This window comes from Sorghum bicolor, chromosome 4 (genome assembly GCF_000003195.3).
Source record: "Sorghum bicolor cultivar BTx623 chromosome 4, Sorghum_bicolor_NCBIv3, whole genome shotgun sequence".
In the NCBI taxonomy this organism is placed as follows: Eukaryota; Viridiplantae; Streptophyta; class Magnoliopsida; order Poales; family Poaceae; genus Sorghum; species Sorghum bicolor.
This window is the reverse complement of record NC_012873.2, coordinates 35,623,950-35,696,038: the sequence shown is the minus strand read 5'-3', so window position 1 is coordinate 35,696,038 and position 72,089 is coordinate 35,623,950.

The following is a 72,089-nucleotide window of genomic DNA, read 5'->3' as shown; positions in this document are numbered from 1 at the left end:
CAGGTTCTCCTAACCCGAGGCTTGCTCCTATGATTCTTCAATAATTCGACTTATAAATTCTAGTAAGTTCTTGTTTTATTGTTCTTTGGTTTATGAGTTTACTTTAATCTCTTCCGGTTGAGATTAGAGTAATCATTGCTAGCGTAAATGTGGTGTTTGGGCTAGGGTACTCATAAATATCCCCTGACTAGCTGCACCGTGGTAGTAGCAAGGAACGTGACATTTCCGAGTTACCTTTGCAGCCCACATCTCGTTACCAGGACGGGTAGGGTTTATAGGTGCGGGTCGAACATCCTCTGTGGTGTCTAGATTCCGTAAGCTTCCCCATTAGAACAGTAGATCATCCTTACCAAGGTTAGAACGAGACTACCGCTACAGTCTTCTCTATACATCGCTCACATCGAGTCACATTCTTTGTAGCCTAAAGAGTAGTAGCAATAGATTTGGTTAATCAGATGCACGCTTTCTCCTAGTGGTAAAAATATAAATACGGTACTTTGGATAATCTCTCGGGTGAAGTGCTCCCGATATCCGTGCGCTTACGGATCATTTTCTGATGGCGTTACCATATATCAACATCAGGCACTCTCACTCAAAACGACCTCACCGGACGCACTCACAGAGCGTCCGGTGCAGCGTCCGGTGCCTACTTAGGCACCCAAACTTCGTCGAAACGCGACCGTTCCAAAATGAAGTTTGTTCCTCTCGATCTAAGGACTATCTCTGAGCTGCCTAGTGCTAGGTTTACGAAGTGTGCACCACACCTAAACCTAGAGCCTTGCTTAAGTCAAGCTACTAGATCAAAGCCCCTCTTAATAGTATGGTCAAAAGGAAAACAAAGTCCTAAACTACTCTAAGTGCCCTCCTTCACCATATGGCACTTAGACCTAGTCTAGTCTTGATGATGTCCATCCATCCTATGAAAACCAAAACGATTTCCACTATTAAATAGGCATGTACGTCCCCGTTCATCGAGTAAATATTACCATGGCCTAACACTAATAACTTTGCCTCTGCAAAACACATGTTAGTCACAGTAATCAACATTATCATTAATCACCGAAACTCATTAGGGGCCTAGATGCTCTTTCAGGAAGGTCTTGAGCTGCTATTGATGGTCCTTAAGTACCAAAAAATAATCATCAAATAAATAAAGAAAAAGGATCCAAATGCAACCAACACCCAGACTTAGGGTTTTAACTGATAGAATTCCTTGAGTTTTGGTGTTTGTCTATTTCTGCAGGGGGTTATCCGGAAATATGGATGAAAGGCCCACACGTCGGGTTTACATAGAGATATTAACATGCCGCGCAATTTTCTATCATCTAGAAGACTCCATAAGCCATGGGAACGAACAGGAAGGTGATCAGGCCCGAGGGCAGGGCGCCCGCCCTGGTGCAGTGTCTAATCAGGACCCATCTCGCGGATTACGCTCCACCGACCTAAAGGATCAAGGATAACCATTCAATCAATGTCGGTTTGATCCGACGGCCCAGATTCACTTGAGGGGACTATATAAGCAGACCCCCTGGTCCCTGGAGGAGAACGAGTTCATCATAGAGTTGAGAGGTGCCCTCGAAGGATAACCTTTCCTCTAAATAGACTTAGGGCTTAGCATCCAATGTGAGAGTAGACTAGATCTACTAGATTGAGAGAGATAGAGTGGAGGTGTAGATCAGAGGAAGCCCGGCCTGTCGGTGTCTACTCCGAGGTTGTACCTACGGGATCATGTTCTCCTAACCCGAGGCGTGCTCCTAGGATTCTTCAGTAATTCGACTTCTAAATTCTAGTAAGTTCTTGTTTTATTGTTCTTTGGTTTATGAGTTTACTTTAATCTCTTCCGGTTGAGTTTAGAGTAATCATTGCTAGCGTAAACGTGTTGTTTGGCTAGGGTACTCATAGATATCCCCTGACTAGCTGGACCGTGGTAGTAGCGAGGAACGTGACATTTCCGAGTTACCTTTGCAGCCCACATCTCGTTAGCAGGACGGTAGGGTTTATAGGTGCGGGTCGAACATCCTCTGTGGTGTCTGGATTCCGTAAGCCTCCCCAATAGAACAGTAGATCATCCTTACCAAGGTTAGAATGAGACTACGGTTGCAGTCTTCTCTATACATCGCTCACGTCGAATCATATTCTTTGTAACCTAAAGGGTAGTAGCAATAGATTTGGTTAGTCAGATGCACGCTTTCTCCGAGTGGTAAAAACATAAATACGATACTCTGGATAACCTCCCGGGTGAAGTGCTCACCGATATCCGTGCGCTTGCGGATCATTTCCTGATGGCGTTACCAAATATCAACAAGCATTTCTGGCGCCGTTACCAGGGAGAAAGACGGTTTGCTGAGATAACTTTTAATCTTGCTATTATCTTGTATTATACTTTTATACTTTTTTTATCTTTTTATTTTTTACATCTTTATGGATAACTCAAATTCCACACCTATTATTGAATTTTTTGCACCTTCGGAGACCAGCCATAGACCATGGGAGTCAACAAGTCCTTTCTTTGCCCCTAATTATGATCTATGTCCGGAGTTGATTGCAATAGGTCAAAACCAACCCTTTTCTATAGCTGAGGTCCTATCTTTTAATCAAAAAGATAATGAACTTTTAGGTACACCTAGGGAATCTGTTAATCTTTCTATAAATTTTGGTTTAAACCTAGCCTACAAGACCCAGTTTTTCCTCGATATTTTCACATTTGTCTTAATCATATACCCTTTGGTAGAGTTTTTCTTTCTTTATCTGTTAGTAAAGCAAGGTATGTCTTCATTCGTCGACATCCTTCTTGTACTAGTCTTCATAGAAAAATCTTAGAGATAGAGAAGGAATCATCTCCCAGACGAGGAAAGGAAGTTTCAATAGCCAATTTCCAAACATTTCAATCCCATGATTCGGCTATCCAACCCATCCTTGAGCTTAATAAATTCTACCATGCTCTTTCTCTTGAACCTCCCGATGATCCTATGAATCTCTCTAGACATCCCATGCATAAGAGTCACCAAGACCACAAGGAGGATCGAGAAGAGCAACATCAATGGCTAGAGGGCATTAATAATCCATGTGCTATCACCATTGAGTGGATGGACAAGGAACAAGCCTTAATGGATTCTGACTTTGGCTCAATTTCAAATGGTGAGTTCTTGACTCCCTTTGAAGATGAGATTCATCCTACTACAGAAGAGGACATAGGCGAGACCAATCTAGGAGAAACTCCAAACATTCAGTTTGGAGACGAAGATAACATTAATGAGCATGGAATTTATTTCATAGCCACTTCGTTTACTCCATGTTCATATGCAACACCTTCCCAATCTATTGGTCTCTCCAACATCACCACATTTGAGATCTCCAACCCCCTCTTCCTTTTTTGTAAAAACTTTAAAAGGGCGGTTGTCGATGTATATGTCTATAATAAATATTGCAGATCTCGTTGATCTTGATATAGGTCAGCGTTTGAGGGGAAACCACTTCGCCGACATAAATTGATGGTTTCCCAAGGACAAGCTTAGTGTCCTAAAACAAGCACTTATCAGATCGTAACATGAATTTCTAATTATTTGCAACATTGCCTTGTGTATTGAGCATATAAAGATAATTGTAGAAATATTCCTTCGGGTATTCTTGTCACTAATCTTTCTTGGATTGGAGCAAGAAGATCTGAGGAATGACAAGCGCAAGGTATGCCCAACCAATCATCATGCAACATTGAATTATAATTCATCCAATCTTGAATTTTGCAAAATTCAAGCTTGGGGGAGTACTTCACATGAAACCATCCTTTGCCAAGTTGCTATGTTGGTTGTCCCTACCTTTGAGACATGCTTGATTTGTTAAATACTAGTCACACTACTTCATCTCCACTTGAGTAGATCTCTATAAAAGCCATCATGCGACCTATGTTTATCCTAGTAAGTGTTGGTTTGGAAGTACTGGACATACTCCCATTGGCATTTAAATTAAGCGTGGTGCTTAGGTTAAATAGCCTTCTTTAATCTGATTAGACATAGAGTCTAGTTTGGTAACTGAACTAAAAACTATTTGAGTAGGCATTGGTATATTTTGTCGGACTAACCCCTGCAGGAAAACTTTCAATATCAACCTGGGAAGTCCTGAGATACAAACTCACATTGAAGATAAAGGAGACACCTGAAATTTAACGATTTACACAACGAAGACATAGCTCATTCATCATAGAGAGATGATCCGTGGAAGGAGACAAAGTACATAAACAAGATACACACCCATTACGAATGGGAAGCTTCCACAAGGTGAGATGGTAGCATCACTCTTCAATTAAGGTAACATCTTAAGGTACTTGACTATCGCTTTTATAAACTTATCCTTGGTTCTGGCGTTCACATAAATAAAGAGACAAACATGTATGATTTATAACTCCAAATTAACGAACCCAACTGATTCAGCATGTTTAGTCCTTTAATCTTTGTTCCTAGTACTACCTTCGTGATCCCACACTCCTAATCATATAAGCTAAAATGTTGCACATTCAATCTTTGGAAGATATAAGCAAAACATAAATATAGATAGATTATCTTTCCATTACGTGGAGCAATCTGATCTGACAAATGTTTTAAATGCTACACTCATGATCTTATTATCCATCAACTTTGTCTTGCTCACTATGTTTAAGGTTAGAGAAGAACAAATACACTTTTGGTTCTGTTGGTGTTTTTCACCAACAAGGCCCATGCACTTGATCTCTGCCTTGTCTCTATGAGCAGGTACACTTCGAGCAAAACCTGAAGGAGTTCTACAACTCTCAGACTCCACCAAGTGAAGGGCTTGGATCTACGAGCACAAAAACACTAGAGATACTAGATACTCAGGCAATCACTGCCCTGAGATGCTTGAGGACGTAAATTACAACAACAACAACTACTACTACAACCGTCCTCAACAAAATCAAGACTTCATGGTGATAGAGATTGGTACTGATGAGAGGGCACCCATCATCCTAGGGAGGCCATTCCTGAACACCTCAGGAGTTGTCATCTACGCTAGTGCCGCCAAGATCAGTTTCTACATCAAAGGGAGGAAGGAGATGTTTTCCTTCACGAACAAGACTACACAAATCTCAGAGAAGAACCAAGGAAGAGGACCAACAGGAGGAACAGGAATAAGCAAATGTGGACCGAGTCAGCTAAGATGGTCACTGCATTTTAAGGATGTCAAGATCGTCGACTTAAGTCACCGTTTCTGACCAAAAAGGATGACCCAGCTCCAGATGGCAGATCAGACATTCCGAAAGGTTGAAGGTTATTGAGATGGGAGAAGACGAGTATGATCCGCCCATCATCCTTGAGAGACCGTTCCTCAGCACCGTTAAAGCAATCATCTACGTTGGAACCGGAGAAGTCCACATGCACTTCCCCTCTAAGAAGGTACGCCACTATTTTACTGACTCTAAGCAGGTCAGGACAAGAAGAAGACGACACAACCGCAACAAGAGGAAGCAAATCATCAAGGACGGATGGGCAGACTACAAAGGAGAAGTGGTAAGGTCTGAAGACATACAGCTTGAACAAAACTGTCTTGAGGAGACCGTAGCTCCGAGTCAGGTATGAAGAGAGAAGATAGTTATACACGAAGATGAGGCGCCGCCGAAACCCCCGACTACGCCATCCAGCGAATCCCAGGACGACTGAATGGAGAGTCCCGTTCAGAGGACTTAAAAACACTGAACGCCTTGCCAAGAGGTAAACTTGGTAGTTATCCTTTTCCCTTCAATTATTTAAAATAGTTTGCTTAGTTAATCAGGTTCATATCATCTCAAAAAGAAAATAAAAATGTTAAAAATAGTAAGCACCCTGTGAGTATGCTCATGGCATAAAACCGATAAGTACATTCACTGTGGTGGCATAAAAAATATTCCTGTCCTATAAAAATGAGAATATAAAAATAAATTTATGATCCTACCAAAGAAAGTAATATTTATTAGAGGAAGCTCAATATGATAAAGGCTAGATATTTATGCTAACACTTAACCAGTTCCACAAAGCTTTGTTTGAGCTCCACAGAATTCAAGGATCAAAGAAGACTAGCCGGCGGAGGACATTCTAATCGCTGTCAGGGTACTGCCGACATTCAAATACACCTCCGTCACCTGCTAGCTACATGAGAAGAAATTACGTCAAAATCTAGCTTGGGGGAGAGCACCCCTATTTATCCAACTAAGTGTTTCTACTCGTGTTTATACTTTACTCAAATAATAAAAAGATGCATAATCATGAAAACCCAAATAAAAATTTTGTGCTTATATATATATATATCTTTGCTTAGTTTGCTAAATAAATTAGTAAATAAAGTTTGCTATGAACCCTAATGATAAACTCTTACATGGATATGATAAATAGTTGCTCTGCCATGTACCTAGTTTTCAAGTTTGAGCTTTCTCTCAAGTTTAGGCATAACTGTTATAATTTAAATCTGCTCTAAACCTGAACTTGTGGGAAGAGTACTTCATCTAAAGTCTAAGTTGTTAACGGATATGATATGGGAAATGGGAAGGTTGAGCTGCTGTTTATCTGTTCCTAGAGATGCTATAATTCTAGAGAATTTTATCTTTGAAAAATCTTTAAAATAACACATGATGAGTTCATGTATGATGAGAGTTTAAATTCCTACCACAGCCATATATACATGCTTGCCAAACTTTGAGCCACACATTTACTTTTTACTGCTTATGAGCATTGAGTGTGGTCAAGCTGTGTACACCCTTAGGAGCTTGTCATGTGGTTAAAATCAAGATTCACTTGCACGTTCACTCGCACATGCTACTTCTACTCCGGAAGTACGCATCCACATACATCCACTCACTTCCATCTCTAGAGCCACCTAAAAGTATTCTACTCCTAATCTGGGAGAGAATAGCCAAAAACATTTTTGTTTTTCCCTGTGAAATAAATGCTCGAGTTATCTTGGTTACTACCACTTGTTATATTATTTCAGGAGATGAGTGCTCTAAAAAAAAGGATACGAGGAAATAAAAAGGGGCAAGTGCCCGGAACCTCGAAGAAAAGAAAAAGTGAGGTGAGAGGTAAAAATGGATAAGTGTCTGACAATAGAATTAGGGGTACAAGATACCCACCTGAGAGGAAAAAAAAAAGAAAATATAGAGCATCTCATTCTCCTCAAAAAGCTTCAAAGAGCAAGAAAGGTATGGATCCCCTAAAAAGAGCAAAATTAGAATTAGACTTTCACCATTATTATCACCATCATCACCATACACCATTCACTCGCCACACATGCACATCTTGATTTGACTTATTGACTTGTTCTACTGGATCTATGGTTTGACTATGCAATAAATGTCTTGTAAGTATGTATTAATCTGTCTCCCACCTATGAGCTCTAGATATCAAAACCTTATTAGAGTAGAGTGAGAGAGAAGGCAATATCACTATGCCTCATACCAAAAATAATATATACTTTGAGAGAAGGCATATACCATCACTGCCTTGGTAAGGATCCGGAAATACCACAAAAGAGAGATTTGAAAGAGACATACAAGGAATCTCTGAGTTTTATTTGATAATCTGCAAAAAATCCAGAACTATAGTTAATCAAAGAACAAGAGACATGACACTTGACTAGACTGTTCTATCTTTTAACTGCTCAGGACACAAGTGACGGATACAAGCCCCATGGTGAAAGGTGAAATGAGTAAGTTTTAAGTCTTAACAGTTTATTCTAACTCAGAGATGAGATCTTGCTTGAATGCATGTGTACTTTTAAGGCATGAAACCACTGCAGAAACTCTTGAGTTCATCCTTGCTTAGGGACGAGCAAGAGGTAAGCTTGGGGGAGTTGTTGATGGTCCTTAAGTACCAAAAAATAATCATCAAATAAATAAAGAAAAGGATCCAAATGCAACAAACACCCAGACTTAGGGTTTTAACTCATAGAATTCCATGAGTTTTGGTGTTTGTCTATTTTTGCAGGGGGTTATCAGGAAATATGGAAGAAAGGCCCACACGTTAGGTTTACATAGAGATATTAACTTGCCGCGCAATTTTGTATCATCTAGAAGACTCCAGAAGCCATGGGAACGAATGGGAAGGTGATCGGGCCCGGGGGCAGGGCGCCCACCCTCCCCCCTAGGGCGCCCGCCCTGGTGCAGAGTCCAATCAGGACCCATCTCGCGGATTACGCTCCACCGACCTAAAGGACCAAGGATAACCGTTCAATCAATGTCGGTTTGATCTGATGGCCCAGATTCACTTGAGGGGACTATATAAGCAGACCCCCTGGCCCCTAGAGGAGAACAAGTTTATCATAGAGTTGAGAGGTGCCCTCGAAGGATAACCTTTCCTCTAAATAGACTTAGGGCTTAGCATCCAATGTGAGAGTAGACTAAATCTACTAGATTGAGAGAGATAGAGTGGAGGTGTAGATCGGAGGAAGCCTGGCCTGTCCGTGTCTACTCCGAGGTTGTACCTACGGCATCATGTTCTCCTAACCCGAGGCTTGCTCCTAGGATTCTTCGGTAATTCGACTTCTAAATTCTAGTAAGTTCTTGTTTTATTGTTCTTTGGTTTATGAGTTTACTTTAATCTCTTCTGGTTGAGTTTAGAGTAATCATTGCTAGCGTAAACGTGGTGTTTGGGCTAGGGTACTCATAGATATCTCCTGACTAGCTGGACCGTGGTAGTAGCGAGGAACGTGACATTTCTGAGTTACCTTTGCAGCCCACATCTCCTTAGCAGGACGAGTAGGGTTTATAGGTGTGGGTCGAACATCCTCTGTGGTGTCTGGATTCCGTAAGCCTCCCCAATAGAACAGTAGATCATCCTTACGAAGGTTAGAATGAGACTACGGTTGCAGTCTTCTCTATACATCGCTCACATCGAATCACATTCTTTGTAGCCTAAAGGGTAGTAGTAATAGATTTGCTTAGTCAGATGCACACTTTCTCCCAGTGGTAAAAATATAAATATGATACTCTGGATAACCTCCCGGGTGAAGTGCTCACCGATATCCGTGCGCTTGCGGATCATTTCCTGATGGCGTTACCAAATATCAACAGCTGCTATCAAACTTGCTCCTAGAGATGCTAGAGTTCTGGGGAATTTATTTTGAAAATTTTAATTGCTACATGATGAGTTCCTTTATGACGAGAGTTTAATTCCTACCACAGCCAAATACTCAAGCTTGCTAGATTCGGAAAACCTCCAGCACTTATATTTCAACCTTTATGCATTGAGGATTGTTAAGCTGTGTAGACCCTAAGGAACTAGACATGCATTTAAGTCAATGTTATGTGCTCTCCATCCATTGATGTTAGCTACTTCTGTCCTCAGAAGTATGCAACCACTTACATCCACCACATTCACAATGTGCTACTTCTGTTCCTGGAAGTACCACCCACATATATGCACTACACTCTGTGCTATTTCTATCCTAGAACACACACTGATGTTGCTCCTACCCTAGGAGTACGCATTCCTTCATCCATTGCTATTATGTCTTATTCTACTTATCCAATAAAGCTCCAGTTATTTCAGTTGATACTCCCTACGACTTTTATCAGTGCATTAAAAAGGGATGGCTGATCTAATGTCACACCCAATTTTAAGGATAAAATTGAATGCAAAACCTTATGTGTGCTCAAAGATCAATCACACATAAGCCGACAAATTATAGGGAGGATCATCACAAGTGTTTATTACATAACGATATAACTCAGAGTCTTAACATAAATATAGCGGAAAATAAAAGATAAGTCTTGCATGGAAGCTCCATCACACAGGCATGTCAACTGGTTGACCACAAGTCTAGAAATCCTCAGGGAAGTACTGATAGTAGTCATTACCCATGCCATCTGTTACCCATCCAGGATTTTTATCCAAATAAAGAAAATAAACAAGTGTAAGTACACCTCGTACTTAACAAGTATAACAGGGGGTTCATGAGGCTCAAAGGTTAGACACTGGTTCAACTGCATGTTGCTTTTAGTTGTCACAATTTTAGCATATGAGTAGCATCAAGTTGTTGAGTCCCAAAGTACACTCATGATCAAGTAAAGTGAATAAAGAATAGCATAAACAACATATTAACAATAATAACATTTAATGATTTTCCATTAGTGTTCATTTATTTTGTATTGGTCCAAGGCCGCTCGTGACCGTGAGCACGGCTGATATATCAGTTTTACACTCTGTAGAGGTTGTACACTTTCACTGTGAGTCGTGATTTACCCTTTTTCCCGAGGTGATCAGCCCCTTAGCCCACTCTCTAGGAAGACCGGCAGGGTTCACTATGAAGCCTTTCAAAGGTTCGTCTAACAAGTTAGGGCCGCTAGGTTTCGTTAGTCAGTCCGTGTGACTCACCCGCAGGAATCCACGGTCTGCTATCCCCCACTTGCGCCACAAGGGTAACCACTAACAAGCTAGAAAAGGTCCTCATACGGAGCTAAATCCAGAGCCATGTAGCCCTCACAGTTGTACTATAAGTCCCGGATGGTCAGATACAGTTAAGTCCTTATGGAGAGAAACTAGAGCACCATAAGATAGCCCAATGCTCCAGCCCTCTTTTCCAACATTGCTAAAAAGTCATCTTTAAATGTTTATTGCATAATTCTTTAGTCAAATTACAAGATCATGGTTTAGTGGAGCACTAGCATAAGCTACCCAATGCAAAACCATAGGTGACAAGGTATAAGATCAATACTAGGAAATCCTTATCAAGGAGACACATGCAATATGAATTGTGTGATTAAAGTTATTAGGAGACAAGGATGATCCCATGCTATACTTGCCTTGATCACACTGGTCGTGCTGATCCTGCTCGTAGTAGTACTCTTGTTCACCCACGAACTGCTCACCATCTATTCGTATCCATCACATCAACAGCATTCATCCAAAGACAATCATACAAAGCAAACAAGCCTATTATTAGAACAGTGCACCAATAGTAGTAAATAAAGATAAAAAGTTTATAAAACGAATCTACATCGCTCTACGATCACACAGACGTAAGGTTCACAAAAATCGGATCTAAAACGAAGAAGTTATGATCTAAATAAGATTGCCTTTAATAAAATAATAGATTAAATCTAAACTCAGATTTTAAAAGTTGAAATCTTGTAATACAGTAGCTTTGGACTATAGAGTACGCGAAAACGAATCTAACGCAACTTGAACGGATCAAATCAGAGTTAAAACGAATATTTTATGAGCAAAATAGATTCAATGGCAAAACTGTAAATCCGATGAAACTATTTTTGAACTGCGCGGTTGAAAATACGTATTCAAACTTGGAAAGCGTAAACAGCAAAAGCGTAAACGGACCGCGGGTTTATACTTTAAAAACCTCAGGGGGTTTTTTGCAAAACGAACAGCCAAAGGGGTATCCTTCGCTGACGGCCGTTGGACTTCAAAACGACGGTCCAGATTAGATCGCAGGGGGGAAAGAAGCCGGCCGGCCGGAGATGAACAGGACGCGGCGGCGCCATGGCTAAGCTCGGCCGGAGCTCGCCAAGCTGGCGATAGAGAGTGGTAGAGAACAAATTAAAGGCGCGGGGTTGCTCGGGAACTCGACGCATGCTCACCTGAGGCCAAGATTGGAGCCGAGGACGACCAGAGAGTGCCCACGATGGCGGAGGGCGGACGGCGGCCCTGCAAAGTTGTTCGGCGAGGGTTAGGAAAACACAAAGACCTCGAAATCGCGAAAGGAGAGCTCCGGCGACTTCACAAACCGGAACCGAAGCTCGGCAAGCTGCTCACGGTGCTTGGGACACGCTGCAAAAGTGGTTGGGCTGTGGTGCGGATCTCGGCGACGGATTTCGGCGAGTTTGACGCGGCGGCTGCGGCTCGGGATGAGTTGGGTGATTGCGGGGCATCGGGGCAGTATATAAAGGGCTAGAATCGGGCGGAAGGAGGACAGCTCGCGTGAAATCGCACGCGGTTGTTGAGCTCGGTCGTGACCGGCTCAGACTCAGGGTAGGGGAAGACCCTGACCGCTCGGCCGCACCTGTCGGTGAACCGAAGCGCGGGACCCCTGTGTCAGCTGCTGCGGCAAAGGGGAGGCGTGGGCGCGTGCTGCTGGGCTGTGCTGGCGCCTATCCGAATGCGAGTGCTGGGCCGCGGCGAGAAAGAAAGGGGAAGGAGGCAAGCGGGCCGCGGGGAGGGGAAAAAGAAATGGGCCGAGCCCGAGATAGGGAGGGGGGAGAGGAAATCTTTTTCCTTTTTATTTTTCCAGCTTTTTCTCAAACCTTTTGAAAAGAATTTGTAAAACCAATTTGAATTGAATGAACTCCACTCAACAAAATATATGCAGCGGCATGAATGCTCATACATGTGTCTAGACCTTATAGTGGATTTTATTTCAACAAAAATTATTTTCTTACTACTTCTCAGTGCCCACATCAAATAATTAAATCAATTAGCCTATTTGGAAAAGTGAAATTTTTAGGGTGTTACATCTAAAAAAGAGAAAAGAAAGAAAGAGGTCAAAAGTCCCAATTGAAAAGAAAACAAAGTCAGCCAAGATCTTATTCTTAGTTTCGGGTGGTATGTTTTCCCCATGGAGCAAATGTAGAATTAGATATTCACCGTCAGTTATCACCCCTCATAACCACTTCGATCCATATCATCCTCTTCATTCACTCACATGCACATATGACTTGATTCTATAATTAGTTTCTATGTATCCATGGTTTAACTATGCAATCCGTGTAAGTAGGTTTGAATTGTCTTTCATACCTATGAGCTCCGCGTAAGCCAATTAGAAGTAGGGTGAGAGAGAGAAGGCAACTATGCCTTAGTCCTACAAATACCACATATTCTGAGAGTTGAGAGAAGGCATACTCCCTTGCCTAGGAGAGGATCCAAAAATACCACATATGAGAGACTGGAAAGTGTCATACAAGGAAACTCTAAGTTTTATTTGAAAATCATGTAAAACTCTAGAAAAATAGTTGATCAAAGGGTGAGTAGAATAGTGCTCGACTTAACTATTCTGTCTTTCAACTGCCTAAGAACTAAGTGATAGCTACAAGCTCCATGGTGAAAGGTAATATGGGTGAAACTTGAGCCATAATAGTTCACTTTGAACCGGAGGAGAGTCCTTGTTTGAGAACATGTGCACATGTGAGGCATGAAAGCATTGTAGCAACTCCTGATCCATCACCAAGTCTATCTTTGCTTAGGGACGAGCAAAAGGTATGTTTGGGGGAGTTTGTTGACCGTAGATAAGTACTCTTTTTAACCGTCAACATAGCATGAGAAAGGATTAAAATCAGAATATTATTCAGCTATAGGGGTTATCACTAATAGAATTCCACAAGTTTTGGTGTTTATCTATTTCTGCAGGGGGTTATCGGAATAGGAACAAAAGGAGGTCCACATGTCAGATTTACATAGAGAGAGTACATGAAACGTCAACTCAAGAATACTCTAGAAGACACGGGAGGGCGACCCTATGAAGTGGGCCAGGGGCGGGCGCCCCTGACAGGTGGGGCGGCTGCTCAGCCACCTCCACCAATCAGGTGCAACCTAGCGAATCCTGCCTCCATCAAATTTGAGGATTAATCTTAAGCGCACGTTTAAGTCGGTTTGATCCAATGGCTGCGGTGATTCCTAGGGGGCTATAAATAAAGACCCTGACCCCCCTAGAGGACGAGTTCATTATTCTCTAAAAAGATCAAGAGAAGAAGAATTAGACAGAGAGGGGTCCATCGAATGGATCTGTCTCTATAGGATTCTTAGCCACCATCTCAATTAGATCTCTATAGTTCTTTAACATAGCTACATAGGATTAGATCTACAAGGAGTCAAGTTAATCTTGGAGTCCGGATCAATCTTTAGTTCTTGGTAAACTCTTATTCTCTTCGCTATATTTATATTAGTTCTTGCTACTATGAATATGACTTTGATCTATTTGATTATATCGGAATTGTCTTTATTCTATTTGTTTATGTTCTCAATTATATTTTTCTTATTCTACTTTAATTATATGGTTAGCTTAGTTAGATTAGAACTATGTTTATGTATAGGATCGTATAGGGCTTAGTCATTAGGCCGATGGGTAAGTGATAGATATTGTGTAGGCGAGGTGCCTAAATCGTATTTATCTGCGATTACCCCTTATAGTCTAGAGCTTGAGGTAGATCGCGGGAGTGACAGTCCTATTGAGTCCTTTGTATTCCTTCTCCCGATTATAAGGATTGTAGAGCACCATTATTTTAGGGAAGTGATTGCTCTATTCATGATCTTTCTTGCTAGTATCACTATGCCTAGACATGGTTAAGGTCTGCATTGATTACATTCAATGCTCGTTGCTCATTATCCATTGCAAGTCCCTTCCCAGTATTAAAAATATAGATAACAATACCTGGAATACTCCTAGTTAGAATGCTACACCCGTATTTTCTTTGCGCTTGCGGATCTTTATTTATTTATTTTATTCCAAGAAAAACATATAGATTTAATAGCAGCACTTCTACATCATGTTAGGGGTGACAAACTAGCTTAAGTGATCTTAAGTAATTTTGACGCCGTTGCTAGTGATACGTTTAAAAGTCTATTTTCAGTAATTGTGTTAAGAGGTGTCAACAACTATAACAGTTCGAAGGTGGCATGAGAGCACTATGAATATTTACTCACATGAATATGAAAGAGAACATGATTGATGTATAGAAAATTAAGCATATCTTAAAAATAGTGACAACCAAGATAGCAACATGGTCGGGGATGTTCTTAGAAAGTTTTCCCCCAAACTTGAATTTTCCAAAAATCTAGTTTGGAAGCATTTAATTCAATGTTGCATGGTGATTGGTTGGACATACCTTGTGTTTGTTTTTCCTTCGTTCTTTTTGCTCCATACCTGAAAGGTTAGTGAAAAGAATACCCGAAGGAATATTTTCATAATTATATCAATTCTTGTTTCACAAGCATAGCAGAAGGTGAACACGCATGTTAGGATGTGAAAAGCGCTTGTTTTAGGACACTAAGGTTGTCCTTAGGAAACATTCAAAATATTTTTGGTGATGTGGTTTCCCTTCCAACACCAAATTTAAGAGCATAACGAGATCTACAATATTTATGATAAACATATGCATCGACGACCACCCTTTTGAAATTATTGTAAATACGAAGAATGAGAGGGTTGGAGATCTCAAATGTGGAGAGGATGGACGGACCAATTGGGTTGGGAGATGTTTATGAAGTAGCTTCCTTGCTCATTGAAGTTTCTATCATTACCAACTGCTAAGGGTGATTCATCATCAACGTCTAAAATTTCCCTTGGATTGCCTTTCGATTTGGTTTCATATAAGGCCTCATCCACACATTCAATGGCAATAGCATATAGTTTTTTATTGCTCTTTGGCCACTGATATTGCTCTTCTCGATCCTCCTTATGGTCTAGATGATTCCTATGTGTTTGATGTGTAGATGGATTTTTAAGATTGTCATGAGGTTTAGGAGAAAGAGCATTAGAGGATTCATTAGGCTCACGGATGGGTTCAATGGTGGGTTCATAGAAGTCATCTAGTATGAGTATAGAACATGAGAGGATAGGATTGTCTTCTAGGTGGTTTTGCACTCCTACTATGGCATCACTATACTTGTTATCCTTCAGTTTTCCTAAATAAACTTCAACGAGATTGGATTTGGAACGCTTTTTAAGAGATCCCTTCTTCAGAGGATTCAAACTATATTAACTTAAAGATCTCTTATGAAGCCGGAAGTTTACACTCCTCCCAAAATAATCATTGAAAAAAATTCTAAGGGCAGAATTTCTTCTTCCCTTAGAGGATTTTGGAGTACAACTGATTTGGGTTGGATAGCCGAATCGTAGAAGTGAAATGTTTGTAATATGGTTATGGAAAATTCCTCTTCTTGTTTGGGGGATGATTCCTTCTTTACCTCTAGGAGTTCATCATGAAGGCTCATGCAAGGATTGTGTCTACTAATAAGGGAAAACCTTGCTTTAATAATGGGTAAAGAAATAAAAACTCCTCCAAAAATGATATTATCAAGACCCATATGAAAATATTGGAGAGGAACAGGGTCTTGTATGGCTAGATCTAAACCTAAATTTATAAAAAGATTAAAAAATTCCCTTAGTGTAGTCAAAAGTTCATTACCTACTTGATTAGAAGATAGGACCTTGGGTTTGTTACCCTCTTGATTAGAAGATAGGACCTCCACTATAGAAAATGGTTGGTTTTGACCTATTACAACCAAACGTGGGTGCAACTCATAGCTAGATATGAGAATTATGGACTCTAGTTCCTCTAAGTTTGTGCTAATTGGGTAGATCATATTGATAGATAGGAATGGAATTTGTTGGATACTATGATAATATAAAAGGTGGTAAATGAAAAATAAAACTTGGACAAACATGGTTTGAGTCTACAACAGCTACAGTTCCACGACAATAGCGCCGGAAAGCTTGCTGAGCATTTTAAACGCACATAGAAAAAATCGCAAGCGCACGGAAATCGATGTAGCCTTCACCCACCAGTATTCTAGAGTATAGATTTCCAAAGGAAATGTGAAGTAAACTAGAATAATTAAGAACGTTCAAGGGAAGAGTAATTATAGGGTAGAGAGGGATCTTAGGGTTTTCTAAAGAGTTCAATTTAATCAAAGGCTTACTCTATTTTACTTACTTTTGAGCAATAGTACCTTTCCGACTCTCGAAAAGATTGGGAAGGAGGTAATCGGGGGGGGAGGCTACCAAAAAGCTCTATGGAACACCAACCATAATGTGGTGGATTACAAAGCCCTAATAGAGTTGTCACCTCTGGGGCTACCACACCTATCTAGAGGATTAGGTGCAAACTTAGGTAAACCCTAATCTAGACGCCACATCTACACACTTACTACTCTAATTGCCCAGGATAACTAGTGCACTCAATATGAGCAGAGATCCAGTAAATATAATAAGGCTAAAATATATAAATCAAATACATAGAAATAAATGATGAAGAAACTGGAGATTGCTCAAGACAACCCAGATGCTGCAAAAGTACAATGCCAAGGAAGATCAGACAGGTCTGACTCCTTCTCAGCTTTCTCCTCTCCTCTCTCCCTCTTCTCTAGTTTACATCTAGATTAGCTAGATGATAAACTAGACAACTTCAACTAGTTGAACAAGAACTAGAACTAGAAGATGAACTAGAAGACCTAGAACTAGAAATCTAGAGGGACCTCTATTTCTCTACTTGATGAAATCCTATTTTTTTCTCTAGATGTAGCTAATGAAGGATATGCCTTTGAGGGGGGTCTACCTCTACTTATATAGCCCAGTGGGAAGCATCATAGCCCTCGGATCAAATAGGTGGTCAAGATTACTCCTCAAGGTCGGTGGAGGTAGGATCCAGAAGACTCCCCCTGATTGGTCCAGGGAGAGGGGCGGCCGCCCCAATGGCTTGGTTGCCCGCACAGGCTCAATGCCAAGTGGGCCTCAACTTTGAGGTGCTACCTTCCTAAGTCCTCTAGATTGTTCTTTGATTACCGATATGGTCTTCTCTCAATGTAAATCTGTCATGTTGGCCTCTTTTGGCTAATTTCTGATATTCCCCCTGCAGAAACAAATATTCACCAAAAATCATGGAACTCAATAGATATAAACCCTATAACTATGCTTAGTGGTTCATGTCATATCATAGCAAACAATAGTTGATGGATAAAAATGAGCATTCGTGAGCGTCAACCCCCTATCAGAGATGTCATCTTCCCCATCTTTGAGTTATGGATCTTGCAAGACTAATGACAAGGAAACCTACTGGAGCCACCAAAGAAGGAAGGTGGAGGAAGTAGCGCAAACCATAACGTTGGAGCAACGATGCTTCAGGCAGAAGAGCGAGCCAAAGCAATGGAAGGAAGAATGCATGAAGAAATCAAAAAGCAGGTGAAGATAGCAATCAGTGCCTAGAGTTGGCACTGGGTCCAAGAATGAATGTTAATATTAGCCCCTGGTTAGTTGAAAAGCAGTTGTGTTTCCACTAAGCTACCAAATCAAGATAACGCAGCGCTGTGCTTCCTCATGAATGATGTCACTACTCCAATGACATAAATTGAGCTACATATGCCAAGGGGGAATGACAGAATCAAGGTTGTTGTCACTGCTTATAATCCTCCGGACCCTACCAAGAACCAAGAATCTATGGGGCACTAATACCACCTGGATATGCTATCGTCACAGTCGATGAAGCGAGCATCGATTATGACAATGTAGCTCTTCACATTCGTGGAGGTGATGGATAGTAAACTCTAGGAGAAGTAGAGAAGGCATACATACTATGGCACAAGTGCTACATCATTATCCCTGAAGCGTCTTCTCTATCGTGAGCTGTTGACACTTGTTAACTTACAAAATTTGTTAGCATTTATTTCTCCACCAGAAATGAATATCTACTAGAATAGGGTTACCACTACCAATTTCCATGAGTTTTGTATAATCTGTGTTTTCTTGGGATTATTTTAGAAAGTGCTGAAAAGAGGGATTTAAGTGCTAATCGGCCATGACACTTAGCCGCGATGAAAGGATGACACCGAAGGATTCAGGAACACTCTAGAAGACACTCGACATGAGGGGGAGCCAGTAGCCACCAGGTGGGGCCAATCTGCCCCACCCTAGCGCCGGCTGGCCCCCTGCTGCTAAGGTTTGCTCCCCTCTTCTGGAAGCTTCCTCCACCGCCTCTGAGGAGCCATCTCGACCGCTTGTTAATTCAGTTTGATCCAACGGTGCGCGTTCTCCCCACCAGGCTATAAATAGAAGGCAAGACCCACTAGAGGAGGCTAGATCAAGAGATGAAGAGCCAAAGCATTAGATAGAGATCCACTAGATCTATGCTAGCAATCAAGATAGAGATTAGAGAGATAGAGTAGAGGAGTAGAGATTCAGAGGAGTCCCGGTCTGTCGGAGCTTCCTTAGGAGCTGTATTCATTTGGATTCGGCACCCTCGCCCGGAACCGCGTTCTGAGGTACTTTTGTATTTACCCATCTAATTCAAGTAAGCAACTTGTTTGTATTCGTTCTTTGGTTTGCAACTCATATTATATTGAGTACTACGATTTGGTAAGCTCCTAGGTCGCAGTAGTGATTCGTAGCGTAGACGTGGTGTCTTGGCTATGGTTGCTTATGAATGTCCCCTAATCAGCCGGACAGTGGTAGTTCGCGTACGTGACTTTATAGCTGCGTTGATTCCTCTGTAGTCCAGTTCCCGTTGATAGGATTGATAGGATTATAGGTGCCTGATAGAGGATTACTCTGATTCTTCCCCTATTCAGATGACTTGCCCGATAAAATGATACTATACAAAGTTTACCGGTTATTGGAACCAGAATACATTAGTATTTCCTCATCACCAATAGTTTCTAGACTGTTTGTGCCCCATTATATTAAGAAATTATGGGCTAAGTGATAAATCACTTACTGTTCCTTTGGGTTCGATATTAAAACCGGGTTGACCTTGGTGAAGTGCTGATTAGTATATATCTTTGCGCTTGCGGACAATCTGATTATAATTATTATTAGGGTACAGCTAATTTATATCAACAAGCATTTCTGGCGCCGTTGTCGGGGAATGGTTTGCTGATTTTTGACATTAGTCTATCTTAATCTATAGTTATCCTTATATATATATATAGATAATATATAATATAGATATGGAAATTGAATCTCAACTTTTATATCAATATGGAGCACCGTCGAGATCGTACCTCCAGCCAAAAAATCTTCTAAACCTATCACATCATCTAGCTATGAGCTATGCCCGGGACTAATCAAAATAGTTCAAGAACATATTTTTCTGGTAATTCTATTGAAAACCCCTATTCCCATTTAGCTGATTTTGAGCAGACATGTTTATGTCTAAAAATTAAGGGCATGGTTGATGAAACTCTAAGATGGAATCTCTTTCCATTTTCATTAATGGGTCGAGCTAAGAAATGGTATAATCGCCATGTTGGGAATAGTCAAGGAGACTAGGATATATTACGAAAATATTTTTGCCTTAAATTCTTCCTAGCAGAAAAGGTCGTTAAAATTCGGTTTGAAATTATAGGATTCAAACAATTGGACAAGAAATCACTAGGCAAGGCTTGAGATCGTTTTGATAGTTTTGTAAATTCTGGACCTAATCTTGCTTTACCGGAAGCCATGCTTTTACAACATTTCTTTTTAGGCCTTAATAATAAAAATCAAAAATACCTTAATTTAGCCTCGGGAGGAGCATTTATGCATATTAATGTTGATAATGCTATAACTATTCTTACTAATATTTTAAATGGTCTCCACGAAGAAAAAGAAGAGTTATTAGAAGAAAAATTTCGGTTAGCTGAAAATAAACTTTTACTTGATTCATCTCAATCTATAGTTGAATTAGCTAAAGAGACAGAGATAACTCCAGATTCTGAATGGATGTTTGAAATTGAGGATGATTTCTTTGATGATTTTGGTAATACTACATTTTATTATAAGATTATTCAACCCCAACAATCTATGGATTTTAATCCTATTTTCTCACATCCCGACGATTTAAAATTTCTTAAAGAAGTTATAAGGGAATTAATCTTCATTTTAGGTGATGATTGGTTAATAGAATCTAAGAAATCCCCTCAAGTAATTCACTTTAATTCACCCTGAGTTGCTATAAAGTTGCATGTAGATTCACATCCTTTTGAAGGTTTATATAATCCGGTTGTAGGAGTCAATATTATGTCATATACTTTTGCTAAAGAATTCTTGAAAGACATACAATTAATTCCTACAAATAAATTATTAAAAAGTTGTTCAGGACATATTATTCCTAGCTTAGGAGTTTTGAGTGCACATGCTATTGTTATTAATGATTTCCACATTTTGTTAATTTTTTATATATTTAATGTGTGGGATTTTAATGTAATGATTGGAGTACCTATAATAAAACTTCTTCAAGAAGGTCGTAATGGTAAATTAAACGTTAAATTTGGGAAAAGATTTAGTTTTTCAATGCCTATAACTAATACAGTAAAGGTTAAAGCAGAACCCCTTTCTGAATTAGATCCAATAGAAGAGGTTAAGTCATCTAAATTTGATAATTTTAGTCAACCTGATTTAGAAGGTGATACCCAGTTCTTCATCAAAGAAGAGGAAGCGGATCTTACTAATCCTGAACCTCTTGATGAATTACTAGAGCCACTTAACCTTCCTATTGAGCTTAAACCACTACCTTCTAGACTTAAATAATTTTTTCTAAATAATGATAAAAAATATCCTATAATTATAAGTGATAATCTCTGAGATGAGGAGACTTATAAACTAATAACTGTTCATACCGTGCTGCTTTTGGTTATTCACTCCAAGACCTAAAAGGGATTAGCCCTGTTCTCTGCACTCATCGCATACCAACCAACCCAGAAATTACACCTTCAAGAGAGCCTCAGCGTAGACTCCAGAATGCGATGAGGGACATAGTAAAGAAAGAGGTCTTAAAGCTTTTGCATGGAGGGATTATATATCCTATACTGCATAGTGAGTGGGTAAGTCCTGTGCAAGTTGTGCCTAAAAGGAAGGAATGACAGTTGTCCAAAATGATAAAAATAAATTAATACCTCAAATAATTGTCACTGGATGGCGAATGTGCATAAATTATAGAAAACTCAACAAAGCAACAAAGAAAGATAATTTTCCTCTACCTTTCATTGATGAGTTGCTAGAGCGTTTAGCTAATCATTCTTTCTTTTGTTTTCTTGATGGTTATTCAGGATATCAGCAGATCCCTATCCACCCTGATGATCAAAGCAAAACCACATTTACATGTCCGTATGGAACTTATGCTTATCGTAGAATGCCTTTTGGATTATGTAATGCACCCGCTTCTTTTCAAAGATGCATGGTGTCTATATTTTCTGATATGATAGAAAAGATCATGGAAGTTTTTATGGATGAGTTTTCAATTTATGGAAAAACATTTGATGATTGTTTACAAAATTTAGATAAGGTTTTGCAAAGATGTAAAAAAACACTTAGTCCTCAATTGGGAGAAATGTCATTTTATGGTTAGAGAGGGAATAGTGTTAGGATACCTAGTGTCAGAAAGAGGTATAGAGGTAAATAAAGCTAAAATTGAAGTAATCAAGCAACTAGCTCCACCTGTTAATATAAAAGGAATCTGAAGCTTTCTTGGTCATTGTGTTTTTTTCATAGATTTATAAGAAATTTCTCACAAATTGCTAGGCCAATGACTAGATTATTAGCTAAGGATGTACCCTTTGAATTTGATGATGAATGCTTAGAATATTTTAATATTCTTAAGGGAGCACTCACATCAGCACCAATCATTCACCCCCTGATTGGTCTTTACGTTTTAAAATTAGTGGTGATGCTAGTGATTATGGTGTAGGCACAATCTTAGGGCAAACAAAAGATAAAATGCATCATGCAATTTCTTATGTTAGCAAAAACAATGACAGAAGCGCAATTAAATTATGCAACCACTGAAAAATAATTGTTTATTCTGACCATGTTGCTCTTAAATATTTGCTCATTAAGAAAGATGCTAAACCATGATTAATAAGATGGATCTTATTACTTCAAGAATTTGATATGGAAATTAAAGATAAAAAAGGTGTGGAAAATCCTATTGCTAATCATTTGTCTAGGATGTATTTTAAAGAACCTCACAAGTTACCTATTAATGACTCATTAAGAGATGACATGCTATTTAAAGTGACCAAGATAGATCCTTGGTACGCGAATATTGTCAACTTTATGGTTGCAGGAGATGTTCCACCAGGAGAAAACAAGAGGAAGCTCATTTATGAAAGTCGTCTCCACATATAGGATCCACCCAATCTCTTTCGGGTATGCTCAGATGGGTTGCTTAGAAGATGTGTACCTGTGGAGGAGGGCATGAAGATCATTCAGAAATGTCATTCATCACCATATGGAGGTCATTATGTGGTATGCCGTACTCATTCAAATTTTTGATAGAGTGGTTTCTTCTGGCCGACCATGTATGAAGACTCCAAAGATTTTATCCGAAGATATGGGCCATGTCAGAGGCACGAAAATAGCACTACTAGAGATGCTATGTCACTCACCAACAATCTTCAGATAGAGCTCTTTGATGTTTGGGGAATTGATTACATGGGACCATTTTGTGGCACTTGACTATGTATCCAAGTGGGTAGAAGCCATACCATGCAAGAAGGCTTACTCAAGACATTCAAAGAGGATGTTTGAAGAGATTATATTTCCAAGGGTTAGAACACCTAGGATAGTTATAAGTGATGGAGGAACACACTTCATTGATAAAAAGTTTAACTTATACCTACAAACTCATGGAACACGACATAATGTCGCTACTCCATATCATCCTCAGACAAGTGGCCAGGCAGAAACACCAAATAAACAAATCAAAAATATTCTCCAAAAACAGTAAATGAGATGGGAACTCTATGGAGGGATCAGTTACCAAATGCGTTATGGGCATAGCTGACAGCTTATAAAACACCTTTGGGTATGTTGTTGATGGTCCTTAATGCTCACATTTGACCGTCAAATAATCAAGGAAAAGGACCTATATGCAACCAACATCCAAAATTAGGGTTTCATCTGACAGGATTCCACGAGTTTTGGTGTTTGTCTATTTCTGCATGGGGTTATCAGGAAATATGGAGGAAAGGCCAACATGTCGGGTTTACATAGAGATATTAACGTGTGCGCTAATTTTCTATCATCTAGAAGACTCCATCAGCACGAGAACGAAAGGGAGGCCGAGCGGGCCTGGGGGCAGGGCGCCCGCCCTCCCCCCTTGGGCGCCCGCCCTGCCCTAGTGACCAATCAGGGCAGGTCTCACGGATCATGCTCCACCGCCTTTGAGGATCAAGGAAAACCATGCGATTAAGGTCGGTTTGATCCGATGGCCCACGTTCATTTGGAGGGGCTATATAAGCAGGCCCCCTAGCCCCTGGAGGACATATCTCTTTTATAGAATCAAAGTTAGGGTTTCAATTATTCATCCAAGTAGAGAGGATGTCTCTAGTTCATCTAGTTCTAGTTCTAGTTCTAGTTCACCTAGTTCTAGTTCTAGTTAGTTCTAGTTGTAATCTAGAAAATAGGGAGAGAGAAGAGGAGAGCGGAGAAGAAGCTGGATTTGTCGGATCTTCCTCAACATTGTACTTTCGCAGCAACTGGTTCATTCTTCATCGTTCTCCTAGTTCTTCAATTCATAATTCCTGAGTTCGTTACTTACTTTTATTTAAATTCAAGTTATTTATTGGATTCCCGCTTGCATCAAGTGCTCTAGTCTTTGCAACGCTAGAGTAGTAATAAATAGATTAGACGTGGTGTTTAGTCTTGCAATTACCTAGAATTGCACCCAATCTAGTGGATTGTTGTGGTAACCCTAAAGTAGTGACAGCCCTAACGGTCGACGTATTCCACCTCGTTCGGATCGGTGTTTGTAGGAACGTAGTCAGAGCTTCCTAGCCCCCTTCTCATCTCTTTTTGTGGTTAGTGTTCTAATGTCCCGAAATAAATAATCTTTGAAGTAACTCTTGATTCTTAGTCAGCTAGAGAACACTCAGGAAACTTCCTCTCTTCCCACCAAAAATAATTATATAGTTATCCTTGGGCGATCTTGAATCTTAATTAGTACACTCACGTTTCCTGTGGAAAAGTATACTCTGGAATACTCCCGGGTGAAAGCTACATCGGTATCCGTGCACTTGCGGATTTTTCTGTTTGCGTTTAAAATACCCAACAAGCTTTCTGGCGCCGTTGCCGGGGAACGGTAGCTGTGCTAGTTTCGAACCAAGTCATCCGTCTATTCTATTCTTTTCTTTTTTTACCACACTCACCTTACCATTTTCACCATACCACATGGATTTCACTCCTATCTATAAATTCTTTGCTCCAAAGGGCGAGTTATTAGAGCCACCACCATCATCACATCCAATTCTTACAAATGGCTACGACCTCGGCCCTGATCTAATAGCCATGATTCAGGAGCAACCCTTCTCTGGGCAAGTAGATGAAGATCCACACACCCACCTTAGAGAATTTGAGCAGTTGTGCTCTTGCCGATCTATTTCCGGCATGACACAAGAAACCCTTAAATGGAAATTATTTTCGTTCTCCCTTTTGGGAAGAGCAAAAAAGTGGTATGCTCATTCTGTAGGAGGCGTTAATGGAAATTGGGATGAACTTCGGGACAACTTTTGTCTCACTTTCTTCCCACTTTTTCGAATCGCTGACCTTAGAATTGAAATTCTTACATTCAAACAAAGAGAGAAGGAAAATTTAGGAGCAGCTTGGGCTAGGTTCACAAGCCTTACCAATTCTGGTCCAAACCTTTCCCTACCAGACCATGTACTGTGCTACCACTTTTATCGTGGTCTAAAGAAGGAAGCTACTCTTCACCTCGACATTGCTTCACGAGGCTCATTCGCACACAAACTCATAGATGAGGGGAGAGCTATCCTAGAGAGAATACTTGAAAATACCCCTTACGCAGGCATTTATGATGAGTTTCTTGAAGAATAAAAAGAAGTCGAGCCTGATCCTAAACCAAAAGATGAGGAACTTGCAACCGAGTTAGAAATTCCACCTGACCCATCTATTAATTTGGTTGTAGAAAAACCTCCTAATAAGGGAATGCAAAACCAACTAAGGGATGATGAACCACTACCTTTAGAGCATCCCTTTGAATTCGAGGAAGATCTTTTTGAAGATTATGGAAACACCTTGAATTTTCCTATACAAACACGACCTCTAGTAGGGACCACTCAATCCGTTCTAAGAGTAGAATCTATTGACATAGAACACATCAAAAGCCTTTCGGCTATTCTGAGTTATGAATGGCTAACAGAAGCAGAGCTGTCTCCTGAGGTAGGTCGGATCATCACTCCTTCAACCATTCTTATGTGCTAAATTAGAGGGTCCGCTAGGAAGGTCCACTACAATACATATGTTGGGATAAATGTTATTTCCAAGGAGTTAGCTGACACTCTTTATCCCAACGAGTCCATAACCCCATCCCAAAAACATTTACAAAGTCCATCTGGATTAATTCTAGAAAGCCATGGGGTATTAAGGGCAGTTCCTGTTAGAATCAAGGACTCTGGAATATTTCTAGATTTTCAAATTTTTGACATACTGGAGATTCCTCTCTTGATTGGTAGACCAATCTTGAAACTTCTACAAGAACAACCACAACGAGGTCATCTAGACTTAAAGGTTGGGAATTCCACTATTGTTGTTCCTCTTGTTAGATCAATTAACACGATAGTGGAACCCAAACTTGAATCAGATCCTATTGAGGAGATCTTAATGCTGACTCAAGAGGAGATGGCCCAACCATTCTTTAATCATGAACACTTTGTTCAAGAAGAAGAAGAGTTGGTAGAACCCGTTGAGCTAGACAAAAATTAACAACCTTCACCTCCTTCGATAGAGTTAAAACCACTTCCTTCTGGCCTTGGATATGTCTTTTTTACAACAGCCCAAAAACTCCAGTAATTATCAGTGACAAGCTTTCCGATTATGAAACACAACAACTTGTCACTGTTCTTGAAAGTCATAGATCAGCACTTGGCTACTCTCTTGAAGATCTCACGGGCATTAGTCCCATTCTCTGCACTCATCGTATCCCTATTGATCCCAATTTTACACCTTCAAGGGAACCACAACGGAGACTTAACAATGCTATGCGAGAGGTTGTTAAGAAAGAGGTCCTCAAACTCTATCATGCTGGGATTATTTATCCTGTGCCACATAGTGAGTGGGTTAGCCCTGTCCAAGTAGTGCCAAAGAAAGGAGGAATGATGGTCGTTAGGAATGAGAAGAATGAACTCATCCCTCAACGAATTGTCACTGGGTGGCGTATGTGTATTGACTATCGAAAACTCAACAAGGCTACAAAGAAAGATCATTTTCTGTTACCCTTCATTGATGAAATGTTGGAACAGCTTGCAAACCACTCTTTCTTCTGTTTCCTTGATGGTTATTCTGGATATCACCAAATCCCAATCCACCCAGATGACCAAGAAAAGACTACCTTTATATGCCCGTATGGAACTTATGCATACCGATGAATGTCGTTCGGATTGTGCAATGCTCCAGCTTCTTTCCAATGGTGCATGATGTCTATTTTCTCGAACATGATTGAGAAGATCATGGAGGTTTTCATGGATGATTTTACCATCTATGGCAAAAACTTCGATCATTGTTTGGAGAATTAAGATAGAGTCTTGCAGCGATCTGAAGAAAAGCACTTAATCCTGAACTGGAGAAATGCCATTTTATGGTTCAGGAAGGAATAGTGCTAGGACATAAAGTGTCCGAACGTGGTATAGAGGGTGACAAAGCAAAGATTGAATTTATTGAAAAACTTCCACCTCCCATGAATGTGAAAGGAATCCGTAGCTTTTTGGGACATGTAGGGTTCTATAGACGCTTTATCAAGAACTTCTCTCAAATTGCTAGACCCCTAACTAGTCTCCTAGCTAAGGATGCACCTTTCATATTTAGTGATGAGTGTCATGAATCTTTTCAAACTCTTAAGAAAGCACTCATGTCAGCCCAGATTATCCAACCACCTGATTGGAATCTTCCTTTTGAGATCATTTGTGAACCTAGCAATTTTGCAGTTGGTGCCGTTTTAGGACAAACCAAGGATAAAAAGCATTATGCCATATCCTACACTAGCAAAACCTTGTCTAGACCACAGCTCAATTACACTACAACTGAAAAAGAGCTTTTGGCTGTTGTCTTTGCTATAGACAAGTTTAGATCATAATTAGTGGGGGCAAAGATAATCATCTATTCAGACCATGCTGCTCTATAGTACCTCCTCACTAAGAAAGATGCTAAGCCTCATCTAATTCGATGGACTCTTCTACTCCAAGACTTTGACATAGAAATCCGAGATAGGAAGGGAGTAGAGAATTCCATAGCCGACCACTTGTCTAGGCTCCAATATAAGGAAACCCATGATGAGCTTCCCATAAATGACTACCTAAGGGATGACACCCTGCTTAAGATAACACATGCAGATCCATGGTACGCAGACATCGTAAACTTTATAGTAAAAGGCTATGTCCCACCTGGTACAAACAAAAGGAAGTTGCTTCACGATAGTCGTTTCCACCTTTGGGATGAGCCATATCTTTTCCGAGTCTGCACTGATGGACTCTTGAGAATGTGTGTTCCTATGGCTGAGGCTACTCAAATTATCGAAAGATGCCATGCCTCACCATATGGAGGACACTATGGAGCATTCTCGGACACATGCTAAAATTTGGCAAAGTGGCTATTTCTAGCTAACAATGTATTAAGATACAAAAGACTTTGTCAAGAGATGCCACCGATGTCAAAAACATGGGAATATTAACTCACGAATGAAATGCCTCTCACAAATAATCTTCAAGTAGAACTTTTCGATGTATGGGGCATTGATTTCATGGGGCCATTCCCAATGTCCGGGAATTGTGAGTATATCTTAGTAGTTGTGGACTATGTGTCCAAATGGGTAGAAGCCCTACCTTGTCGATCAGCTGATTCAAAACATGCCAAGAGAATGTTCCATGAAGTAATCTTTCCTCGCTTTGGTATATCCCGGATAGTTATAAGCGATGGAGGTTCCCACTTCATCGACAAAATCTTACGGAACTACCTAGCCGATCATGGAGTTCGACACAACGTCGCAACACCATACCATCCTCAGACTAGCGGTCAAGCCGAAACATCTAACAAACAAATCAAAAATATTTTACAAAAGACCGTAGATGAGATGGTAAGGGGTGGAAGGACAAACTTCCTGATGCACTTTGGGCCTATAGAACTGCATTCAAAACACCCATAGGCATGTCACCTTATCAACATGTATATGCAAAAACTTGTCATATGCCTGTGGAAGTAGAGTTTAAGTCTCATTGGGCACTCAAGAAATGGAACATAGATCTCCACCTCGCTAGCGAGAATCGTCTGATACAACCATCTGAGCTAGAAGCATGGAGAGAGAAAGCCTACCACAAATCAAGGATCTATAAAGAGAGAACAAAACGATGGCATGATAAGAGAATCAAGCACAAGGAGTTTAAGCCTGGAGATAAGGTTCTACTATTCAATTCAAGAGTTAAGCTCTTTGGGCATGGTAAGCTACGAAGTAAGTGGGATGGACCATACAAGGTTATTGACACTTCCACTCATGGAGCCATTACCATCCAAGATGGCATAGGTAACACTTTTAAGGTAAATGGTCAACACTTGAAAATCTATCTCGAGCCACAAAACGACCTAGTAGAGGACCTTGATGTGATTGAGTTCATAGAATTCTCACATTAAGCTCTCATAAGCTCTAGACAATTACCTAACCCTTAACATGCTCCACGAGTTTTGTTGTCTATTTGGGTTGTGCAGGATTTTGAGGCATAAGAAGAGTAAACCAAACATGTAGGCCACAAGAGTGAACGACTATGTCAACATCCAGCTTGGGGGAGGCACCCCCACATGTATCTAGATAAGTATTACTTTTCTTTCTTGGTTTTATTTACTAGTATTTGGAAATAAATAAAAAAATGCATAGCCATGAAACCAAACAAAGTTTTTCCTTTGAGTAATATACAATAGTTTTGTGTAATCCTAAGTTTTAAATAAAATAAAAAGAAAGTTTGATCCAAGTCTAGGTAATTGACAAACATGATATGAGAAGGTCTGAGCTACTATTTAACTTGTTCCAAATTTCGCTAGAGTTCTAGAGATTTTATCTTTTGAAAATCTAAAAATTCAAAAAAAAAGAGATCCCGTTTGACATAATAACTAGAGTCTTATAAGATATAAATATTAAAACTGTGGGCACTTGCTTTGTTCAAGCCATTGTTAATTCTTGTAGTTTTGGTTGAGAGAATTATCATGCTCCAAAGATCAAGATCTTTTTGTTTTAAGTATATAAAAGATTCACTCTTCCGAAGTATTATTGCGTTAGAGGCATGGGACTATGCAAAAATTTGATTCGAAAAAAAAAGAGTGAGACGAGAGGTAAAAATGGACAAGTGTCCGAAGTAGAATTAGGGGTACAAAGATACCCACCTGAGTGGAAAAAATGGACACGTGTCCGATAGTAGAGTTAGGGGTACTTGCTGCCCACTTGAAAAAAAAGAAAAAAAAAGAGAGAGAGACTGAAAAAAGAAAGAAAAAAATGATAGACCATGGTCCCTCTAATAAGCAATATGCCAGTAAGAGATGACAAACTTTTCAAAAAGGTGAAAGGTCTTGATATAGGAGTATGACATTCCTCTCCCTTGCTCCGAGCATTGATTTAGCAAAATGCAAAGTAAGTATGCTAAAACTTTTAAAGCTCTACTTATATATCTTTCGAGAAGAAGGCAAATGCCTCAGTTTTATTTTGCAAACTTATAAAAAATTCTAGAACAAAGGTAAGACAGAAGAACTTGAGACATAGTGCTTGACTTGATCGCTCTGTTTTTCAATCACTTAAGACCTTAGTGATAACTTTAAAACTCTGTAGTAAGAGGCATAAAGGTAACCCCTGTTTCCTTGCTGATTTTAGCTTTCCTCAGGGACGAGCAAAGGTTAAGCTTGGGGGAGCTTGTTGACGGTCCTTAATGCTCACATTTAACTGTCAACTAATCATGGAAAAGGACCTATATGCAACCAACATCCAAAATTAGGGTTTCATTTGACCGAATTCCACAAGTTTTGGTGTTTGTCTATTTCTGCAGGGGGGTTATCAGGAAATATGGAGGAAAGGCCCACACGTCGGGTTTACATAGAGATACTAACATGTGCGCTAATTTTCTATCATCTAGAAGACTCCAGAAGCCACGTGAACGAATGGGAGGCCGAGCGTGCCCGGGGGTAGGCCGCCCGCCCTCCCCCTTGGGCGCCCACCCTGCCCTGGTGACCAATCAGGGCAGGTCTCACAGATCGTGCTCCACCGCCTTTGAGGATCAAGGAAAACCGTGCAATTAAGGTCGGTTTGATCCGACGGTCCACGTTCATTTGGAGGGGCTATATAAGCAGGCCCCCTGGCCCATGGAGGACATATCTCTTCTACAGAATCAAAGCTAAGGTTTCAGTTATTCATCCAAGTAGAGAGGATCCCTCTAGTTCATCTAGTTCTAGTTCTAGTTCTCTAGTTCTAGTTAGTACTAGTTGTAATCTATAAAATAGGGAGAGAGAAGAGGAGAGCGGAGGAGGAGCCGGATGTGTCGGATCTTCCTCAACATTGTACTTTTGCAGCAACTGGTTCGTTCCTCATCATTCTCCAAGTTCTTCAATTCATAATTCCTGAGTTGTTTAATTACTTTTACTTACATTCAAGTTATTTATTGGATTCCCTCTAGCATCAAGTGCTCTAGTCTTTGCAACGCTAGAGTAGTAATTAATAGATTAGACGTGGTGTTTAGTCTTGCAATTACCTGGAATTGCACCGAATCCTGCGGATTGTTGTGGTAACCCTAGAGTAGTGACAGCCCTAACGGTCAACGTATTCCACCTCGTTCGGATCGGTGTTTGTAGGACCGTAGTCAGAGCTTCCTAGCCCCCTTCTCATCTCTTTCTGTGGTTAGTGTTCTGATGTCCCGAAATAAATAATCTTTGAAGTAATTCTTGATTATTAGATCAGCTAGAGAACTCTCAGGAAACTTCCTCTTTTCCCACCAAAAATAATTATATAGTTATCCTTGGGTGATCTTGAATCTTAATTAGTACACTCACATCCCCTGTGGAAAATCGATACTCTGGAATACTCCCGGGTGAAAGCTACATCGGTATCCGTGCGCTTGCGGATTTTTCTGTTTGTGTTTAAAATGCCCAACATGTGTCCCTATATCAATTGGTATATGGTAAGACTTTTCACTTGCCAGTCGAGTTAGAACATAAAGCTCATTGGGCTATCAAAAGATGGAATATGGACTTTGAAGCCGCTGGAGGGAAAAGAAAAATGCAATTATCAGAACTAGAAAAATGGAGAAAAGGCATACCACAATTTGAAGATCTACAAAGAGCGAACAAAGAGATGGCATGACAAGAGGATCAAGAAGAAGGAATTTGCACCAGGAGATAGGGTATTACTTTTTAATTCTAGGTTCAAATTATTCGGGCTTGAAAAATTGAGGAGCAAATGGGATGGACCCTTCACCGTTGTGAATTCATCACCACACGAATCAGTAACTCTAAAACCAAGCAAAGGTACATTATTCAAGGTAAATGGACACTGACTTCAAACTTTATTTAGAAACATATGATTCAGGAGTAATTGATGAGATAGAATTTATCCAAATGCCACCATATTAAGTTCTATTTTTTCTAGTACGAATATTTATCTGGAAACATGTTTAATAGAAAATAGCAAGAGTCTTAAGGAACCACACAGAAGGGCACCCGAAGCGGGCCCTAGGTGGGGCCGGCCGGCGCCTAGGTGGTGCCGGTCGGCGCCCCCCTATCGCCCCTCGTCCCGACTCTTGTTCCCTGTTCTTCTACACTCTTCCTATGGATATGCGCACATAATCCAATCGTAACCGGATATTCTTTCGTACGGATCCTGTAGAGCCTAGAATCTGTCCTCATCCCGTCTCCTGAAAACCCATATAAATACGTATCTAGACCCTGCTCAAATCCCATATCCAGCCACCTCTTTCCCGAGAGAAGCTCTCTAGTCTATTAGCAATGGCACACAAGGCAGTCGTCTCCCAGGGCACGGACTTCAGCAACATCCCCTGCGATGACTCGAAGGCCCTCGTCCTCGCCCAGCCGAACCCTCTTGCTGTTGTGCCACCGAAGCCTCTCGCCATTATGCCACCAAAGCCTCTCACCATTGTGCCACCGAAGCACGTCGCTAGAGTACCCTAGCGCTATGAGCAAGCCTACTATGTGCAAGAACCATCTGATCCTTCTCAAACAAGGCGATTGCTACAAGGGATTGCTAATGGGGAGTAGGTCGCTATCCTCAACAGTACTCCGCTTCTTCAACCCAGGGAGAATGAGTGGCTCGTGTCCGTCCAAACCGACAAGAACGGGAAGTTGATCTGTGCCAAGTATACCACTGCTTGTCTAGTTATCCAAGGCGTTCGGCCTAACCCTAATGAGGTGTGCTACGTTGAGCATCTCGCACCAACGCCTAAGCCCAAAAGGAAGAGAGCAACATCAGCACTAGCACTGGAGAAAGCTCCCAAGCAGACAACTCCTACCTTGCACACCCTCAACGAGAAGCTTGATGGCTTCTCTGACATTGTTAGGGGGGTAGAAAAGTCCAATATCGAAGGGACAAGCTTATAGAAGGCATGGACAAGCAGTTAGGGATGAGTTTCAAATTGATCTGCAGCCTCAAGGATGATAAATACAAGCTCGAAGCAGAGGTTGCAGCCCTTCACGAGGAAATTTATGGCCTCAACAAGAAAGGGCAGCCATAGCTGTCTAGTTGCCTATTAATAAGGCACAATTCCGCTAGGTTTGGCTAGTTAGTTAGGCCAGTCGAGTCATAAAGGTTTTCTTAGGACAAAGCCCATCGAGCTAGGGCAGTCGTTAGCTCAGTCGTTAAAGCGACTGTTAAATTATCACCATCATGAATAAATAAAGTGTCTTGTATTTTATCTACTCTATTCTCTATTTCTTTTGTATGTGTTTGTCTCCACATACTGCGCAGGAAAGCATAAAGAAAAATAAGTGTGGGGGAGGCACATCTCAATCACGAAACTCAGTGGGAAAAGTAGTGTAATTCGGAATACAATCGAACCAAGATCGCACATAGCAAAGCGGGGCCCACACTACCTAGAGGTGGGGCTGGCCGGCGCCCTGTTCACTCATCTGCGCTGTCGCTTCGGTCACGGTCAGGTTTGAGTTATTTAAATTATAATTGCATATATTTTATCTATGAATTATCATCTGAATCGAATATCTTTATATTACATATTTATAAGAAATAATAAACACCATTTAATGCATGACTCAAAAATAAATTGTATAACACTTTTCTAGAGTCATGGCTGTGAAATTTATAGTACTTAAGTTATTGTGGAAAAAGAGATAGCAAAATCATTAGTATTCAATTCCTAAAAATTTGACTTGGGAGATTTTCTTTTAAAAAAGGTAAAAACAATTAGCTTCACCTCTCTTTGTATTGGAATCAAATAATAATAATATCACTCAATTATTATGACTTTGGTAGAGAGATTTATCATATTCTTAGTTTCATAAAAATGAAATATTCATAATACACTCTCTTAAACGCTATCATGAAGGAGGCATGAGCTCTTCATAAAGAAATCCGAGGAAATAAAAAGGGACAAGTGTCCAAAACCTCAAAAAATGATAGATCACGAGGAAATAAAAAGGGACAAGTGTCCAGAACCTCGATCTGAAAAAAAGAGAGAGAAAGAGAGAGAGCTTATGGTCCCTCATACATAATATGCTAAGGAAGTGGATAATTTGTCTGATACAGGAATATGATATTTTCCTCCCTGGTTATAACATCAAATTAATATCACAATCATTGATGCCACTACAATTAATAGAAGGTTGAAGCTATGTTTTATCTACGAACTTCACTCTATAGTAGACAAAATTTAAGGAAGAGAGTAATCTATTTTAAGCTATCCCACTCTTCAATAACTATAAAATTCATGATAAGCACTTTAAATTTCCATAGTACATGATGACTAGATCAGTTTTTATATAATTTAATTTCCAAGTTATGAAGTATGATAAAATCAACTTTTTCTCGGGACGAGTAAAAGCCCAAGTGTGGAGGTAATTGTTGACACTAATTAATTTACAAAATGTGTTAGCATTTATTTCTCCACCAGAAATGAATATCTAGTAGAATAGGGTTATCACTAACAATTTGCACGAGTTTTGTATAATCTATGTTTTCTAGAGATTATTTCAGAAAGTGTTGAAAAGAGGGATTTAAGTGCTAACCGGCCACGAAACTTAGCCGCGACGAAAGGATGACACTGGAGGATTCACGAACACTCTAGAAGACACCCGACACGAGGGGGGAGCCAGCAGTCGCCAGGTGGGCTGGTCGGCCCCACCCTAGCGCCGGCCAGCCCCCTGCTACTAGAGTTTGCTCTCCCCTTCTGGAAGCTTCCTCCGTCGCCTCTGGGGAGCCATCTCGACCACTTGTTAAGTCGGTTTGATCAAATGGCGCGCGTTCACCCCACCAGGCTATAAATAGAAGGCAAGACCCCCCTGGATGATGCCAGATCAAGAGATGAAGAGCCAGAGCATTAGATAGAGATCCACTAGCTCTAGGCTAGCAATCAAGAAAGAGATTAGAGAGATAGAGTAGCGGAGTAGAGATTCGGAGGAGCCCCGGCTTGGCAGAGCTTCCTCACGAGCTGTATTCGTCTGGATTCGGCTCCCTCGCCTGGAACCGCGTTTTGAGGTACTTTTGTATTTACCCTTCTGATTCAAGTAAGCAACTTGTTTGTATTCGTTCTTTGGTTTGCAACTTATATTACATTGAGTACTTTGATTTGGGTAGCTCCTACGTTGGAGTAGTGATTCGTAGCGTAGATGTGGTGTCTGGGCTTTGCTTGTGAATGTCCCCTGATCAGCTGGATAGTGGTAGTTCGCGTAGGTGACTTTATAGCTGAATTGATTCCTCTGTAGTCCACTTCCTGTTGATAGGATTCATAGGCTTATAGGTGCTTTATATGGGATTACTCTGATTCTTCCCCTATTTGGGTAACTTGCCCGAGAAGACGATGTTATACGAACTTTACCGGTTATTGGAACCAGAGTACATTAGTATTTCCTCATCATCAATAGTTTTTAGATTGTTTGTGCCCCCTTAGATTAAGAAATTATAGGCTAAGTCATAAATCACCTACTGTTCCTTTGGGTTTGATATTAAAACTGGGTTGATCTTGGTGCAATGCTAATTAGTATATATCTATGCGCTTGCGGATAATCTGATTATAATAATTATTAAGGTGCAGTTAATTTATACCAACACGAGCATACATTAGGTATGCACAAAAGTTAATGAAACATTTTTTTACTAATTACCTATGGACATGATTAATATTATCACTTCAATTATATCTCATTATATTTCGTACTCAAAATAGTAGGGCCTCTACAAGCCTAAGTCCAATTATTGCTTTTTTGGATCATCATAGTGCTTCAGGGCAATGATGATACCTTCGAAGGCATTGCTACATCTCCACCAGCTCTAACTCCTCCACCACCTCCAAGGAAGTCTCCAACTCCGTCGTTGCCTCTAAGGAAGTGTAGATTGACTTTCCCGTCTCCAAGGAGGCTAACTCCTAAGAGGTCCATCTGCAAATGAAGCCATTGTACTATGCACTGGCAATGAAGTTCAAAGGCACCAAAACTCATCTAGTTATTCCCTAGAAACTATCTTAGAAGAATAAAGATGTCGAATTAAAAAATGTAGTACAAAAAGAAGTATGAACTAGCAAGAGATAAGCCAGAGCCAATACACTTCTATCTACGTTCAAATGAGCTAAGAAAGAAGGAGGGCCAGATAAAACTAGACTCTCTTAAGTCTCTCGTGAAACAAATAGACTACGACCACTCCATCATCAAGTCATTTGAGGTAGCACAGAAAAGAGAGCATGGAAAGGTGTTTCACAACTCAGACAACAATCGCAACAATCAATCCCCCCTTGTCATTTCTAATGATATGGTTCAAACTTAGACATACTAGAGGTCGGCTCAGAATGATTTCATCAGTTTTACAAGGACACTAGTCTGGACCTTGCCACAGTGCTTGCTCAAGGACCATCTGCTCCGGAAGTGGATCCTTATAGGAAATATGAACTTATATAACCCTGAGAATTTATGTGAACTAGTAAAGCAAATGTACCTACTAAACTAGTGGTACAATGAGGAATCTAATGGGGAACAGATCTTTCTTTGTGTTAGAATTAGAAACCACTATTACTTCCATGGCAATGACATTATCTATGTCGAGTTTCTAGAATTACACCAACAATGCCACCTGGACTCTCTCGACAAAAGTCACATTAGCTGCTATTTCCTGTAAGTGTGTCATTATTTTCTATTATATTAAAGTGTGTGCATATATACATATATATAAAATTATCCTGCACACTATATTTTCATATATGTGTCGATGGTCACTAATGCTCATTTCCATCCATCAACTATTGCTTGATATGACGGGATATGAACCACAAAGCACAGTTGTAGGGATTGAAACTAACAAGTTCCACGAGGTTTAGACACAACTATTTAGATATAAGATTTTGCTCAGAGCCTTAAACATTTATGTAGCAAATGATTTATTTAAGAAGGTTTTGAGCTGCAATCATATTTCTCCTAAAGATACTAGAGTTTTGGAGAATTATATTTTGGAAATATTAAATGTCTATATGATGAGTTCCTTTATGACGAGAGTTTAAAAATGCCTACCACAACCAAATACTCATGTTTACTAGATTAGGAAATTCTCGACTTATATATTAACCTATAAGCATTGAGGGTAGTTAAGCTTTGTAGACGCTAAGGAACTTGTCATGCAGTTAAAGTCAACATTATGTGCTCTTCGTCCATTGATCTTAGCTACTTCTATATCACACCCATATTTCAAGAACAAAATAGGATGCATAAAAGACTCATATGTGCCCCAGAAACAGTCGCACATATAAGTAGACAAATCTCAAATGTACCATTGCAGTGTTTATTATATAGCGGAAACGCCTAGTAGGGGTATTGGGAGCACTTCTCTTCATATAGGTGGCATTTGAATTTCCCGAGCATGGAGTCTGCTGTCCACTCTATTGTTGATTAGGATTACGCTGAGATTGTTGGTTGCGGTCCATGTTGACGGTCCTTAAGTATCAAATTTAATTAACAAATAAACAAAGAAAAGGATCCAAATGCAACCGACATCCAGACTTAGGGTTTTATCTGACAGAATTCCACGAGTTTTGGTGTTTGTCTATTTCTGCAGGAGGGTTATCAGGAAATACGAAACAAAGGCCCACACGTTGGGATTACATAGTGATATTAATGTGCCGCGCAATTTTTTATCGTCTAGAAGACTCCAGAAGCCACGGGAATGAAGCGGAGGCAGAACGGGGCCTGGCCCAGGGCGCCCACCCTAGAGACCAGGGCGCCCACCCCCCTTTGGTGCCCAATCAAAGTCCTCTTCAGAGATCATACTCCACCGACCTAAAGGATCAAGGATAACCGTTCAATCAATGTCAGTTTGATCTGACGGCCCACATTCACTTGGAAGGACTATATAACCAGACCGCCTGGCCCCTGGAAGAGAGCACCTCTCAAACCTAATTCATTATTCATCAGGGAGAAGAAGCCTCTGATCAAGCCCTAGAGCGACCACATCAATTAGATCTCTAGATTAGCATAGCTACATAGGATTAGAACTAGAAGGAGTCAATCTTTGATTGGTTTCCGGATCTGTCAAGAGGATTCTTGGTAATCCTCTATTGTTCTTCAATTGTTCATCTTTGTAACTTGATATTATGAATATGACTTTGTTCTACTTCAATATATTGGTTATGACTTTGCTCTACTTGTTTATATTCGCAATTATATTGTTCTTAGTTTATCATAGTTATATACTTGGCTTAGTTAGATTGGAATTATATACATGTTTAGGATCGTATGGCGTTTATCCATCGGACCCATGGGTAAATGATAGATATTGTGTAGGCGTGATGCCTATACCGTATTTATCTGCGATTGTACCCTATATGCCAGATCGCGGGGTAGTTCGTGGTAGTGACAGCTCCATTGATTCTTATATAGTCCCCCTCTCATGTATTGGGCTGGCAGAGCAACATTATTACAGGGGAGTGATTGCGATGTTTCTCATATTCCTTGATAATATCACTATGAATGGGCGTAGTCCTGTCTCACAATGATTGCTAAGTATAACTGCACTAACTATGATATGCTAGGTTGTATAGTTAAGATTAATTTAGGAAATATTCTTGTAGTTCGTCCTAATACCATGCTAATGACTTGCTAGAGTATCTAATTGAGGTGCTTATCATATTTATATGTGGCTAAGTTATGCTGATCAGATTAATTACCTTTGTCACCATTCATTACTTTAGATATCCTTTATGTGACACTTATCCCTGTATGAAAGAGATAGATAAATGTTCTCAATTATACATGCAATGATATATACTCAATCTTATATTCCATTCTATAATCAACATTGATGTTTAGCAATCCCTTCCTAGTGGTAAAAATATAAATAACGATATCTGGAATACTTCTCGGTTAAAATGCTACATCGGTATTAATCTGTGCGCTTGCAGATCCCATTTATTATTTATTTAGAAGAGCAATTGCATATTTCAATACCGCGTCTTTCATGTCATGCTGGGGATGACAACTTCGCTTAAGTGGCATGGGAGATAGGTGTGGCTTTTTTGGCGCCGTTATCAGAATTAGAAAACTATGTCTACTTTTGGTAGTGACATTAAGAATGCCCGACAAGCATTTTTGGCACCGTTGCCAGGGAAGGTTGATTACTAATCAAGAATGAATATAGAATTTTGAGTCATCATTCGCATCACTTATATGATTGAGCTTATCAATTCTCTCATACAATTTTACCCTGATATTTTTCTATTTTATCTTATGCAGGGTAATGTATGAATAGAAGACATCTTCTAGGAAATTTTGTTGACAATCCCAAAGCATTATTCAGAAAAACAAGAGCCAAGCTCATGAAGAGATCATCAACACTTCAGCACGAAGCTTCATCCAATCAAGAAGATCACTGGAACTTGTCTTCAGAATTCGAAGCCATGGCGAACAAATCGATCCGTGAGTTCTCAGCTCCCACTATGGACAACATGCGCACTGGACCTGCTGCAGAGATCGATGGCAACTTTGAGCTCAAACCTGGACTTATCAACATGGTGCAATCCAACCAGTACTGTGGGAAGGCACATGAAGATGCTAGTGCTCATCTCCAACACTTCCTGGAGATTTGCAACACATTCACTATATCAGGAGTCCCCAGAGATGCTATAATACTTCGCTTCTTCTCATTCCCACTGTTAGGGAGAGCGAAGCAGTGGTTCTACGCTACAAAGGAGAAGAATACTACATGGGCACTCTGCTCCACGAACTTTCTGGCTAAGTTCTTTCCCATGGGCAAGACCAATGCTCTCCGTGGGAAAATTACATGTTTTCAGCAACAACATGATGAATCTATTCCAGAAGCATGGGAGCGCTTCCAAGACTACATCCTAGAATGTCCCATCATGGAATGGAGAGTTGGCTACTGATGCAGACGTTTTATCATGGGCTCGGCAATAGTGCTCGAGAGACCATGGATGCTGCAGCTGGAGGAGCATTCCTATCGCTTACTATATCACAAGCCATAGCTCTTGTGGAGAACATGGCGTCCAACCAAAGCTGGAATGAAGAGAGGACCCAGACACGTAAGAAAGATGGAGGTATGCATCAGCTCAAGGAGGTAGACATGCTATCTGCAAAGCTAGACCTGCTCATGAAGAAGCTCGATGACAGAGCTAGAGATAAAAAAGAAGTTATGCATATCTACGACTCTCACATGATTTGTGAGGAGTGTGGAGATACTGGACAGTCAGGCAATCACTGCCCTGAGGTGCTTGACGATATGAACTACATCAACAACAACTACTACTACTACTACAACCGTCCTCAACAAAATCAAGGTTGGAATCAACAAAGACCTAACAACTCAGGTAATTATCAAGGTAACAATTTTTACAATAATACTAATAATTTTCCACCTTTGAGAGAGTTAGTGTCTAATCAAGGAAAGCTAATGGATAACCCATCTAAGAAATTGGCATCTAATGATAAAATGCTAGAAAATATAAATAACAGAATGGATAATTTCTCTACTGCCATCAAGAATCAAATTATGTTTAATAAAATGATTGAATCTCAGTTAAATCAAATAGCTGTTGTTGTTCCTGCTACTAACACCGGTATACCATCACAACCGAACGGATTAGAATCTGCAAATCTTGTAGACATGTTTGATGCAGGTAACTACTGGAGTAACCACGCCGGTCAAGAGAGGCGATCCAGGACGCCCCGTCATCCCGATCTCCATCGGCATGGTGTACTTCCCAGAAGCACTCTGCGACTTTGGCTCTAGCATCAACATTATGCTCAGGGTACTCTATGAAAAATTCTTTATATATCCTTTATTAGAAACAACCATGTGTTTGCAGTTTGCAGATCAGGCGTTAAGTTTCCCAAAGGGAATATTGAAGAACCTCTGTGTCCGAGTTGGTACCTTGTACGCCCCAGCAGACTTCGTGGTGATAGAGACCGGTAATGATGAGAGGACACCCATCATCTTAGAGAGGCCATTCTTAAACACCTCGGGAGCTGTCATCTACGCTAGTGCTGTCAAGATCAGTTTCTACATCAAAGGGAGGAAGGAGACGTTTTCCTTCAAGAACAAGACTAAACAAATCCTAGAGCAATCTCGACATGAATCAAGGAAGAGGACCAACAGGAGGAATAGGAACAAGCAAGTGTGGACCGAGTCAGCTAAGATGGTCACTGCAGTTCATGAAGGACAAGATCATCGACTTAAGTCACCGTTTCTGACCAAGAAGGACGACCTAGGAATGCTAAGCATCTATTGCTCCATAAATGGATACAACTTCTAAAAGACGACTTGCGACACCGGATCGGGCGTCAACATAATGGCCGCAGTCACCTATCGGCTCTTGTTCGGAAGCATGCCCCTGAAACCAACATACATTCAGCTCTAGATGGCAGATCAAACATTTCGAGAGGTTAAAGGTATTGTAACTGATGTCCCTATCAAAATAAACGATCATTTTGTCTACATAGACTTTCAGGTTATTGACATGGGAGAAGACGAATACGATCCACCCGTCATCCTTGGAAGACCGTTCCTCAGCACCGTTAAAGCAATCATCTACATTGGAACTAGAGAAGTCCATATGCACTTCCCCTCAGAGAAGGTACGCCGCTATTTTACTGACCCTAACTATATCGTTGAAGACTCTAAGCAGGTCAGGACAAGAAGAAGACTACGCAACCGCAACTAGAAGAGGCAAATCATCAAGGACGGATGGGCAGACTATGAAGAAGAAGTTGTAAGGTCTGAAGACATACAGCTTGAATAGAACTATCCTGAGGAGACCGTAGCACTCAGGTGTGGAGAGAAAAGATAATTATACACAAAGAAGAGGCGCCACTGGAAGTACCGACTGCGCCACCCAGTGAATCCCAGGACAACTAGAAAATGGAGAGTCCCGTTCGGAGGACTTAAAAACACCGAACACCTTGCCAAGAGGTAAACTTGGTAGTTATCCTTTTCCTTTCAAATTATTTAAAACAATTTGCCTAGTTAATCATGTTCATACTATCCTAAAAAGAAAATAAAAATGAAAAAAAAATAATAAGCCCCATGTGAGTATACGAGTGGCATAAAACCCATAAGTACATTCACTGTGGTGGCATAAAAATAAAATAAATATTTCTTTTCTGCTTTATAAAACGAAAATATAAAAATAGAAGAGTAACATTTATTGAGGAGGCTCAACATGATAAACGCTAGATATTTATGCTAACACCTAATCAGCTCCACAAAGCTTTGTTGTCTATTTGAGCTCCACAGAATTTAAGAATCAAGAAGACTAGCAGACAGAGGACATTCTAATCGCTGTCAGGATACTGCCAACTTTCAAATACACCTCTGCCACCTGCTTGCTACATCAAAAGAAATTACGTCAAAATTCAGCTTGGGGGAGAGCACCCCCAATTATCCCGCTAAGTATTTCTATCTATCTTTATAGTTATACTATATTAAAATATAAATATACATAACTACGGAAAACCAAATAAAGATTTTATGCTTATATATATATATATATCTTTTGCTTAGTTTGTTTAATAAATAAATAAAGTGGCTATGCTAAACTGAATCTTAATAATAAAGCTCTAGCATGGATATGATGAATAGTTGCTCTGCCTAATTTTTAAAAATTTGAAGTTCTCTCTCAAGTTTAGACATAACTGTTATAATTTAAAGCTTGCTCTAAATCTAAACTTGTGGGAAGAGAACTTGATCTGAAGTCTAAGTTGTTAACGGGTATGATATGGGAAGGTTGAGCTGCTGTTTATCTATTCCTAGAGATGCTAGAATTCTGGAGAATTTTATCTTTTAAAATCTTTAAAATATTGCATTATGAGTTCCTGTATGATGAGAGTTTAAATTCCTACCAAAGCCATATATACATGCTTGCTAGATTTTAAGCCACACATTTACTTTTTACTGCTTATGGGCATTGAGTGTGGTCAAGCTGTGTAGACTCTTAGGAGCTTGTCATGTGGATAAATCAAGATTCATTTGCACGTTTACTCAAACATGCTGCTTCTACTCCGGGAGTACGCATCTGTTGCCGGTTCTTAAGTATCAATTTTAATTATCAAATAAACAAGAGAAAGGACCAATATGCAAACAACACCTAGAATTAGGGTTTGATCTGACAGAATTCCATGAGTTTTGTTGTTTATCTGTTTCTCCAGGGGGTTATCAGGAAATAAGGAAGTGAGGCCCACATGTCGGGATTACATAGAGATATCAACGCACCGCACAATTTTCCACCATCTAAAAGACTCCAGAAGCCACGGGAACAAAGCGGATACCGAAAGGGGCCTAGCCCAGGGCGCCCGCCCTAGGGACCAGGGCGCCCGCCCCCCTCTGGATTCCAATCAGAACTCTTTTCGCGGATCACGCTCCACCGACCTAAAGGATCAAGGATAACCGTTCAATCAATGTCGGTTGATCCAACGGCCCACGTTTACCTGAGGGGTCTATAAAACCAGACCCCCTGGCCCCTGGAGGAGAACAAGTTCATCATAGAGTTGAGAGGAGCCCTCGAAGGAATACCTCTCCTCTAAATAGACTTAGGGCTTAGCATCCAATGTGAGTGGAATTAGATCTTCTAGTTTCTACTAGATTGAGAGAGATAGAGTGGTGGTGTAGATCGGAGGAAGCCCGGCCTGTCGGTGTCTACTCCGAGGTTGTACCTGTGGGATCAAGTTCTCCTAACCCGAAGCTTGCTCCTAGGATTCTTCAGTATTTTGACTTCTAAATTCTAGTAAGTTCTTGTTTTATTGTTCTTTGGTTTATGAGTTTACTTTAATCTCTTCGCGTAGAGTTAAGAGTAATCATCTCTAGCGTAGACGTGGTGTTTGGGCTAGGATACTCATAGATATTCCCTGACTAGCTGGACCGTGGTAGTAGCAAGGAACGTGACATTTCCGAGTTACCTTTGCAAACCATATCTCGTTAGCAGGAAGGATAGGGTTTATAGGTGCGGGTTGAACATCCTCTGTGGTGTCTAGATTCCGTAAGTGATATGACCACGCCAGTAAGCAAGATGTCACAAGCTCCAAGTCAAGCTACAACCACTCAAGTTTTACCTACACCGACACCAGCCCAAGTCATCGATGGACCGGTTACACGTAGTCGTGCAAAGAAGCTACAACAAGAGGTCCACGCGCTACTTTGTGAGATTGATTTTAACACTAATGAGAATTATATACTACCTAAGTGTTCTACCTTGATTGTACTAAGGTATATTGAAGAAGAGAAGGATAAATCAGACCCTGAAGAACGGACCAGTGCAAGTTCTAGAAGAAGTCAAAAACGGACCAGTGGAAGTCAAAAACGGTCCAATGCAAAGAAATCTTCATAACTTTTTACTCACAAAAGCTATGAAGGTCCATGAGCACTTGTTGGAAAGCGTGACGAGTCTACTTTCCAATGCATCTAGTGGTGACTAGTTTGGATACTCTATATTGCCTGCAGACCAGAATTAGTACAGACTGCTCAGAAGGTCAATAGTGTGTCGTGATAGAATGTTGGTAAAACTTGCCGTGCAAAACTGTAGCAATCTACAACGTTCGTGGTGCATGGCATACATTGCTGGAAAGCTCTTGGAGTCTAATTTCACATCTAAGAAACAGTTTGTCATTTGGACTTCCCTATAAAAAGTTATGGTCAGTTTATTGGAAACTGCTCTGGAGGCCAACAGTCACGCGAAGCCAGTCTGGGAATCCAGTCCGAGGGGACCTTTCACATTGCCTTCCCTCAGAAACTCTATTTCGTTTTCATACCTATCTAGGAGGGTTGTTCCTAGTATAAATATCCCCTACCTCTAAGCTATCAGCAACCTTTGATCATTTTGATAAACTACATGATATTGCAGCCGCGCTGCTGAGTGCCTTACTCAACCTTTGTTCTTCCTTGTTCTTCATGGGCTTGTGAAGTCAATCCTCTGGGTTCTCCTACTTCGTGCTCTACGGCTTCCGTTCGGCTGCGCCGTATTGTGTGGATTAGTTTCGGATTGTGGTTATGCAGTCGTTCGGAGATCGAGTCAAAGTTTTCGTGGTTTCGGTGCCTCTCTCCCCGTCGCTTGGTCGCATCCAACCTTTGTCAGATATAAAGCTAGTTACCAGCTGTTGGTAGCAAGTTATCCTTGTTCTTTTGATCTACTGTCGTGAAGATCGGGCCACCCTTTTACTGATTCCATATCGGTAATCTTTGTTTTATTCTTCTTTGGTTTATGAGTTTACTTTAATCTCTTCGCGTAGAGTTTAGAGTAATCATCTCTAGCGTAGACGTGGTGTTTGGGTTAGGATACTCATAGATATTCCCTGTCTAGCTGGACCGTGGTAGTAGAGAGGAACGTGACATTTCCGAGTTACCTTTGCAAGCCATATCTCGTTAGCAGGAAGGATAGGGTTTATAGGTGCAGGTTGAACATCCTCTGTGGTGTCTAGATTCCGTAAGCCTCCCCAATAGAATAGTAGATCATACTTACCAAGGTTAGAAAGAGATTACGGTTGTAGTCTTCTCTATATATCACTCACATCGAGAAACATTCTTTTTAGCCTAAATGTTAGTAGTAATAGACTAGGTTAGTCAGATGCAATCTTTCTCCTAGTAGTAAAAAAATAAATACGATACTCTGGTTAACCTCCCGGGAGAAGTGCCCACCGATATCCGTGCGCTTGCGGATCCATTCCTTATTGCGTTCCCAAATATCAACAAGCATTTCTGGCGCCGTTGCCGGGGAGAAAGACGGTTTGCTGAGATAACCTTGAGTCTTACTACTAGCTTGTATCTATACTTTTATCTTTTCTTATCTTTTATATTCTTTATTTATTTTCTTTACTCTTACCTTATGGAAAACCAAAATTCCAAATCGATCCATGAATCTGCAATCCCTTTAGTAACTGACCTTTTACCATGGGAGTCGTCATAGCCTATCCAAACATCCCAGTATAGGTTAAGTTCTAGGTTGATTGTCATGATTCAAAACCTATCTTTTTCAGGAAAGGAAGACGAAAACCCTTACCTTCATATTAGAGATTTTGAGCAAACATGTGATTGTCTTCGCATTGAGGGCATTTCTGATAAGACTTTACGTTGGAAGCTTTTTCCTTTTTCTTTAAGGGGAGAAGCTAGACAATGGTACAGTCAGAAAGTAAGTCAACAACAAGGTGAATGGGGAGTTTTACGAGCCAACTTTTGTCTAGATTTTTATTCCCTCGACCGTATCAGCGACCTTAGACTCGAAGTCCTATATTTTAAACAAAAAGATAATGAAACTTTGGGAAAATCCTAGAAACGTTTTTTTGATCATTTAGAATCTGGTCCAAACCTTAATCTTCAAGACCCTGTTCTTTTATTCCACTTTTTTGAGGTCTTCAGAAAGGTCATAAACAAATGCTACATACAATGTCTAGAGGTTCTTTCTTTCGCATCCCTACTGATGATGCTAGAGTGATCATAGATAGAATCCTAGAAGCTGAGATGGATAATACCCTTCATGATGAAACCCACGAAGCCGAAGTAGACACTCTGCCAAATTCTCCATCTACTTTAGCTATCCCAAGTTCTGAGCCACAAAAGGAAGAAATTCCACCACCTGATCTCATGCTGGATATAGAATCTGATCTTTTTGCCGATTTTGGAAACATTTCAAACTACCATTCTATTAACAGACCCCAAAACGGCCATTTTAGCATTTGTTTACCAAGTGAACATCAATTAAGAGAGCTTATCACAGTCATGAGTAGCGAATGGTTGGAGGAGTCAGAGCTTTCCTCTGATGTGATCCGTTTGGACACACCCTCTATAACTATACGTTGTGCTTATGATTATGATCAATTTGATGCTCTCTATAATCCTATTGTGGGGATCAACATCTTGTCTGAATCTTTTGCACTTAAATTATTTAAAAATCTTGTCTTAACCCCCACAATGAAGGTCATAAAGGAATCTTCGGGACGATTAGTCCCCAGTCTTGGAATTATTAATGTCCTACCCCTTATGGTAGAAGGCTCCATGGTTCATTTGAACTTCTATATCTTTGATACATGGGACTTCGACCTATTGATAGGACAACCTTTTAGAAGACTCCTTTATGAAGGTCATACTGGAAAGCTACACATTTCTTTTGGAAAAACCTTTAAATTCCCAATAACAATTCACACTCCTTAAATAATAAGGCCGAGTCATATCTTTTGCCTGATCCTATGGAGGAGGTAAAGGCTGTATCTCTAGAGCTTTTAGATGAACCAGACTTAGAAGACGAAGCTCCTTTCTTCACAGAAGAAGAGGCCGAACCTTCTGAACCTGAACCCTTAGATGAGTTTGCAGAAACGCCTAGACCTCCAATAGAGCTTAAAACTTTACCACCCGGTCTTATCTATGCTTTCCTAAACAATAATCCACAGTTTCCTGTGATCATTAGTGATAAACTCACTCAGGAGCAAACTCTGCGATTAATGACCATTCTTGAGAAACATCACTCAGTTTTCGGCTACTCACTCCAAGATCTTACAGGAATCAATCCTATGATTTGTACGCATCGTATTCCAACAGATCCTTCTGTTTCACCTTCTTGAGAACCTCAACGTAGACTTAACAACACGATGAGAGAGGTAGTTAAAAAGGAAGTTATAAAATTTCTGCATGCAGGGATTATATATCTTGTGCCGCACAGTGAGTGGGTGAGCCCAGTTCAAGTTGTGCCTAAAAAGGGAGGCATGACTGTTATTATGAATGAAAAGAACGAGCTAATTCCGCAACGCACCGTCAGAGGGTGGCGGATTTGCATAGACTATAGGAAACTGAATAAAGCCACAAGAAAGGATCATTTTCCTTTACCTTTCATAGATGAGATGCTAGAGCGATTAGCGAACCATTCGTTCTTATGTTTCTTAGATGGATATTCAGGGTATCACCAGATCCTGATCCATCTCGATGATCAAATCAAAACCACTTTTACATGCCCATATGGAACTTATGCTTGCCGTAGAATGTCTTTTGGGTTATGTAATGCGCCAGCTTCTTTTCAAAGATGCATGATGTCTATATTGTCAAATATGATTGAAGAGATTATGGAAGTTGTCATGGATGATTTCTCTGTTTATGGAAAAACTTTTGATAGTTGTCTTGAAAACTTAGACAAGGTTTTGCAAAGATGTGAAGAAAAGCACTTAGTCCTTAATTGGGAAAAATGTCATTTTATGGTTAGGGAAGGAATAGTGCTGGGACACCTAGTTCCTGAGAGAGGTATTGAGGTAGACAAAGCTAAAATTGAAGTAATTGAACAACTACCTCCACCTGTCAACATAAAAGGAATTCGAAGCTTTCTTGGCCATGCTAGTTTTTATCGCAGATTCATAAAAGATTTTTCATTCATTGCTAGACCACTTACTCTTTTGCTAGCCAAGGATGCTCTTTTCGAATTTGATGATGCATGTCTAACATCTTTCAATTGATTAAAGAATGCACTCATCTCTGCACCAATCATTCAACCCCCTGATTGGTCGTTGCCTTTTGAAATTATGTGCGATGCTAGTGATTATGCTGTGGGGGTAGTTTTGGGACAAACTAAAAATAAGAAGCGTCATGCAATTGCTTATGCGAGTAAAACTTTGACAGGAGCTCAACTAAATTATGCAACCACTGAAAAAGAGCTTCTGGCTGTTGTCTTTGCCATTGATAAATTTAGAACTTATTTAGTTGGAGCTAAAATAATTGTTTACACTGATCATGCTGCACTAAAAAAGATGCTAAACCTTGCCTGATTAGATGGATCTTATTACTTCAAGAATTTGACTTGGAAATAAAAGATAAAAAGGGAGTAGAAAATTCTGTTGCTGATCACTTGTCTAGAATGTATTTTAAGAGTCCACGGGAAACCCCCATCAATGATTCACTCCGGGACGACATGCTCTAGGGGATTAACAGGTCTGACCCCTAGTATGCAAATATTGTTAATTTTTTGGTTTCAGGGTATGTACCACCAGGAGCAAACAAGAAGAAGCTTATTCAAGAAAGTCGTTCACATATATGGGATGAGTCATACCTCTTCCGAGTATGCTCTGATTGCTTACTCAGGAGATGTGTGACCACTGAGGAAGGATGGAAGATCATTGACAGATGTCATTCATCACCATATGGAGGTCACTATGGAGCATGACATACACATTCAAATATCTGGCAGTGTGCATTCTACTGGCCTACAATGTATGAAGACACGAAGCAATATATCAGAAGATGTGGGCCATGTCAAAGGCATGGAAACATAAACACAAGGGATGCCATGCCACTCACTAACAACCTTCGGATTGAGCTCTTTGATGTCTGGGGAATAGACTACATGGGTCCATTTTCCCCATCAAAGAAGTGTGAGTACATCTTGGTGGCAGTTGACTACGTCTCCAAGTGGGTAAAGGCATTACCTTGCAAGCACGCCGACAACATCAGCTCAAAGAGGATGTTTGAAGAAATTATATTTCTAAGATTTGGAGTCCCCAGAATAGTGATAAGTGATGGAGGAGCACACTTCATCGACAAACGGTTCAAGCAATATCTATCAAAATATGGATTTCGTCACAATGTCGCTACCCCCTACCATCCTCAAACAAGTGGCCAAGCAGAGACTTCCAACAAGCAAATCAAGAATATTCTTCAGAAGACAGTAAATGAAATGGGAACGGCATGGAAAGACAAGTTATGTAATACCCGACTTTATGGACAAAATTAGATATGCACCATATATGAGTTTTAGAAGTCAAATCTCACATATAGCTACAAATAAGGGGTAATATCAAAAGACAATGCATAAATATATATCGTTCATAATATAAAAGAGATAACCTTTGATAACAAACAGTGGATAAACAACTCCAACTTCGAGTATTAACTTCTCTCTACAGGATCCAACTGACTGGTTGATCACAAGCCTAATCTTCTCCTGAGGTTTGGGGGAAATAGCAAGAGTGAGTCCATGTCGAACTCCACAAGTATAGCAACTAGATTGTATAGCTCCAACAATCTCATGATCAATGTGACATAAATAATGTAAAGCATTAAATAATAAATAATGAACATATTTAACACACAAGAATCATCATCGTCGATGCAAGAATCCCCAAGGCCGCTCTTGACCGTGAGCATGGCTAGTATACCAGTTTTAAACACTCTGCAGAGGTTATACATCTTTACCCATGAGTCATGATTTACCCTTTCGCCCGAGGTAGCTAATCTCTTAACCCCCTTCCAAGGGAGGTCGGCAGGGATCACTATGAAGTCTTTCAAAGGTTCGTCTAACAAGTTAGGGCCGCTTGGTTTCATTAGTCAGTCCATGTGATTCACCCGCAGGAATCCACGGTCTGCTATTCCCCAATTGCGCCACATGGGTAACCGCTAACGAGCTAGAAAAGTTTCTCATACTTAACTAAAGCCAGAGCCATTATAGCCCTTATGGTTGCACTGTTGTCCCGGTTATCACTTACAGATAAATCATCAAGTGGCTAAAAAGTCATTTTTATTGTTTATTACTTAACATTAATCTAGTCACAAGATCATAGTCACGGAAATAAAATCCAAATGCTATACTTGCCTTAATCCAATTGCTCTTGCTGATCCTTTTGGTTCTGTTTGTCTTTACTTATTGTCCAAGCTCTGATCTTGATCACTGAAGCACTCTTGATCACCACGAATTGCTCACCGTCTAAACTCCGATCATCAATCACACAAACAATCGAAGAAAAACATACACGAAGCAAACTAAGCTATAATTAGAACAATACATCAATCATATAAAAACAGTATGAAAAGTTTATAAAATGACTCTACGCATCGCTACGATTTCATAGACGTAAAGATCACGAAAATCAGAGTTGAAACGGAGAAGATATGAATTTTCTAAGATTTCCTACAGATAAATAATTAATTAAATAGGATCACGAAACTAGAAAGTTTTAAACTGAGTAACTAATTTTACTAACATGTAGAGATCATGATTATGAACCTAACGCAATTTGAATGGGTCAAAATAGAATTAAAATAAATATTTTATGGGCAAAACTGTTTCAGTGGCAAACTTATAATTCATGAAAACGTATTTTAAATCTAAAACCGAGCTGTTTGCATTTTCCAAACTGAAAGGCAAAGTGATTGGGGCTTACGTTAGTGGACAGGGAGCAGGTTCAATGGCAGCGACGCTTTCTTGGAGCTACAGCAACGCCGGAGCAGCCGACCGCTCGTAGATGTCGTGTATAGGCGAGACGATGGCGATCACGTTGTAGAGAAGAAAATCTAATTTTTATTTTACTACCTTAGGAATTCTCAAATTAGAGGCTTCCCATATGATAGTCTTTGATGTGCTTTGCCTAAGGGGTTGGTACATATATATATAGGGAGAAAAACTCCCCACCTCCACATCAACTAGCGATATGGTATTAATTGATTTGCAACCTTTGTCTTTACTAATACACCTAATTAATTATTAAAGTCCATTACTATTGACGGTCCTTAATGCTCATATTTAATCATCAACTAATCATGGAAAAGGATCCAAATGCAACCAACACCTAGACTTAGGGTTTTATCTGACAGAATTCCACGAGTTTTGGTGTTTGTCTATTTCTGCAGGGGGTTATTAGGAAATACGGAAGAAAGGCCCACACGTCGGGTTTACATAGAGATATTAACGTGTCGCGCAATTTTCTATCATCTAGAAGACTCCAGAAGCCACAGGAACGAACGGGAAGGAAATCGGGCTCGGAGGCAGGGTGCCCGCCCAACTCTCCTGGGCGCCCGCCCAGCTACAGTGCCCAATCAGGACACGTTTCGCGGATCATGCTCCACCGACCTAATACTTCAAGGAAAACCACACGATCAATGTCGGTTTGATTCGACGGCCCAGATTCATCTGAAAAGACTATATAAGCAAGGCCCCCTGGCCCCTGGAGATCATACCTCTTCTACAGAATCAAAGTTAGGGTTTCAATTCTTCATCCAAGTAGAGAGGATCCCTCTAGTTCTTCTAGTTCTACCTCTAGTTCATCTAGATCTAGTTCTAGTTCATCTAGTTCTAGTTCTAGTTCCTCTAGTTCTAGTTCTAGTTAGTTCTAGTTGTAATCTAGAAAATAGGGAGAGAGAAGAGGAGAGCGGAGGAGGAGCCGGATCTGTCAGATCTTCCTCAACATTTTACTTTTGCAGCAACTGGTTCATTCTTCATCGTTCTCCAGGTTCTTCAACTCATAATTCCTGAGTTCTTTAATTACTTTTATTTGCATTCAAGTTATTTATTGGATTCTCGCTTGCATCAAGTGCTCTAGTCTTTATAATGCTAGAGTAGTAATTAATAGATTAGACGTGGTGTTTAGTCTTGCGATTACCTGGAATTGCACCCAATCCTGCGGATTGTTGTGGTAGCCTTAGGGTAGTGACAGCCCTAACGGTCGACGTATTCCACCTCGTTCGGATCGGTGTTTGTAGGACCGTAGTCAGACCTTCCTAGCCCCCTTCTCATCTCTTTCTGTGGTTAGTGCTCTGATGTCCCGATATAAATAATCTTGGAAGTAATTCTTAATTCTTAGATCAACTAAAGAACTCTCAGGAAACTTCCTCTCTTCCCACCAAAAATAATTATATAGTTATCCTTGGGCGATCTTGGATCTTAATTAGTACACTCACGTTCTCTGTGGAAAATCGATACTCTGGAATACTCCCGGGGGAAAGCTACATCGGTATCCGTGCACTTGCGGATTTTTCTGTTTGCGTTTAAAATACCCAACAAGCTTTCTGGCGCCGTTGCCGGGGAACGGTAGTTGTGCTAGTTTCGAACCAAGTCGTCCGTGTATCCTTTTTCTTTTCCTTTTTTACCACACTCACCTTATCATTTTCACCATACCACATGGATTTCACTCTAAGCATTAATGAGCATGGAATTTATTTCATAGCCACTTCACTTACTCCATGCTCATATGCAACATCTTCACAATCCATTGGTCTCTCCAACATCACCACATTCGAGATCTCCAACCCCCTCTTCCATTCTATTCATAAAAACTTTAAAAGGGCGATTGTCGATGCATATGTCTATAATAAATTTTGCAGATCTCGTTGAGTTGATCTTGATATAGGTCAGCTTTGGAGGGCAAACCACTTCATTGACATAAATTGATGGTTTCCCAAGGACAAGCTTAGCGTCCTAAAATAAGCACTGATCAGACCATAACATAAACTTTTAATTATTTGCAACATTACCTTGTGTGTTGAGTATATCAGGATAATTGTAAAAATATTCCTTCGGGTATTCTTGTCACTAACCTTCCTAGGATTGGAGCAAGAAGATCAGATGAATGACAAGCACAAGGTATGTCCAACCAATCATCATACAACATTGAATTAAATTCATCCAAACTTGAATTTTGCAAAATTCAAGCTTGGGGGAGTACTTTACATAAAAACATCCTTTGCCATGTTGCTATGTTGGTTTTCCCTACCTTTGAGACATGCTCAATTTGTTAAATACTAATCACACTACTTCATCTCCACTTGAGTAGATCTCTATAAATGCTCTCATGCTACCTTTATTTGCTTTAGTATATGTCTAGGTTTGGAGTAGTTTCATTTATCTCTTATTTAAGCATGGTGCTTAGTTTAGGGCTGATGATCTTACTTCCAAGGGAGTTTAAATTAAGCATGATGCTTAGGTTAAAATGCCCTCCTAAATCAAATTAGACATGGTGTCTAGGTTGATCTTTGAGCCGATAGTATGCTATAGTAGATATTGGATATTTTGTTAGACTAACCCCTGCAGGAAAACTTTCAATATTAACCTGGGAAGTCCTGAGATAAACTCACATTGGAGACAAAGAGAGAGATGCATGAAGGTTAACAATTTACACAAGAAAGGCATAGCTCACAAGAGATGATCCATGGAGGGTGCTACAAACACGATGCACAACCGCTAAGAAAGGAAAGCTTCCACAAGGTGATATTGTACCATCACTCTTCAAGTAAGGTAATATCTTAAGGTACTTGACTATCACTTCTATAAGCTTCTCCTTGGTTCTGGCGTTCACATGAATAAAAGAGACAAACATGTATGATTTACAACTCTAGATTAACCAACCCAATCGATTCAATATGTTTAGTCCTTCCACCTTTGTGATCCCATACTCCTAATCATATGACCTAAAATGTTGCACACTCAATCTTTGGAAGATATATTTTATAAAAAAAACAACATAAATATAGATAGATTATCTTTCCATTAGGTTGAGCGATCGGATCTGACAAATGTTTTAAATGCTACACTCATGATTTTATTATCCATCAACTTTGTCTTGCTCACTATGCTTAAGGTTAGAGAAGAACAAATACACTTTTGGTTCTGTTGGTGTTTTTCACCAACAGGGCCCATGCACTTGATCTCTGCCTTGTCTCTATAAGCAGGTACACTTCGAGCAAAATATGAAGGAGTTTTACAACTCCCAGACTCCACCAAGTGAAGAACCTAGATCTACGAGCACAAACACACTGGAGATACTAGACAGTCAGGCAATCACTGCCCTGAGATGCTTAAGGACGTAACTTCTAGAGTAGCACTATTGTGGAAGTAATTACTGACCTTGTGCCGGTCAAGAGAGGCAATCCAGGACGCCCCGTCATCCCGATCTCCATCGGCATGGTGGACTTCCCAGAAGCACTCTGTGACTTTGGCTCCAGCGTCAACATTATGCACAGGGTACTCTATGAAAAATTCTTTACACATCCTTTATTAGAAACATCCATGTGTTTGCAGCTTGCAGATTGGACACTAAGTTTCCCAAAGGGAATATTGAAGATCCTCTACGTCCGAGTTGGTACCTTATATGCTCCAGCAGACTTCGTGGTGATAGAGATTGGTACTGATGAGAGGGCACTCATCATCTTAGGGAGGCCATTCCTGAACACCTCGGGAGCTATCATCTACATTAGTGCTGCCAAGATCAGTTTCTACATCAAGGGGAGGAAGGAGACGTTTTCCTTCAAGAACAAGACTACACAAATCTCAGAGCAATCCCGACATGAACCAAGGAAGAGGACCAACAGGAGGGACAGGAACAAGCAAATGTGGACCAAGTCAGCTAAGATGGTCACTGCAGTTCAAGGAGGTCAAGATCGTCAACTCAAGTCGCCTTTCTTGATCAAGAAGGATGACCCTGGTGTTCCAGGCATCGAGTGCACAATCAACGGATATTCTTTTCAGAAGACACTTTACGACACCGGATCTGACGTCAACATAATGGCCTCAGTCACTTATCAGATCCTGCATGGAACCATGCCCCTAAAACCGACATACATTCAGCTCCAGATGATTTTAAGGTTATTGACATGGGAGAAGACGAATTCGATCCACCCGTCATAATTGGAAGACCGTTCCTCGGAACCGTTAAAGCAATCATCTACATTGGAACCGGAGAAGTCCACATGAACTTCCCCTCTGAGAAGGTACGCCTCTATTTTACTGACCCTAACTATATAGTTGAAGACTCTAAGCAGGTCAGGACAAGAAGAAGACAACGCAACCGCAACCAGAGGAGGCAAATTATCAAGGACGGATGGATAGACTACGAAGGAGAAGTAGTGAGGTCTGAAGACATACAGCTTGAACAGAACTGTCCTGAGGAGACCGTAGCACCGAGTCAGGTGTGGAGAGAGAAGATAGTTATACACGAAGAGCAGGCTCTGCCGGAACCACCGACTATGCCATCCAGCGAATCCCAGGACGACTGAGAAAACGGAGAGTACCGTTTGGAGGACTTAAAAACACCGAATGCCTTGCCAAGAGGTAAACTTGGTAGTTATCCTTTTCCTTTCAATTATTTTAAAATAGTTAGCTTAGTTAATCAGGTTTATATCATCTTGAAAAGAAAATAAAAATGTTAAAAATAGTAAGCCCCATGTGAGTATGCTCATGGCATAAAACCCATAAGTACATTCACTGTGGTGGCATAAAAATAAAATAAATATATTCCTGTCCAATAAAAATAAAAATATAAAAATAAATTTATGATTTTACCAAAGAGTGTAACATTTATTGAGGAGGCTCAACATGATAAAGGCTAAGAGATTTTATGCCAACACTTAACTAGTTCCACAAAGCTTTGTTGTCTATTTGAGCTCCATAGAATTCAAGGATCAAAGAAGACTAGCAGACGGAGGACATCCTAACCGCTGTCAGGATGCTGCCGACATTCAATACACCTCCGCCACCTGCTAGCTACATCAGAAAAAATTATGTCAAAATCCAGCTTGGGGGAGAGCACCCCCATTTATCCAGCTAAGTATTCTACTCACGTTTATACTTTACACTAATAATAAAAAGATGCATAATCATAAAAAACCCAAATAAAGATTTTGTGCTCATATATATATATCTTTGCTTAGTTTGCTAAATAAATAAATAAATAAAGTTTGCTATGAACCCTCATGATAAGCTCTCACATGGAAATGATGAATAGTTGCTCTGCCATGACTAAATCTCAAAATTGAAATCTCTCTCAAGTTTAGGCATGACTGTTATTAATTAAGCTTTGCTCTAAACCTGAACTTGTAGGAAGAGTACTTGATCTAAAGTCTAAGTAGTTAACGGATATGATATGGGAAGGTTGAGCTGCTGTTTATCTGTTCCTAGAGATGCTAGAATTCTGGAGAATTTTATCTTTGAAAATCTTTAAAATGTTGCATGATGAGGTCTTGTATGATGAGAGTTTAAATTCCTACCACAGCCATATATACATGCTTGCTAGACTTTGAGCCACACATTTACTTTTTACTGCTTATGAGCATTGCGTGTGGTCAAGCTGTGTATACCCTTAGGAGCTTGTCATGTGGTTAAATCAAGATTCACTTGCACGTTCACTCATACATGTTGCTTCTACTCCGGAAGTACGCATCCACATATATCCACTCATGTTCATCTCCAGATTCATTCAAAATTATTCTATTCCTATCTAGGAGAGAATAGCCAAAAACATTATCCTATCCCTGTTATTTCCCGTGAAATAAATGCTCAAGTTATCTTGGTTACTACCACTTGCTATATTATTTCAAGAGATGAATGCTCTAAAAAAGAAAAAAAAAGATACGAGGAAATAAAAAGGGGCAAGTGCCCGAAACCTCGAAAGAAAAGAAAAAGTGAGACAAGAGGTAAAAATGGACAAGTGTCCGACAGTAGAATTAGGGGTACAAGATACCCACCTGAGAGAAAAGAAAAAGAAAATATAGAGCATCTCATTCTCATCAAAAAGTTTCAAAAGAGCAAGAAAGGTATGTATCCCCTCAAAAGAGCATAAGTAGAATTAGACTTTCACCATTGTTATCACCATCATTACCATGCATCATTCATTCGCCACACATGCACATCTTGATCTGACTTATTGACTTGTTCTTCTGGATCCATGGTTTGACTATGCAATAAATGTCTTGTAAGTATGTATTAGCTGTCTCCCACCTATGAGCTCCAGATATCAAAAGCCTTATTAGAGTAGGTGAGAGAGAAGGCAATGTCACTATGCCTTATACCAAAAATACCACATACTTTGAGAGAAGGCATACACCTTTACTGCCTTGGTAAGAATCCAGAAATACCACAAAAGAGAGACTAGAGAGAGTCATACAAGGAATCTCTGAGTTTTATTTGAAAATCTGCAAAAACTCCAGAGCTATAGTTAATCGAAGAACAAGAGACATGACGTTTGACAAGACCGTTCTATCTTTTAACTGCTCAAGACACAGGTGACGGTTGTAAGCCCCATGGTGGAAGGTAATATGAGTAAGTTTAAATCTTAACAGTTTACCCTAACCTAGAGATGAGATCTTGTTTGAACGCTTGTGTATCTTTAAGGTATAAAACCAATGCAGAAACTCTTGAGTCCATCTTTGCTCAGGGACGAGCAAAGGTTAAGCTTGGGGGAGCTTGTTGACAGTCCTTAATGCTCATATTTAATCATCAACTAATCATGGAAAAGGATCCAAATGCAACCAACACCTATACTTAGGGTTTTATCTGACAGAATTCCACGAGTTTTGGTGTTTGTCTATTTCTGCAGGGGGTTATCAGGAAATACGGAAGAAAGGCCCACACGTCGGGTTTACATAGAGATATTAACGTGTCGCGCAATTTTCTATCATCTAGAAGACTCCAGAAGCCACAGGAACGAACGGGAAGGAAATCGGGCTCGGAGGCAGGGCGCCCGCCCAACTCTCCTAGGCGCCCGCCCAGCTACAGTGCCCAATCAGGACACGTTTCGCGGATCATGCTCCACCGACCTAATACTTCAAGAAAAACCACACGATCAATGTCGGTTTGATCCGACGGCCCAGATTCATCTGAAAAGACTATATAAGCAAGGCTCCCTGGCCCCTGGAGATCATACCTCTTCTACAGAATCAAAGTTAGGGTTTCAATTCTTCATCCAAGTAGAGAGGATCCCTCTAGTTCTTCTAGTTCTACCTCTAGTTCATCTAGATCTAGTTCTAGTTCATCTAGTTCTAGTTCTAGTTCCTCTAGTTCTAGTTCTAGTTAGTTCTAGTTGTAATCTAGAAAATAGGGAGAGAGAAGAGGAGAGCGGAGGAGGAGCCGGATCTGTCAGATCTTCCTCAATATTATACTTTTGCAGCAACTGGTTCGTTCTTCATCGTTCTACATGTTCTTCAACTCATAATTCCTGAGTTCTTTAATTACTTTTATTTGCATTCAAGTTATTTATTGGATTCTCGCTTGCATCAAGTGCTCTAGTCTTTATAACGCTAGAGTAGTAATTAATAGATTAGACGTGGTGTTTAGTCTTGCGATTACCTGGAATTGCACCCAATCCTGCGGATTGTTGTAGTAGCCTTAGGGTAGTGACAGCCCTAACGGTCGACATATTCCACCTCGTTCGGATTGGTGTTTGTAGGACCGTAGTCAGACCTTCCTAGCCCCCTTCCCATCTCTTTCTGTGGTTAGTGCTCTGATGTCCCGATATAAATAATCTTGGAAGTAATTCTTGATTCTTAGATCAACTAAAGAACTCTCAGGAAACTTCCTCTCTTCCCACCAAAAATAATTATACAGTTATCCTTGGGCGATCTTGGATCTTAATTAGTACACTCACGTTCTCTGTGGAAAATCGATACTCTGGAATACTCCCGGGTGAAAGCTACATCGGTATCCGTGCGCTTGCGGATTTTTCTGTTTGCGTTTAAAATACCCAACAATTACTAAATAACTACATGGTTCTTGGGATTTATTATGGGCTTTGACGTTGGAAAAATAATAAGAGATTTATTATTTTCGGAATTAATTATTTTCGTTGATAAAATAATTCTAGAAAAGTTTAGAATTAGTAGTTAAGCCACGAAAATGCTCCGAAAATTCAGGAAAAATTCTCAGACATATTATAGAACATGGGGAACCCGAATAAAGTTTTTGGAGCTCATGATAATATTGTTTAGAGCATCTAAAAATTAGATCATGCTCAGAGAAAAGTGAGAACAGAAGATGAAAAAATTTCCGAAAAGTTTGTAGAGATTGCTTGATGGACGAGGAAATAAAAGAAGTATTTTGAGTGACAAAGAAAAGATTTTAGGAAGCTCCTAATAAAAACTTGAGTTGAGAAAGAAGAAATTTGGTTGATAAAGATAAAGACGTACTGGTCAACAAGGAAGATCGATCTACTAAACGCATTTTAAAAACTTTGCTCACTCAACACATAAAGGAGCAACAAGTATCACATCAAAACATATGCACCAGCATGTATGCATAATAATTTTGCTAAGCCTTATGATAAATTTTAATTTTTAAAAATATATTATTTTTCCTATATTTTCATGAGCACAAAAATATAAAATTAAATAATTTTATCTATATTTCAAAAGGAGTAAATTTTAGGGTGTTACAATTCTACCCCCCTTAAGATGAATCTCGTCCTCGAGATTCAGAAGACGGTTATGAAAGAGACGTAGATTTTGAATCTTGTTCACTTCCTTGAGTAGTTATATCTTCATAGCAATGATTCCACTTCCTTACTCCAAGTAGCCTCTCAAGTATTCCTAAAATATTGATGAGACACCTAGTGTAGTAGGTATGATACTTCTTTAAACTTATTTCTCTAAGGGTATTTTTTTCTTAAGTACACCCAAACATGGCTCCAACTTTGTCATGTGAAGAACTCAGGTGCACCAAGCTCACTCTCAGGTAACTCCAATTACAAGGCCACTTCTCTTTAATTTTTTAGTCCATATCAGTAACACGAGCAAGGATAGATGATCGTAGGATATCTCAAGAGACAACTCTCACTTCAAAATAGTTCGAAAATGCATCATCCGTGATATCAAGGTACTACACCCCTTAAGATGAGATTGATTGGGGAATAGTAAGGACTAGTTCTCCTATTCTTTTTGAATGCTACACATCATAGTCTTTTAAATTTGTTGTACTGAGTCTCTTGATCCAAGGTTAGTTTCATCACTAAGTTTCAATTATCGGTACCTTTATCACGGTTAAGTTATTTCACTCTCATACTGTACATATAACTTCATAACCTTTGGTGTCATCTGATCCTCATAACCACAACTCTCAATCCATGAGTATCAGCAATGACATATATCTCCAATAATATTCTCTAAATTGGATGATATCCTGAATCAAAACCAATTTACCAAGCACTTGTGATCTTCACTTATGATCCAACAGTATCCAATTTTTCTCTATGTAACTTCTTTAATTAGGCTACCCCCTTAAAAGGGTCAACTAGGGGACACAAGAAAGTTAGCTTGCATATTTTCCAGACAAGTTAACTAACATTGAGATCTTCTGACATTCCAAAGAACTTATGTGCAATGGAGCAAACAGGTATCCTGAAATTTCCTCGCGATATGAAAAACATCAGCGTAGTAAAACACAAATAACTCTTATTCTGTTAATCCAATAGAGTTGCAGCTTGTATTGTTAGAAAGCTTATGAATTTCCCTATAACTTTTATGTAGAAAACCTCCTTAGGTTCTGTCTTTAAGCTTAGGTAAAATAGCCAAACTTAAATTCCATCCTGACAATGTCTCAGCAAAGGTGCATTAACTTCCAGAAGTTATATCTCGAGCTACTTAACTCATCTGGAGATGATCCATACATTTTTGAAAAGCTTAGGAAATCCACTAGGCAGCTCTCTAACCATAACACCCTGATACTAGGTCTTAGGCATGATCTTGCTAGTGCCAATAGGAAGATTAGGGAGTTAGAGCGCCGCTAAGCTATCTAAATTAGATCTTGAGGCAATGCATCTTAGTTATTTATCTTTAAATTCGGTTTAGATCTATTATTAGCTTTGGTTCATTACTAGTCATTTGTAATAAATGCCTCAAGATTAATAAAGATTATTATTATTATTATTATTATGTCTTGTGTCTCTACTTTATTTTTATGCAAGAAAGTAGAAAACAAGTATGGGGGAGATCCCTCGACATGGCAAATACACTCCGACTACACCACTCCACGATTCAGGTACATACTCTGCACACTTTATACATACACATATATCTTGGATTATACAGAATATTGTCTCCGACATGATAAATTAAAAAGATTAAAATGTTTTTAATCATGAGTAATCTCACTCTGTGATATTTCCTGAAAACCTGCAATTATTGAAAAATCATTTTAAAACCCGGTGTTACTTAAGTCATTATGGAATATGAGATGGTAGAGTATGAGTTTCTTATTCTTGTTATCATTGATGCTTGGAGAACTTATTCAAAAATACTAGCTACCATCCTCAGTGTTTTATATGTCTGATAAACCTGAAAATATTAACATGATAATTATAAAAGCTATCTAATCTGTATTGAGTTTGTTCAAAATGAGTTAGACCCTTGTTGAGAGATTTATCGTACTCCTAAGATCAAGACCTTTATTCATAAAGATTCACTCTTTGAAAGGTCCTAATATGGCTAGAGGGGGGGGTGAATAGCCTATTTAAAAAATCTACAAGGCACTAGAGCAAAGGATTAATATAACAAAAGGCGTAAAGCAATTTTGCTCTAGCTCTACAAGGGTTGCAAGTCACCTATCCAACAATTCTAGTTGCTATGATCTCTAGGCACAAGCAATGGCTATGTCACTACTCTCTACAACTAGTTACAACTAGCTAAAACTACTAGTTACAACTAATTTGCAAGAAAGTAAAGAGATGAGAGATAATTATACCGATATGTAGAGGATGAACCAATCACAATGTATATCAATATATTCACCGGGAGAATACCAATCACAATATTGACACCAATATTTTTCTCCCGAGGTTCATGTGCTTGCCGGCACGCTAGTCCCCATTGTGTCGACCAACACTTGGTGGTTCGGCGGCTAATAGGTGTTTCACAAACCTAGCCCAACAAATGGGCACCGCAAGAACCTACCCACAAGTGAGGTAGCTCAATGACACGAGCAATCCACTAGAGTGGCTTTTGGCACTCCGCCGGGGAATAAGCCCAAGAACCCCTCACAAATAGCACCTTGATTGGGGGCGGACACAATCACCAAATCCCCTCACCAATCAACAAATCCACAACCGTCTAGGTGACGGCAATCACCAAGAGTAATAAGAAATCCACAATTGCAATCACAACCTAGTGCCACAAATATGAATCACAAATGCATGAACACTAGGGTTTCCTCAACTCCTCTCACCAAAGAAAACCAACCATGGGAATGGAGAGGAGAGGGAGGAGATGCTCTTGAAGCTCTCAGATCTATCACTAGAGATCAATCTCTCACTTGAATGGAGCACAAAGCTTGGGGAGTGAGAGAGAAGACGATGAGAGCTTGTTCTCTGTTTTTCTCTTGAAGCAGGAAAGAACAAGGGGAGCCCGAGAGATAGAGAACCAGGGGAAGGGACTCGAATAATATCCTCTCTGTGCCAAGCCGAGCCACCCAGTCCCCCACTCTCCAACTACTGACGCATGGGCCCTAAACACCCAACGACAGCTTGGCAACGGACTGCGAGGAGGTGAGCGGGCGCCCTATCGTTCGGCCACACACGAGACAGGAGACGAGCCAGCAGCGCCGAAACACAGAAGCCAAGACAGCAGCAACATTGTCTCTATGTAGTCAAAGATGTGGGCCCCAGGCTGTCCACAGCACGAGCGCGGACGCCGCTCCTCACGCACGTCCAAACGGCTTCTTCAAAGCGAAGTGAGCAGCAGCAGCAACAAACATCTTTTAATATGGTGTGGGCCCCAAGGCTTGCCTTCTCAAACAAGAGAGAGCGAGCTGGTGGATAGCTCCAGCCACATGCCCAACACCTCTCCTACAAGCAGGCTTCAAAAAAAAACTTTGGACCCCACAACAAATAAAAGGTCGTGGCTCTCCTTGCTTGCATGCGCAGGCGTGGAGACAAAGCCAGGTCACACGCACCAACTCAGCCTCAGCAGAGAATTCCGGCACAGGTTAGATAAATTTCGCTAGAACCTCCTCTGTCCCAAGTGCATGTCGACATGCATACTTGCACTTGCACCTCTACTGGCCAACAGAAGCACTTTTTCTCCTTATCTATTTTAAGCTTTTGACTATTTATAATTCGTTGCAACTACTTGCAAGTAGAGAAATTTCAGCACCATTTTAAGCCTTTTTAATTAATTAACTTCACCAAAAATATTCCAAAATTAATTGGACACTAAGGTTAGTTTTTCATAAATATTTTTATAGGCTTTCTCATACATCTCACCACGTTACTAAGCGCTAAAAAATGCAAGTGAGACTCATACTTAGTGGCACTAGATAACCATTGCAATCAAAGATTTCCCCTCTTTATAGTACGGTTATCTATCCTAAAACCACTCACACCCACTAGGTGTCTTGAGTGGCAAAACAAAATGGCCCTATAAAAAAATACCTTTGCCTTGAGCCCTTTTTGTTTTTCTCTTTCTTCTTTTCTAAGTTGGAGCACTTGAAAATCATATTTTGGTCACCTCCATCACCATGACCATCATCTAGCTCCATCACGTGGTGTGTACCAACCTATCTTTATATTTCACTCATGACAAAGGTTAGTACACATAGGTTTCATCAATTATCCAAAACCAAACTAGGGCTTTCAATCTTCCGAAGTATTATTGCATTAGAGGCATGGGCTATGCAAAAATAAGGATATTTCGAGGAAATGAAAAGGAGCAAGTGCTCGATAACCTCGCAGAAAAAATGAACAAGTGTCCGGCAGTAAAATTAGGGGTACCTCGGTATTAAAAAAAAGAAAGAGAGAGAAAAAGAAAGAAAATGATAGCCTATGGTCCCTCTAATAAGCAATATGCCAGCAAGAGTTGACAAGTTTTTAGTTTCCAAAGTCTTTGATCTAAGAGTATGGCATTCTTGTCCTTGGATCCCGTTTTGATTAGGCAATAAATGCAAGGTAAGTATGCTTGAGAATTTTTGCAAATTAAGACAACCTCAGTGAGATATGTAAAAGATAAATGAGTGACCTGAGAGAACCTATGAGGATAAAGGTATGCTGAATTTCTTTTCAAAAATATAACAAAAACTCCAAGTGACAAGATTGAGAAGAAAGGATCTCTACTCTTGATCATATATTTCCCTGATTACGGTACACAGTGAATTTTTACAACACCCTGCAGGTATGAAGAAAAAGTTTTACAATGTTTTAACCCCAGATATTTTTCTTAACCATCCTTTTCTCGAGGAAGAGTAAAAGCCTAAGTATGGGGGTATTTGCTGACGGTTCTTAAGTATCAATTTTAATTATCAAATAAACAAGAGAAAGGACAAATATGCAAACAACACCTAGAATTAGGGTTTGATCTGACAGAATTCCACGAGTTTTGTTGTTTAACTGTTTCTGCAGGGGGTTATCAGGAAATAAGGAAGAAAGGCCCACATGTCGGGATTACATAGAGATATCAACGCACCGCGCAATTTCTACCATCTAGAAGACTCCAAAAGCCACGGGAACAAAGCGGAGACCGAAAGGGGCCTGGCCCAGGGCGCCCGCCCCGCTCTGGATTCCAATTAGAACTCTTTTCATGGATCACGCTCCACCGACCTAAAGGATCAAGGATAACCGTTCAATCAATGTCGGTTTGATCCGACGGCCCACGTTTACCTGAGGGGACTATAAAACCAGACCCCCTGGCCCCTGGAGGAGAACAAGTTCATCATAGAGTTGAGAGGAGCCCTCGAAGGAATACCTCTCATCTAAATAGACTTAGGGCTTAGCATCCAATGTGAGTAGAATTAGATCTTCTAGTTTCTACTAGATTGAGAGAGATAGAGTGGAGGTGTAGATCGGAGGAAGCCCGGCCTATCGGTGTCTACTCCAACGTTGTACCTGCGGGATCAAGTTCTCCTAACCCGAAGCTTGCTCCTGGGATTCTTCAGTATTTCGACTTCTAAATTATAGTAAGTTCTTGTTTTATTGTTCTTTGGTTTATGAGTTTACTTTAATCTCGTCGCGTAGAGTTTAGAGTAATCATCTCTAGCATAGACGTGGTGTTTGGGCTAGGATACTCATAGATATTCCCTGACTAGCTGGACCATGGTAGTAGTGAGGAACGTGACATTTTTGAGTTACCTTCGCAAACCATATCTCGCTAGCATGAAGGATAGTGTTTGTAGGTGCGGGTTCAACATCCTCTGTGGTGTCTAGATTCCGTAAGCCTCCCCAATAGAACAGTAGATCATCCTTACCAAGGTTAGAAAGAGATTACAGTTGTAGTCTTCTCTATATATCACTCACATCGAGAAACATTCTTTGTAGCCTAAAGGTTAGTAGTAATAGACTGGGTTAGTCAGATGCACTCTTTCTCCTAGTGGTAAAAGAATAAATAAGATACTCTGGATAACCTGCTAGGAGAAGTGCTCACTGATATCCGTGCGCTTGCGGATCCATTCCTTATTGTGTTCCCAAATATCAACAGCATCCACATATATCCACGCATTTCCATCTCCAGAACCACCCAAAAATATTCTACTCCTAATCCGAGAGAGGATAGCCAAAAACATTTCTGTTTTCCCCTGTGAAATGAATGCTCAACTTATCTTGGTCACTACCACTTGCTATATTATTTCATGAGATGAGTGCTCTAAAAAGAAAATAAGATACGAGGAATAAAAAGGGGCAAGTGCCCAGAACCTCGAAAGGAAAGAAAAAGTGAGACGAGAGGTAAAAATGGACAAGTGTCCAACAGTAGAATTAGGGGTACAAAATACCCACCTAAGAGGAAAGAAAAAGAAGAGTATCTCATTCTCCCCAAAAAGTTTCAAAAGAGCAAGAAAGGTATGTAACCCCTCAAAAGAGCAAAAGTATAATTAGGCTTTTAGCATTGTCATCACCATACACCATTCATTCGCCACACATGCACATCTTGATTTGACTTATTGACTTGTTACTTTGGATCCATGGTTTGACTATACAATAAATATCTTGTGAGTATGTATACTTTATCTCCCACCTATGAGCTCCAGATATCAAAAGCCTCATTAGAGTAGGATGAGAGAGAAGACAATGTCACTATGCTTCATACTACAAATACCATATATCTTGAGAGAAGGCATATACTATCACTGCATTGGTAATGATCCAGAAATACCACAAAAGAGAGATCTAAGAGAGTCATACAAGGAATATCTGAGTTTTATTTGAAAATCTATAAAAACTCCAGAGCTATAGCTAATCAAGAATAAGAGACATGGCACTTGATTAGACCGTTCTATCTTTTAACTACTCAAGACAGAAGTGACGATTACAAGTCCCATGGTGAAAGGTAAAATGAATAAGTTTTAAGTCTTGACAGTTTACTCTAACTCAGAGATGAGATCTTATTTAAAAGCATGTGTACCATCAACTTTTATAGGCATTACAACAACTTCTAATCCATCGCTGCGATTATCCTTGTTCAGGGACGAGCAAGAGGTAATCTTGGGGTAGTTTGTTGATGGTCCTTAAGTATTAAATTTAATTAACAAATAAACAAAGAAAAGGATCCAAATGCAACCGACATCCAGACTTAGGGTTTTATCTGACAGAATTCTATGAGTTTTGGTGTTTGTCTATTTTTGTAGGGGTTATCAGGAAATACGGAAGAAAGGCCCACACGTCGGGATTACATAGAGATATTAACGTGCCGCGCAATTTTCTATCGTCTAGAAGACTCTAGAAGCCACGAAAACAAAGCGGAGGCAGAACGGGGCCTGGCCCAGGGCGCCCACGCCCTTTGGTGTCCAATCAGAGTCCTCTTCAGGGATCATACTCCACCGACCTAAAGGATCAAGGATAACCGTTCAATCAATGTCGGTTTGATCCGATGACCCACATTCACTTGGAAGGACTATATAACCAGACTCCTGGCCCCTGGAGGAGAGCACCTCTCAACCCTAATTCATTATTCATCGGGGAGAAGAAGCCTCTGATCAAGCCCTAGAGCCACCACATCAATTAGATCTCTAGATAAGCGCAGCTACATAGGATTAGAACTAGAAGGAGTCAATCTTCGATTGGTTTCCGGATCTGTCAAGAGGATTCTTGGTAATTCTCTATTGTTCTTCAATTGTTCATCTTTTTTCTTCGATATTATGAATATGACTTTGTTCTACTTCAATATATTGGTTATGACTTTGCTCTACTTGTTTATATTCGCAATTATATTGTTCTTAGTTTATCATAGTTATATACTTGGCTTAGTTAGATTGGAATTATATACATGTTTAGGATCGTATAGCGTTTATCCATCGGATCCATGGGTAAATGATAGATATTGTGCAGGCGTGATGCCTATACCGTATTTATCTGCGATTGTACCCTATATGACAGATCGCGGGGTAGTTCGTGGTAGTGACAGCTCCATTGATTCTTATATAGTCCCCCTCTCATGTATTGGGCTGGCAGAGCAACATTATTACAGGGGAGTGATTGCGATGTTTCTCATATTCCTTGATAATATCACTATGCATGGGCGTAGTCCTGTCTCACAATGATTGCTAAGTATAATTGCACTAACTATGATATGCTAGGCTGTATAGTTAAGAATAACTTAGGAAATATTCTTGTAGTTCGTCCTAATACCATGCTAATGACTTGCTAGAATATCTAATTGAGGTGCTTATCATATTTATATGTGGCTAAGTTATGCTGATCAGATTAATTATCTTTGTCACCATTCATTACTTTATATATCCTTTATGTGACACTTATCCCTGTATGAAAGAGATAGATAAATGTTCTCAATTATACATGCAATGATAGATACTCAATCTTATATTCCATTCTATAATCAACATTGATGTTTAGCAATCTCTTCCTAGTGGTAAAAATATAAATAACGATACCTCGAATACTTCCCGGTTAAAATTGTACACGGTATTAATCTGTGCGCTTGCAGATCCCGTTTATTATTTATTTAGAAGAGCAATTGCATATTTCAATACCGCGTCTTTCATGTCATGCTGGGGATGACAACTTGGCTTAAGTGGCATGGGAGATAGGTTTGACATTTTTGGCGCCGTTATCAGAATTAGAAAACTAAGTCTACTTTTTGTAGTGACGTTAAGAATGCCCAACAGCCCACTGACCGACCGGTCCCTAGTACCTCTGTTGATCACCCTGCTGAGAATTGAAACATTGGCGGTTGTTGCCTCCAGAACCTTGTGCTAGCATCCTCCTCTTCTTATCTTAACCTTTACGCATGTTATCCAACACAATAGCACTGTTTACCAGAGCCTGGAAAGTAGGGTAGGTATTTCCAGCCAACTGCAACCTAAGTTCATAGTAAAGACCTTTCATGAAGAGACGTTGTTTGTCAACATCTTCTCTAACTTTGTTTGGGGCATAGCGAGCCAGTTGCTCAAACATGTCATGATACTCAGCCACAGTCATAGAACCCATCCTGAGAGAACTGAATTCTTCTTGCTTGAGCTCCATCATTCCATCATTTATATGTCGAGTTTTGAAATCTCTACAGAATTCTAGCCATATGACAGGAGGAGCATTGTTGGGACGAGCAGCTTTATACGACTCTCACCATGTCTGAGCTGCCCCCTAAAGCTGCCCAGAAGTATAGAATACCTTCTCCATGTCATTGCACTGTGCTTTGTTCAGTTGCCTCTCCAAAGCACGTAACCAACTGCCTCCATGGGATCAGCTGAGTGTGTAAATAGTGGAGCTCTTCCCTTCATAAACTCGCCACGCTTATCTCTCACATGAACAGGTGGTGGTGGTGGTGGATGTTGCTGCTGTAAATGCTGCATGAAAACGTGCATCATCTTATTCTGAGTTTGCATGAGCTCTTCCACAGTAATTGGATCATTAGCACCCATGCCACGGCCTCTGCCTCTGCCTCTTCCTCTTGCTGCCATCTGCATTCCAAGGTATAGAAACATATATCAGTAATATCCAACATGATAAATACAAGAGATAGTTGAATCTGAATTTTTCTGGGTGACATCCAACATTAGCAGTTCAGAAAGTCAGTCATATCTCGAGTTACAGGATTCAAATGGATACATGCTATACTCCGTTGGAAAGATAAAGGAATTATCTAAAACTTTTATTTGGACCATATTAACAGATTCTATTCTTGAGTTAGTCAAAACTAGGCATAACCAAAACTGTTCCAGAATTCCAGACTGCGCAGAAACCTCAACTTTGAACAGCCATAACTCACAGCTCATAACAGATAATAATGTCATTCTGGAGGCATTGGAAATATATGAAAGTCTACTTGTTCGCAAAAAAGTTTGATTACCTTTGCACGAACAGATTTTGAGATGTACCCTATTTATTGCAGACTGCTCCAGAAATAGCAAAAGACAGAAACAGGATTTTAACCAAACCCAACTATTTAGTTCATTAATCCTTATGCCTTAGGCCTACAGACTAAATGAATTGTAGAGAAAATCCAAAAGATCATTACACTCATTACAAAGATCCAAATCAAGCATAAGCATAATAACAAACCAATCCAAGCATCAAAAGTTCACATTTCAAACATTGTCTCAACTTGCGGTACTATCGTTCTCTTCCTATTAAGGGTAGAGATCCTAAAACACCTATCTCAATGTCGCCAGAAGGTGGTAAGAAAAGGTTCTAAAAGCAGATCAAGCAAGGAGTGGGGATGAGAACAAGTCTTTAAAATAAGCATCAAGGTGAAGATGAATAGCAATGTAAAGGGTATAGTATAGGAGAAAATATCAAAGTTTATAGAAGAAGGATTTTATAGCAATTTCAAAACCTTAAAACGGCCAATTTCTAACTAGGCTTGCGTCCGACAGTCGACAAAGCTTTGATACCAATTTATCAGACCCATATTTTAAGAACAAAATAGGATGCATAAGAGACTTATATGTGTCCCAGAAACAGTCGCACATATAAGTAGACCAATCTCAAATGTACCATTGCAGTGTTTATTACATAGCGGAACATAATAAAACACATAGTCTTACACAATAATTATAATAAGATGTAAACAACGCTCTTGACGGAAGCTCCACATAGGGACACTGTTGACTGGTTGACTCCAATCCTAATACTCATAAGGGTAGTCCTCATTCCAGGCATCATCATTAACATAACCTGGGGTGTTGGGAAATTGCAAGAGTAAGCACATATCGTACTCAACAAGTATAACCAGGGGTTCATGAGGCTCAAATAGTTGACACTGGTTTGACTCCATGTAGCTTTTAATAGTGGATAGCATGTTCGTAATTTAATAGCAAATGTCAAGGTAGCATAATAATCCGATAATCACATGATCAAGTGTAAGCATAATTAACTCTTAGCATAAATGATAATCAAATGAACATAATAACATAATAAGCTCATCATCTTAATGTAGATGTCCCCAAGGCCACTCCTGACCGTGAGCTCGGCTAGTATTCTAGTTTTAACACTCTGCAGAGGTCGTACATCTTTACCCATGAGTCATGATTTACCCTTTCGCCTGAGGTCGCGAGCCACTTAACCCACTTCCAAGGAAGGTCGGAAGGGATCACTATGAAGCCTTTCAAAAGTTCGTCTAACATGTTAGGGCTGCAAGGTTTCCTTTGCGCGTAGATATAGATATCCCCCTTCCAAATGGCACAATGACGCGCAGCCTATACACATAAGGACAGGGGCTCGCACTATACCCAAAACGGTTCAGCCCCTCCGCCCTTTCGGGTAACCTCTAACAAGATAGAAAAGGTCTTCATACTGTGCTAAAGCCAGAGCCATTATAGCCCTCATGGTTGCACTGTTATCCCGGGTGATCACATACAGACAAGATCTCATACAGTTATTTGTCATTCTTTTATGTTCATTGCATAGCTGTTAATCATCTTACAAGATCATAGATTATATCAAGCACTAGCACAACTACACCAAATGCATATCAAGTAGTTCTAAGGTCGACAAGGTGAAAGCATGCATATGATATATATGTGTGTTTATAAGTGAATAGGTAACAAGGATGATCCCAAGTTATACTTGCCTTGATCAAAGCTCTCCTGAGCCTGCTGCTGGTCTTCAAGAGATTGACCTTGATCACCAACGTACGGCTCAACGTCTATTCCCAAACATCAATCATCAACACGCAATCCAATGTAGACAATCATACACGAAGCAAATAAGCTATAATTAGAACAATATACCAAACAGTAGTAAAACAAAGATAAAAGATTATCAAAATATTCTATGCAGTGCTACGATCACACAAACGTAAAGTTCACCAAAATCAGAATTAAAACGTAGAAGATATGTAT